A 51,199-nucleotide genomic window follows, 5' to 3' on the forward strand; every position below is an offset into this window, starting at 1 on the left:
AGGCGTTCATCGGGTAAGAGAAGTTGCAGTGGAGGAATGCTCTTGTCAAAAACTCGCGTTCCAAAGAAACCAGCGAGACGGAGCTGCTCGATGCTGGAACTGTAACAAGACAGGACATCTCCAGCGGCAGTGCAGATTGCCACCAAGAAGAACTGCTTGCGAACACTGTGGAAACAGGAATATTGCCCAACAACAGGTAAGCGATACAACTAACACTCATGCTCATCTTGTTTCCCATTCGGGAAATCTGGTATCTGGTATCGATGGCCCCAGAACCACAATTCAAGTCTCACAGAGTAAACGAGACAACAAAAGTCTGACAGTGGAGGCGACCATAAACAACAAACAACACGTGGCTACAATTGACACCGGTGCCACCGCCTCTATTGTACGAAGAGACTTGGTGAAGATGACATGGCTACATAACACCAACAGCTACCGTCTGAAGACAGCCACAGGAGAAGCAGCAAGGGTGTACGGTGAAGTTCGTCTTACGATCCGTATGGCAGAACTAGAGTTTTCGCATGTGTTTTTGGTGGCAGATATATGTGACGAGTGCATCATTGGAATCGACTTCATGAAGGACCATGAAATCATTTTGGATATAGGTAATCAAGTCCTGAAATACAGAAATGTGGAGATCCCAATGGTCTATGGCAACGAAAATTCAACAACAATTAGAACTGTCATCAAAGAAGACATGTGCCTGCCTCCTTCTTCAGAAGTTTTTGTGTGGACGAAACTAAAGGGGAATATTGGAAGCCATCGATACCTCATGGTTGAGCCAGAAGTTAAACAAAGTTCCCAAAACATCATCATCGGGAAGACTCTTGTGGCACCAAAGAACAACATGGTACCTGTACGCATACTTAACATCAAACCGTACCCAATCAAGCTTAAGAAAGGAGAAGTTGTTGGGCAATGTGAATCTGTGGCCGCAATAACTAAGATCAACGAGGTGGATACACAGATGACTATGAACTCGGAGAAACTAAAGAAACAAATTCTCAAATCAGACAACTTGAGTCAACATCAGCTTAATGTTGCGGGAAGTCTTCTTCACGAATATGCTGATATTTTCTCTTCACCCAGCGGGCAATACGGCCGGACACAACTGGTGCAGCATCGAATCGATACAGGAGATGCTAGGCCGATTCGTCAACCAGCAAGACGTCTCCCGTTGGCCAAACAAGGTGAAGTTGAAGAAATGATAACAACAATGAAGAAAGACGGGCTAATCGAAAATTCCAAAAGCCCTTGGGCATCACCGGTAGTTCTCGTCAAAAAGAAGGATGGAAGCACTCGATTTTGTGTCGACTACCGCAGGCTGAATGATGTGACGAAGAAAGACAGCTACCCACTGCCAAGAATCAGCGATACTCTAGATGCAATGGAAGGAGCACAATGGTTTTCGACTTTGGATTTGAAGAGTGGCTACTGGCAGGTAGAAATCCATCCAGAAGATCGGGAGAAGACGGCTTTCTCCACAGGAAATGGTCTGTGGCAGTTTAATGTCATGCCGTTTGGGCTATGCAATGCCCCAGCTACTTTTGAGCGCTTAATGGAGTGCGTTTTAAATGGATTAACCTGGAAATCTTGCCTAGTCTATTTGGATGATGTCATCGTTTACGGGAAAACATTTGATGACCATTGTGAAAACCTAAAGGCTGTATTCCAAAGGCTACGAGAAGCACATCTTAAGTTGAATCCAAAGAAATGTGCACTTTTCAAGACCGAGGTTAAATATTTGGGGCATATCATCTCATCCCAAGGAGTGAAGACTGATCCTGAAAAGGTTGACACTGTGAAGAACTGGCCAACCCCTCAGGACAAGCATCAACTTCGGAGTTTCCTCGGTCTGGCAACGTACTATCGACGATTTGTGAAGGATTTTGCGAGAATCGCCAAAAGCTTGCACCAACTTACGGAGAAGGGTAAACCCTTTAAATGGTCAGGTGAGTGTGAGAAAAGCTTTCAGGAACTGAAGCTGCGGTTATGTGAAGCTCCTGTGCTGGCCTATCCGACTCCAGGCAAACAATTCATCATTGACGCAGATGCAAGTAATGTTGGAGTTGGTGCTGTTTTATCGCAAGTTCATGACGGAGAAGAAAAGGTCGTTGCCTATTTCAGCAAGGTACTCTCGAAACAAGAAAGAAACTATTGCGTGACCAGAAGGGAACTTCTAGCTCTGGTATTGGCAACAAAGCACTTCCATAAGTACATCTATGGACAGAAGTTCCTTCTTCGCACAGATCATGGTGCACTAAATTGGCTTTTGAACTTCAAAAATCCAGAGGGTCAAGTAGCAAGATGGATCGAGATACTTCAGACGTATCAATGTCAGATTCAACATCGAAGAGGAAAACTGCATTCAAATGCAGACGCATTATCTCGACGCCCGTGCAAGCAAGACTGCAAACATTGCACACGACTAGAAGAAAAGGAAGTTGTCGCTGTTAGAAGAACGAGAGCTGATCCCATTTGCGGCTGGAGTAATGAAGAACTCAGAATGGCCCAACAGGAAGATTCGGACATCGAACCCATCCTTGCATGGAAGGAACATCAAGAGAAACCAGAATGGGCCGACATCTCCGACCGAAGCCCCACTCTAAAAACATATTGGGCACAATGGGACTCACTTCATGTGCAAGAAGGGCTACTCAGGCGTAAGTGGGAATCCGCAGATGGTAAATCCTATGTAATGCAGCTAGTCGTACCTCAGTCAAAGGTAAATGATGTTCTCCGAGAGATGCACGGTGGAACTTCTGGAGGCCATTTAGGCATCAACAAGACGCTGGAAAAGCTACGACAGCAATTCTACTGGTTACGTATGAGAGAAGACGTTGAAAAGTGGTGCCGAAAATGTGATACTTGTGCCGCTAGCAAAGGACCAGCTAGAAAAATCCAAAGCAAGATGCAGCAGTACAATGTGGGTGCACCTTTTGAGAGAATTGCAATAGACGTAGCAGGTCCTTTTCCCGAAACCAACAACGGAAATCGATACATCCTTGTAGTGATGGACTACTTCAGCAAATGGCCTGAGGCATTTGCCATTCCAAACCAGGAAACCAAAACAGTTGTGGATAAGATTGTCTTTCATTGGGTGAGCAGGTTCGGAGTACCCATGGAACTTCATTCCGACCAAGGAAGGAACTTCGAATCTAAGATTTTTCAAGAGGTTTGCTCACTCCTTGGCATCAAGAAGACGCGAACAACACCGCTTCATCCACAATCTGATGGGATGGTTGAGCGATTTAACAGGACACTTAAGGAACACCTGTCAAAAGTAGTCAATGATAATCAACGAGACTGGGACCGACATATTCCATTATTCTTGATGGCTTATAGAAGTGCAACACATAGTTCTACTGGACATACACCATCGGAAGTCCTATTTGGCTCAACAATACGTCTGCCAAGTGAGATAAAATTTGGAAGTGTTCCAAACGAGCCACATGAAATGGATGAGTACGTAGATAACCTGAAAGGAACACTGGCTGACATTCACCAACGGACAAGGACAAATATAAAAGCGTCTAGTGACAGGATGAAAACAAGATATGACGCACGAGCGACAGCAACAGGGTTTCAAGAAGGAGAACTTGTGTGGTTTTACAATCCCCACCGACAAAAGGGACTATCACCGAAGCTACAACAAAACTGGGAAGGCCCTTACACAGTAATAACCAGAATTAACGACGTGGTTTACCGTATACAAAGAGGGGTAAGAGGCAAACTTAAGGTAGTTCATTGTGACCGTTTACATCGTTATAATGGTGATAGAAGCAATGGAGTTGTTCGGGACGAACAATCCTAAGAGGGGGGCAATGTAACGATGAATTACTGAACTACTTTTAAGATAAAAGTCTGAACACACTACCTACTCCTGCAAAGGTAGAAATGTGAACGGACCTTTAGTAATTAAGAAAAATATCTCATTGAACACATCTAAAAATATCCCACTGAACACATCTAAAAATATCTCACTGAACACATCTCAAAATATCCCACTAGACTGGAAGTATGAAGTGCCCTTCCTGGAAAGGAAGTTTCGAGAGACAGGGACGAGAGCCTTCGAGGACGTTCTCGAGTCTCGAGATTCCGGTATAAAAGGCAGCGTAGACACCGACCGGAGACAGTTTAATCTTGAAAGTGAAAGAGTACAGTACAAAGTGAAATAAAGTGTTGCGAATTGTTAGTAGTAAATAAAGTGATTTAAAAGTGTGTTTGTTTGAGCGAATAATAAAAGTAAATTGAGTTGAAATAAAGTGTGTTCTTATTTGAACGGAAATATAAGTGGAAATTAAATAAGTTTTATTGTGAACCCGGAATAAAACATTACAATATATTCATAACTGCAAGCCAAAAGTTTCTCCAAGGTCTGGTTGCTGAAATATTTGCCATCGAAATATTTTTTTTTTTTCTTCTGAAGCTGATATTTTCGGATCAAAGCCACGAAACAAGTTTTGGTTTACTGTTACGAGTTCACAATGCACATGCCTATCTTTTTATGTAAAAAATAAAAATTAATTTTTTTCGTATTTTCGCGAAAAAAAATTATGTAAAAAAAATTAATTTTCAAAAATTTTCTCCAAATCCATCGAAAGAGACATCAAAAGAAAGGTCTTTTTAAAGTCTATTCATAACTGCAAACCAAAATTTTCTTTAAGGTCTGGTTGCTGAAATATTTGCCATCGAAATATTTTTTTTTTCTTCTGAAGCTGAAAAAATCAAGGTTAACCCCTTGCCTAAAAAAAAATACATTTTCAAAAATTTCCTCCACATCCATCAAGTGCTTTGTATATAAAATCTATAGTACTATCATAAAAAAAAACAGCGCCACCAAAAAAGTAAGCTAGCGAACGAACTAAAAAATATGTCAAATTTCAAACAGAAATGTATATCTCATCTCCTTACTCCCATTATTAATTCGATCTAAGCGCCCTCGCGACCACTCAGGTAACGAACAAACTAAAAAATTGCACTTCATGATAGTACTATAGATTTTATATACAAAGATCGAGTGAGACATCAAAAGAAAGGTCTTTTTAAAGTCTATTCATAACTGCAAACCAAAATTTTCTTTAAAGTCTGGGTTGCTGAAATATTTGCCATCAAAATATTTTTTTTTCTTCTGAAGCTGATATTTTCGGATCAAAGTCTCGAAACAAGATTTGGTTTACAGTAACGAGTTCACAATGAACAGGCCTATATTTTTAGGTAAAAAAATAAAAATTATTTTTTTTCATAACTGCATTATTATTTTTCGGATTTTCGCGAAAAAATCAAGGTTAAACCCTTGCCTAAAAAAAATTAATTTTCAAAAATTTCCTCCAAATCCATCGAGAGAGACATTAAAAAAAAGTCTTTTTTAAGTCTATTCATAACTGCAAAATTAAATTTTCTTCAAGGTCTGGATGCTGAAATATTTGCCAACGAAATTTTTTTTTCTGAAGCTGATATTTTCGGATCAAAGTCTCGAAACAATTTTTGGTTAACACTTACGAGGTCACAATGAACAGGCTTATCTTAATATTTCGGATTTTCGCGAAAAAAAATCAAAGTTATTTATGGCTCTACCTCTTTTCTGCCATGATACTCCTTTTTAGTAAAAAAAAAAAAAAAAAAAAAAAACAATCTGCAAACAAAAGTTTTCACTCTCTTCCTCACTGCACCATATAAAAATAAACAGTCCTTATAGCCTGGTACGCTGTTCGAGCTAAGTTTTAGCCGAAATAAAATTCCCATACAAGCGAGCTGCGTACCAGGCTTATGAATGAAAATCGTTGAATGTAAACGGTCTCTAAAGCCGACTTTTCACGAGTCGATTCTAGCCGCACGATATGTCGATCGACTAGGATTTTTCTATGGGGGATGTCACTTTATGTCGAATTCCTTTCAATTTTTAGAATCGCCTCAAAAAAATGGAATTTTTGGTGTTAAAAAGGAACATGAAAACAAACCGAATTCTTTTTGCGATTGTGTGTGTATGTCATTTGACAACCATTTTTACACGAACGTCAAGCTGAAATCAAAACAATTTCTGTAAAATAAAACCAAAGGTTCCTTTGATCAATAATTTTGTTTATTTGCTTCGGTAATATAAATTTAATTTAATCCAAATCAATAGGAAATTGCAGATATTCTTAAGATCTGAGTGAAGATGAAGTAAAAGGTTAATTATTTGGCCGTATGCTGTGGTTTAACAGAGAAAAAAATTTCCTGAAGATAATCACGAGAAGATAAGTCACAGTAATTTGACTTTTTCACAAGAACCATGCCGAGAAAAATTATATTTTCATCGCACATTGTTTTTTTTATTTATTTCATATTTTTCAGCAATAAAAACACGATATTCCATTATAATTCACTCTTTATGTGAAGTTGGTATTCTCAAATAAACAAACAACACGAAGGAATCTATCAGCTTGACGTTTGAGAAATGTCAAATGTTCCAAGTGTGTGTGCAAATCCGTGTAAATCTTTCAAAAAAGAGGGATTAAAAAAAATTCGAATTCTGCTTCGTTTGAGGCGAATTTTTTTTCTATGGAACATGATTTTCAGAAAAAATTCGCTTCGAGATCGCCGAAAATTCGATTTTTGCATTGAAAGGAATTCGACATTAGTCGCCTGCGACTTACGTTCACACGAGTCGAAAAGCTTCGCCTCAAAAATCGATTTGTGAAAAGTCCCCATAACAGGAAAACAAAATCTTATTGGAAATTCGTTGCATGTGTAGGTGTACATTCAAATACAACTGGATGAAAACTCCAAGTTTTTCCACTTTACTTTTTTTTTGGCATTCAAATCAATATAAATCCACTTTAATAGCCCTGTTCCATTGGAGGTGGTAGTTTACTCATGCTCTCATGCTCTTCTTCCCGAGTAGATACGATTTGTATTGAATTCGTTGAAAGTGCATTCCATTGAAAATCACTAGTAAACTACTAGTAGTACTTTGCCACGGCCACCTCCCAATGGAACAGTGATGCGTTCTTTTATTCGACGATGTTAACTATTGTTAACAATAGTTAACTTTCATCGTTCCTAAATGAGAAAAAAGTTACAAAGTGTAACATCGTGACGTCACAACATCGTTCCTAAATCCAATGTTGAAGTGTCAAATAGTTACATTTTGTTACTTTTTCCAACTCATCTTCTGGACTTGAGTTTCAATGTTAATCTGTCAAACACAAATAAATGGGGAAGAGAGGGGATGATGTGAGAAAAGAATTTTTTGTTGGTTTCCATATTTTAAATTATATGATGCATATTTTTCTTTCAATTTGCTAAAAATTCAATTTCAAAGAATTATTTCAGTGCCAAATTAATTATTTCTTGTTTATTTATTCATAAAATTGATCTCAAAAAATTTGTTTTGACAGATCAACAAAATGTAACATTGGGCACGTTCAAACACCTATCGGATAGGCTATCTGGGATACCCGTATCTGGAATATCTTTTTGAACGAAGAGCTATCCAGATAGCTTGCCCAAGCAGCTACCAAAAAATATTGAGAAGAGGAAACTGTTTATTTTAAAGCCCAGTACGCAGATCGCGCTAAACTAAATTTTATCTCGACAATATTTATCTCTACACGCGTTCGCTAAAAGCCAAGATAAATTTAAATTTAAAATAACGGCTGAATCACAGTTTCATTTACTTATACCTGCTTACATTCAATATTACATACATATTTTTTTTTACATGCAGAATACCTTTTTTACCCTCTCATTTTGTTTTGTTCCTTTTCTTTTATATATTCCAATGTTTTTTTTGCCTCTTATTCCTTGCAGCAACAACAACGACCACAAAAATGTCAAAATTTATCTGTGAAAAATTGCGCTGAGCATTATTTCGCGAGCTAAATTGAGTGGAGACTTTTTGCAAAAGTAGTAGATGACAATTCGAATTTAGCGCGTGAACTGCGTACTACCTGGCTAAAAATCCTCGCTAAAATTTATCTTTGGAGGAAATTTGTATGAAAGATAAATTTTAGCGTGATCTGCGTACTAGGCTTAAGCAAATTACATTTTTTTTATTGTTGAATAGTACTTGCACAATCGCTTTGACTTTATTTCTTGCAAATTTGTATTTATTTTTAAGCCCGAAAAGTAATCAAAATAAAAAAAAACTAAATGTTTATCAGCTGATCACTTAAATACCTGAGGTATACCAAAAATTCTCGGATACCTTCAGATTATTTTTTGACAGAAAATGGTTCGTTTCCTTGCTAATTTTTAACATTGTTTACAACAACAAAAAGCTATCCGATAGCTTTATGTTAGCTCTTTGAACGTGCCCATTTAGTCGTTCCTAAATCAAAGTTGACATTTTGTAACAAAATCTAACAAAAACAAATACAACGATATTTTTGACATAACAACAACAATAGTTAACATTATTACCACCGGTCTTAACTGGACAAAAAAAACGCAGTCGGGGCTAAGGAATTTACATGTTAAATGCAACAACACTTTAGCCCCTTGGGCTTAGCTGTTAAGCCCGGAGAATTCTCTGGGCTTAACTTTTTCAACAGATTTAAATCTGTGCTACCAACTCAACTTGTTCGTAAATTGTTTAGAATTTGTTTAAAAACATCAAAAAGGATGTTTGGAAGTACAATTATTATTTTAAACATTTATTTAATAGTTAGTTGAACTTTTTTTTTCAAAAACACACAAAAAAACCCCAAAACCGAAAAATATGACAACTTTATATTTTTTTGTGTCAGCTGATTTCGGAACATTTAATATGCAGTGCTGCCAATTTTTCTCGCTAAGCCCCGAGGCGTTTTTTTTAACCAGTTAAGCTAGGTGGTAATAAAAAACACACCTATTGTTCAATAAAAGAACGGACCACAGGGCTTTTAATAAATATCGGAAGCATACAAATCTCCACGTGTAAATACCTCCATTCATAAATTCAAAAATTACTTTTTGAACATACCCATTTGAATAAAAAAATTAATTCACCACATGTGGTAGGATTCGCAATTTATTTCAATGTATGCGATTTCCAGTCTAAAATGAATTTTTTTGGTTTCTTTGAAAAATTATAAAACCGATGAATCTTTTCTGTTTCTGACAGACGCAGACGCCGGCTGTCGCTACGAACACTGTGTACGTAAGTGTGGATAGAAGAAAAAAAAGCTAAAAAAAAAGAAATTCCTTCAAATCCAAAGAAATTAAAATAAAGTATATTTTCCAAACTACCTATTTTCTTTTCTGAATTAAAAATTTCATTCTACTTTGAATGAATAGAAATTAAAGTAAAATTCTTGCTTCCTCGTCAGACAAGTGTATTGCGGAAATTATTTATACATAATTTGCTAAACGCGCGTTCGGTCCACTCCCCTGAGTACAGAAAAAAAAAACGAATTCCTGAAGCAAATTTTGAATCAAATTTATTTGTAGAAAAAAAAAGTGAAGTTGAATTCAAATAAAAAAAAAATTAATGCATAAAACCCGTAGAGAAAAAGTTCAATATTCTTAGCTTTCTTTTTTTCTTGCTTCTCTTGTCTCTCTTGTTCTTTTTTGGTTAAAATTATTTGGCTAGTATATTTCCCTTTTGCTCAGCAAATTCGAGTTTCACAGTTTCTTTCTACCTAAATTCTCTTCATTCGTTGTCTTATTTTTTTGATTCTTCTTTTTTTTAATAATTTTTTGTGACATAATTTGTTTCAGTTTTTTTTGCCAATCTTCCCACTTCCCACATTTTTCGCGACAGTGTGCTTTTAAAATATACCTCCACCTCGTTCATTACGGCGAATTCATCGAAATCGACTGATTGACTGGAAAGCAGCGAATTATAATAAAATAAACGAACACACAAAAACCGGATATAATCGTTTGAAATATATACTTTGACTTTATTTTTTTAATAAAATTAATATTTTGCAAAAAACACATAAATAAACAGTCAAAAAAATGATTAATATGGACATTAGTGTTACACCAAATTATTCCTACATTTTCGATTTCGAAAATGATTTCATTCATCAGCGCACACGGAAATGGATGCTGGAAAATTGGACATGGGTGTTTTACTATTGTGGCATTTACATGATGGTAATATTCGGCGGGCAACACTTTATGCAAAATAGGCCAAGGTAAGCAAAGTACATAGTTAATTGATGATATGATTGATGAATAGTGTTAGTCTAAGGTGTGTAAATTTGAATTTTTGTTTTACTATCGCCACATTCTCTCCCTTTGATTCTTGAGAATATACTCTTCACCTGCTGGAAAGGGTAGTTTTATTTTTTGAATTTGCCTCTCTGACTGGATGGTGAATGAATAAATATGAATAAACACAGCGCATATGTTGATGGCAATGGCATGACTATGACACATGGGAATCACGCGAGTTGAGCAACCCTTCCTTACGTCTTACCTCAACAATCGAGTCGGGACCAAGACCAACGAACGACCAACCCAATCAGATTTTGTGTCTTGTTCTTTTTTTCTTTTAGAAATCGCATCATTTGCTCTTTTGGCGGCTGAAGACAGAAAGAAGCACATGAAAGGAAGATGTTGCATCACAATTTACTGCCCTAAAACTCCGACCCCCTTTCCCATGTAGGTACTCATTCTCATGATTTAATCCGTCTGGTATGATGATAAAAATAAAAATTACAAAGTTACGTCAACAATGGCATATATCTGTATAGTAGAATGTAAATAATGTGCTTAAAATAATCACTGATAGTAATTTTTCAAGGTTTTCTCATAGAAGTTTGATTTTTTATCTTCTATACAAAAAATTCATTTTTGTATTAAAGAATGTTTTGTCAACAATTGAATGATGATGATGATCATCATCAGTTACCTAAATCAAAATTCAAAGAAAAAGAAACTTGCGTAGGTAATTACTTAGCAATTGAAAAGATTGTGGATTATTGTGCACTTGAGTTCTACCAAGAAGATGCATGAAAAATGTAATGTGTAATGTAAATAATTAACTTATTATAGAATGATTCTTCTATGGCCAGTTGACGGACACTTTTGAAAGCTTCTTTAACGAAACAGCTGTGTTTTATTATTTCCTTGATCCAGATCACATTATTGTATTTGTTATTGTTACAATAACAAAGCGAAATCCTGCTTGTGTTGTAATGTAACGCAAATAAGGGCTCAGTTATCCATCATTAAAAATTTTATTTTGCTATTTTGAATACTTTAAACTTTTATTTTGGGCAAAATATTGATGAAATAAGTTGAAAATATATTGCCACTAATATTTCCAAAATGAAAAAAATGCGTATCGTGTTAAATTTTATTCAGAAATCCATGTTATAAATTTTACTTTGTCCAGTAATTTTAGGTTTTATCTACGGAAAAATTCCTACTGGGCTCGATTTTGGTATAGACCTTCGTTACGGCGTTGTTATGAAGATGTGAAAAATCGACATTGATATCGCGTCCGCGTTAGAAGTTATAGAGGTCAAAAGGTCACGAAAATCAGTTTTTCGCATATATCTCGTGACCTGTTGCTCGGAGTTCAATAGGGGTCTACGGAAAATCTGTTCGTCATAAAATTATCTACAAATATTGCCTTATGCATTTTTCTGTAAATCCAACCGATTTCGGACTATATTATAACGTAGTCATTCAAACTACATAAATTTGTTCAAAGTTTCGATATGACTCTTAGAAGTAGTCTAAGATTGATTTGGGGTGTTTTGACCCTCAAAGGTTTTTACCCTGAGACCAAAACGTCTCAGGGTAGGTAATATTTACTTGAGGGTCAAAATTAATTGCTAAGATTTTATTAAATAGTTAGTAAGTAGCTAAATAACTTAGTTAATTAGTTAGTTAGTAAGTTAGTTAGTAAGTTAGTTTGAATACCGATTACAAGTGAAACTTATAAAAACGTATTAATAAAAAGCAAAAGAGATTACACATGTATTTTTCAATATTCAAATACTGAATTATTCACTCTTAAATAAAACAAACCTATTATTACGTATCATGTATTATGCCTACGCTTGAAACAGCTCTATTCCGAAAACTGTTGGATTTACAGAAAAATGCATAAGGCAATATTTGTAGATAATTTTATGACGAACAGATTTTCCATAGACCCCTATTGACAGGTCACGAGATATATGCGAACAACTGATTTTCGTTACCTTTTGACCTCTATAACTTCTAACGCGGACGCGATATCAATGTCGATTTTTCACATCTTCATAACAACGCCGTAACGAAGGTCTATACCAAAATCGAGCCCAGGAGGAATTTTTCCGCAGATTGGGGTGAAAAATGCCTAAAATTACTGGGCTAACTCACGAAATTTCATTTTACTGAACAACTGACTGCCAAATGCCAAAAAAAAAATTGTTGGTTTGTTGAAAATTCTTCAACTTGCGCTTCAAGCTACATCATTTTGATCAGGGTCTATTTCTCGTCGAGCTACATTTACTATATCAACGACTTTAAACTTCAATATCTCCGTTTCATCGGACCTCACGCATAAAATTTAAGTATTTTTTAATTATTCCGACCACGAAAAATATTTTTAAATATAAAATGGAGCTTTACTATCGGTTTTTACGGTCATCGATGTAGCTGATGTAGATGATGTAGCTTGTCGAGAAACAGCCCCCAGGAGGTAATACTGCTAAGGAAAACTACAATTTAATCATGCCTATGCATAAAGAACATAGGCGCTCATTAGAGCAAAAATATATATATTGATAAAAATTTTAAAAGTGGTTTCTTTTGCGTATTTTTTTTTTCTATTTACACTTATACCTACCTAAATACAAGACTTTAAAACATTGGCTCTTTAATGCAGAAGTAGGTACAGGAGTAAAAATATTTTTTTTTCCTAGCTCAATAGATTTGTATAAAAGAATATAGATACAAATTGTTTTTTAATCCAAAATATTTCTGCATAATTTTGCAAGTTTCCTATTTCAAGAAACTATCACAATATAATCTTAAAATATTCCTTTTTCACTTTTTAGTTAAGGCTTTAAAACATTTTGGGGAAAAGTAAGCTTTTCCATTTTGTTTATATGACAGATACCGTTAATTTGGGCGCAAACAAAAATCAATTTCCTCTCTAAGGAATTACCCAAAAACTTAAACTACCGAATTTGAAATTGTAAATCGCTTTAACACATTCTTCCATATAAAAAACACAGTTGAAATGAAGGTTGCTTTTGGAAAAGAGTTTGTATTAAAGTCGGGAACTTAATTTTATTACTTTATTTTAATGTTTTAGCTTGATTCTATTTTTTAGCTTTTTACTGAAAAAAAAAAATCTAAACGAAATGGTTAATTAAATTGAGTTCTAGGCTTTTATACAAACTTTTTTCAAACAACTGTCAATAAGAAGTATAATTTACACACATACTGAAATATCTCAAAAATAATTTTTATAAATATTTTCAATATCGATAGGTATGTAGGTACATAATACACTATTTAATAAGTGTAGCTTTGCATTCTGTTAATTAATTTGTCAATGTTGACTTTAGATCTAAACATACCATTCTCCTTTATTAACTTGTTCTTATGTTTGTTACAAACAAAATATAATATTTTCAAAATTAAGCAACTAAAATCTGACCTCTTTTTTTATTCATTTTTTCAAAAACTTCGGCACATTAAAAAAGACCAGCAAAACAACAACACTATAAAAAAAATGTTAAATTAGTCTAAGGTAATTTAAGTTAGTTTTAAGTCATAGCTTGTACTAAGCTTAAATAAATAAATTAACGCTAGGTACTTGTTAATCCATGTTTTATCTGTTATATCTGCTGTTGATCCACCCTAATCCTAATAGTTTTAATTTAGATTTAGAAGATAGGTGGGTGTAATCAGTAAACAAACTCTGTGAGCTAAAACCCTAGTGTCAGAAATAATAAAATATATTTTCAATTAGCGTTTTATTTTTTTTTTTTAGAAAATTGAAACAATTCCAATGAAATGATCGCTTCTATATTATGACTCAATATTTGTATACGAGTCACCGCATTGAATTTTGTGAATCCAACAACACTTTCGGAAAAGTGTTACGATTTTAATATAAATCGAGTAATTTGTCAGTTGGATATTAATATTACCTACATCATTTATTCTGGTGTGGGTTAATGAGCAAACTTGAAACATATTCATAGAGATAGCTACCATTATCGTTATCTTTTTAATATTTGTTTTTTTAGTTATTAACTTTACTTTGCATTTGAATGTATAGGTATTTTTGCTTGTTTTGATATCACACATCTGTAGATATTTTGTGAATGGATAAGAAAATAAATAAAAAGTAATTTTGTCTGGAATTTGTTTGACTGTCTGTTAAGATCATAAGTGCAAAAATCTATATTGATAATAAATTCAATAAGTGGAATCTGAAATATACTTTTTTTTATTCCTTTATAAGATCAAAGTTCAAAACTAAAAAAAAAAAAAAAAAAAAAATTGGGGAATAAATTAAATAATTTTCTGAATTTTGTGATAACTCCGACTTCTTGCCCTTGTTAGCAAAGCTTTAAAGAAACCATGTGGACTTTATTTTTTTTTTTGTGTGAACAGATTTGAATTTTAAAATAGAGAGATAAATTGACGTGTATGCTCAAAGCAAATTTTTACTTTCCGCCTTTGAAAGGGTGGGGAGTTTATTTATTTTATTTATACCTAATTTTGCTTAGAAACAAAAGCATATGTCCCTACATTTAATTTTGGTGTCTAGACAAATAATGGTTTGTGTTCACCTGAGGTTTGTTTCTCAATGTCGATTAACTGTTTCAAAAATTGAGTTAAGCGCTGGAGTTTCATTTGTAGCAAGTTCCTCAGTTTAACATTGTCTTGGAATGGAACTTAAACTCCTTCTCAACCTAATTGGTGATTGCTTATTTTGTTAGTTGTAATAGATTACGTTTTCAGAGACTAAGGCCTGGAACACACGACAGTGAAACGCACGTTTTTTTTTTTTCGTGCTATGAGCAAATTAGTTTTATACATTTATTGCTGTAAATGTGACTTGCAGCTACTTATTCGATTAGATTAATACGGATGTGTAATGTCAATCCATTTAACAAAACCAATCCAAGTTCTGAAGTTCAGTCTATTAAGATTGTATTTTTCACTAAAAGACAGTTTAACTTTGGAACGCCTCCTGCGACTTTGGTTAACAAAAAAAATACATGTGACTTCATACAATATTTTGACTCCTAAAGGATGGATTTATATTGGAAACGCTTGCGTTGCATTGCATAGCGGTGCCGCTACGCTATAAAAGAGTCACTGATCTGTTGACGAAATAATTAGGTACATAAAACATTGATTAAAACAGCTTGACCGTTCAAATGATTCATATGTTTTTTGAGTTATACCAAACAAAACAATGGTCAAAACGATATCGTCAGGCGATCAGCTCTGCTTATTATTCAAATTTGCTATTGACTTGACAATGATCCACAAATAAATGTGTAGACCTTAAAAATTTCCCTTCTTTCACCCTACTTGTAATGTGTGTCATACTCAACCGCACCAAAATCAATAAAACCTGATCCAACTTGAAGGTATCAAAAAATGAAGAAAAAAGACAAAACAAAATATCGTATGATCCATGTTGCGTATTATTTCGAACAACTTTTTTCAATCAATTTCGATTTCAACTCGTTTAACCCACCTGTCGATCTCAGCAATCCTCTTTATTACATAATATACAGTTTGTTGTATACTGATTCAAGTAGGTACCTATATGAAATTGTAACCATTAAAATTGCATGCCAATATGTCGAATCTAATCTCAATGCTATTTTTATTTTTTTTTGCTTCAAAGAAGAGTGGATAGTAAACATTAAAAAATAATAACAACACATGAATCAAATAGCCAACACTATGGGGAATGCAGAGCACACTTATAAGCGCACTAAATGGTTCAGTCAGCGTAGATAATATGGTATTGCACAAAAGAAGAAAAGCAAAAATAAAAACAGTTACAAAATTTGCAAGTCTATCAAAACAGCGCACGCAATGTGCGCCAGACTTGGAATGGACGGACGGTAAACCCTTGAATCTCACATAAACTAAATATTTCCAATTACAAGGAAAGCTAAATGCAATTTTTATTACTTACCTACTTACAAACGACTATTCATACATTTTTGTATGCGAATTTTAGTAAAAAAGAAAAAAAGGCGAAAGAAATTAATTTAAATTTAAAATTTTCTACACCAACACGTTTTTAAGTTAACGAAGTGTTGGGTTTTTAATAAATTCCAAAGCAAAGCTTCATCACGTGTGACGTGTTTTAATGCATACACAGCTAAACACGCGTAAATAAGCGGAAGAAATCCAAATTCAAACCATTGCCCGCCAAAAGAAAGTTGTTGACTCTTCAAATTTTACGAGTGGTTGTGTGTACCTTATAGTTGGTTTGTATTTATTTACATTTTATACCATCATCATCGTACTCGAAGTTGAAATCAAAGTCAAACTTCGTGCAGACTGGTGCAGTTCTTTGCGGAACATTTAGAGGACAGCTAAACAGGTGTGACCTTTTTGTTTGTCTGCGTCAACTATTTTTTTTTTTCTTATTTGTCTGTTACTTATTGGACAGTTTGCTTTGTTTATTTTTTACATACATTTTTGACATTTATGTTTGTATACAATCTTAATGAATCAAATTAACCTTTCTTAATTGATTAATTCTTATGAAATTTTATTATATATGTATATGATTATGTTGATGAAAACAGGCAATCATAGATCTACTACGCAGATACATAATTTTGGTATCTTTTTTTGGGATAAATTTCACTTTTTCGCATGTTGTAGCCGTTAAATTAATCGTTTGTGTTTAACAACGAAAAAAAAACTTTCACATGTTGTTACAATTTGAGTAAACAAAGTTTTATATTGTTTTATTTATTATAGAAACCATAACAATTTTTAAGGGATTTTTACTTGCTCTATAGGGCAAGTATTGGTTTCGTGTAGAAAAAAAAAATCGAGGTTTTAATCAAAACCAACATTACGATGATGGAGAATATCAAAAAAGTGGTTTTCGTCATGCCGTCCGTCGGTCTGTGCGTCTGTGCGTCCATCTGTACATCGAGCTAGGGCCTAAACGGGTGGATGGATTTGCTTGAAACTTGGTACAAATGATTTTTACGTAATTCCCTAGGTCCGTTTTTTTTATTTTTTTAATATCTCCAATTTAACGCATATCTCCCATATAACGTTTTCGAGGTATTTCAAATTTCTCGAAAACGGCTCTAACGATTTCGTTTAAATTTGGTGTGCGCAGTACTCTTATTGATTCCAACAAAACTGCGTTTTTAGTTTTTCTCAAAAAATGCCAAGAGCGGAAATATGGCGTTGCCGTTTTTCAAAAATTGACATGTTTTTTAAGTCCATATATTTCATCAAAGCATAAGTCAATTTTTTCAAAATTTACAGACATCATAGGTATTAAAGTGTAAAATGTAAAAAAAAATTAAAAAAAAAAAGTTTTTCAAAAAATTTTTAAAAAATTGATTTTTTTTAGCTTTCGATTTTTTTTTTGTTTTTATTTTTTTTTTCTTCACAAAATCTTAAATTTCCGATAGATATTTAAGATAAAGATGCTTTGAACTACAAGAGGAAGTACGTGCGACCCAGTCGTGCATTTTATTTCATAAAGTCTTGTTTATTTGTGTGTTGGTCGACGAGTTAAGGAACTTTTCCCAAAAAAAAAAAATAACGGTCATTAAAATTAAGATATAAAATGATTTTTTTTTATAAAAGTTTGATAGCTTAAGTATAACAACGACTAAATCAGGAATTTAGAAAACTTAATATCAAATTAAAAATAATAAGTTCTACTTTTGAAAACCAGAAAACGCAAAACAATAGGACTTTAAAAAAAAGTTCAAGTTCATGACTTCTAAATACGAAGCGACGTCAACACCTCTTAAATTCCCCATTTAATGATTTTCCTAGATGTTGTGAATTTCAAAAAAACGTTCTAAGATTAACTAACAAAACGGATTTGAGTTGTATCATTCTGCACATATTTGCGTAAATTGCTTGTTATAACAAACAAGTGTAAAAAAGAAAACATTACCTCTAATGACAAAATCAATATTAATTTTCTCATAGAATTATCAAAGTATTTTTAGTTATATAATTTCAAGACAAATGACACTTTTATACACGGAATTTGATTGATTTTTATTTGATTTTTCAATCACTTGTAATTTCTATGTTAATTTCTGTTAATTTGAAAATTACTCATGTGCAAGCACTTTTAAAAGAAAAAAAAAAGTTCTGTAACGCTGGATATTGATTTTTCATACGTTTCAATTAAAAACAGAAAAAAAATTATAAAACACTCAAAAGTTCATTTGATCGACAAGGTAATTAATTACAAAGTAAATTTCTAAAACAAATATTACACTCATAAGAATGTAAATAACAACGCTTAGTACTTTTTTTATGAAAATTAAGTTTTGCGTTTTTGTTTGAGCTTTTTATTAGAATAACATTTTGTTTTGTAACTTTTTTTTTATTTAAGTAATTTTCGATGCGAAATTTCGAGATAGGTAGTAAGATGAACCGGTGATAATAAATGTGCCCTTAATTATGAAAGTGGACTAAGTCACTCCTAAAAATGGCATCAAATCTAGCCTAAAAATAATTATTATTTAAGGGGTAAAGTTTATTTGAAATTGATAGCTTTGAAATTAATTAAACACAATTTGAACTACAAGTTGAGTTTTCGTTTGACATTGGATAAAAACAACGAATTAACATAGTGTTTCGTAGATATCGATAGTTTCCATTATCGATTATATCGATAGTTTTGAGAAAAAACTATCGATAATATCGGTAATCTTGTGGTAAAGTAATTTAGAAGTATTGAAACTATCGATAGTTTTGTGAAGTATCGATATACTCGATATTTTTTTGTTATCGATGCTATCGATAGACTGTCGAAGTTTAACCAACACTAAATTAACAGTTAAATTAATTTTTAATGGAAAACATGCAATGTATTTGTGCAAAAGAGAACAAAAACAGCGAAAAAACGATTAACAATGTACAAAATTTCGATTTTTTTAAATTTTTTCAAAAAAAAAACACTAAATTTTTAAATAAATTGTTCAAAATTGTTTATTATGTCTTTCTACTGGTAGCAAATAACGTTTGAGCAGAATTATTAACAATGTAAATATTGTTTTTGGATGAAAAATGACTAAAAAAAGTGGAAAATTCTCAAAATAATTGAAAATCTTTCAAAAAAAAATTTGTTCGAAGTCGTACCGATAAATCGAAAAACTAATGACGCCAATCGATTTCTCGGGTCCGAAATAGGGCGAAACAGTTAATCGCGCACCTGTCTCAAAAAATTTTTTCAAAAAACTTGCACAGTGTAATCAACCAACCGGTAATTTTTTTAAAACTTATTATTATATCGTAACGACTTGTTACAGGTATTCAAATGTAAAATTAACTAACAAAATCGTACGAATAACTCGTGTTGAACAAGAAAAATATTCAAAACATTTTTTCAATTGCCCGCGTCAAACATTCCATGATTAATAATTGCGAGCAATGTGTTGCGAAAGTTTGAATTTAAAATAAATTATTAGAGACTATAAAAATATTCTTTAAATTTCTTTGTTTTTTTTTTTTTTGTAAGTGGGAGATTCAACTTTATAATACTGATAAAATGGATTTGATTTTTGTGAGCAAAACTTTTGTAAACTATGCAAAATAATTTTTTTTATTTTGTCTGCTTTTAAAAACTGTCAATACGATTTCCATAAAGTAAACCATTAGTGTGTGTATATATTTGAAGACAAAGGTTTATTTTTGAAATCCCGTTATTGGAATTTTCTTTGTCAGTTTGAATGTTTGTTTCATACATTTTTTAAGGACTTTAAATTTTCAAAAACTGCTTTTTCAAAAATAAATCTGATGACGTTCCTCGTTTTAGCAAAGAAGTAACTCTGTACTGCACATAATTTTCTGTCCTTTAGATCTCTGTAGATCTTAATAAATGCTTAAGAGCAGAATTAAAACGTAAGTGTTTTATGATAAAACCAAAGAACAAGTTTGATGAGTAAATCTACAAAAAATATATTGCTTGTGAATTTTTAAAACTGAAAAACTAATTACCTCAGTGATTTAAAGGTAATTGAGACTATACAAAATATGTACATGAATAAAATAAATACTTGAGTGGCGAAAGCCTTTCAAATATCAGAATATTAAATTATCATAAAATTAAGCTAATCGCAGATTACAAATGACATTTATAATCCAACTTAACATTATTTACATTCAATTACATTAATCAAAGTGTATACTTTTTTATGTCATAAAATTAATAAATAATTAGACAAATCCACTACACATCATATCACATGATAATAATATTACAAAACTAATTATTATTATATATTTTTTTTTTATTATTTTGTAATTAGTATTATTTTGTTAGTTACAAAGTGGCGGACCGAGCAAATCGCAGACTATAAAAAATTATGTAGATTTTATTTTGTAAGCTTTTCAAAAACATGAATTAATTTTGTATTTTTATTACGTTGGCGACATTTCAGAATTATAACATTTTGCGGTGTATAAGGGGAGCTTAAAACTAGTAGGTACTTGTTCTAAGCAAAGTAAAATTCTTTTAAGGTCTGTATTTAGCTTAGCAAAAAACTGTTTCGTTCAAAAGCTAACGGTGTAAACATCAACAGTCATAAGCCGTATTTTTCACGAAAAGGATCCAAAGTCAATATGATTTTTAAGTTCTATGTTAACGGATGTCCCATAGTTTACATGTTTTAAAGAATATATCCTAACTCATTTTTACTAGAAAAAAAAGTTGAAGTAATTCCCAATAAGTTTTTGTTGTTGAAATCTAAGTTAAATTTTTACTGAACTGACTTCGAAGTCTAATAGAAACAAGGCTACTATATAGAATACGTAGAATATTTTCAATTTATTTTTATAATTTTTTTTTTTGTGAATATATTTCTGCTTACCAATTTTTTGAGAAATATTGTAAACACTTGTCAATATTTTTGTTTGAGAGAATACAAAAAATAATAAAAATGTAAATGGACCGACCCTTTGAAGTTTAATCCCTGGAAAATTAACCATCAATGATGTTTTGTTTCGATGATATTTTCATTATTGAAAATGAAAATCTACATCTACTTTCGAAATGTTGCAACATTGCAACTAAATATACACAATACAAGCAAAACAGAAAATTAATGATATAATTAAAATGTCCCTTTATCTTTGTTGTTTTAAAGGAAAGAGTGAATTGCAGTGCAAAATGAATAAGACCAGGAAAATAGAAAACAAAATAACAAACCAGAATGAACCCACACAATAACTCGAATGGCTGGCTGTTGACACATTAAATAAACTTGTGTCAAATGCCACACACAGACCTATTATGTCATTCACACATTATTTTATAAATTAAGTACATACATAAGATGAAAACATAGATACATAAATACTACCTCCTATACCTATATTCTACGTCTACACAAAAGTATACATATTCTTTAAGGAAAGAAAAGATTAAAAAAGGTTAATTAGTATCTTGACTTACTGTTAAGGTAGTTTGGACAATTATGTCGTATTTCTTTTAAGCATGAAAATGTGGGTGTTGTTTGACAGGAATTGGGATATAAACATCAAATTAATTTCAAAACATTTCATGCAGGATATTAACAGAGCATCATTAAGCACCTATGTGTTTGACTATTTTACCGAAGGCTAAACAAAGAGGAGGGTTACTTCTTATATGTACCCTTATTTATTAGAGTGGACTAAGTCACTCCTAAAAACTACTTATCGTTCACTAGTTATATGCTGTGGGCCGTCACATTATATTGGCGCCCTCTAGAGGCAAAGATATTAAATAGACGATGAATATCGAATAGTTTGTATATTGAAATTTTGTGACGACAATATTTTTTTTGTTAATTTTCTTATTACATATTTGTCTTTTAAATTATCATACATTACCCTAGCCGATTCCACTCCAGCTTAATCTTTGAATACTATCCACAAGTTCATAAAATTAGCATTGTCGTTCGTCTTTGAAAACTCAACTAAATCTTAAATATGTTTATGGAAAGCAACCATTTGAATTTCGACCCGGTGAAACTCGCATGAGCTTTTAAAATTCCGTAAAATAAATCCAAAGATTAAGAAGTAAAAAAAAAAATTAACAGAATTAATAACTTAAATAATATTCTCAAACTTAAAGAACATAAATATTTGAATTTTAAATAAAATTATAATTTCTTAGTACTAAAATGTATACAAACATTCTAAAGAGAACCGTTATTTATGTATAGTATTTAAAAGTAAATACCCTTACTTTTTGACCTCAGACAATGTACATATTGTTAAAATTTCCATCAAAACAAAACAATTTGGTTGTAAACAGTTTAAAATGCGTATTCCACCTATTAACCTTTCAAGAACATTCTTAATTACCTATAAGCATAATTTTAAGGACTTATTTTGTTTCTCTCTTCTTTTTTTTTATGTTGTTAGAACCTTCTACGGTTTTTTTTTGCCAAAAAAGAAAACAACCCAAAAAACCTTATACAAAAATAAAACTTGTTTGCCTACTCATCAATTCCGACAAAAAGTTTCGCCAAAAAATTGAATGTACATATTAAATGAAAGCGAAAACTAGAAAATTCAACTGAAACACCTTAATTAATGCAAATCTTATACATAAACAAATAAATATATTGCGTCTATCTTTGGTTAATTGTTTGCAAGCTAAATATCTTCCGTTTAGATCTCATTTATAGGTTGATGGTATTAACATATCGATTTATAATTTGAAAGCATTTTAAGAATTTGACTTCTTTTAATATCAATCTTATCATAAAATCATCTTTTAAAAGGTAAAGGAGATTCCCATCAATGTCAAAAGTAGTTTTTTGTCTATTTAAATTTTGACATCACTTCAAAAGTATGGGGCCATTTGTTTCATTTCATTCTCAATAAAATGATTTTCGTTGTCATTTTTAATTTTGTCTTCTTGTGATATTTTTCACATTTAACTTTCTTCTTTTACGATGCCATCAGCATCACCAAAAGTAAAAACACAAAAATTATCAAAAAAGCAAAAAAAAAAAAATGCTGCCAAGTTGGTTGTGTGAGTGTGTGTGGGGGGAAAAATCAATGGTGGGTTGATGGGTATGGTACACTGGTCCAATGTCAATGTCAATGGCACCACTACAGTGAATGGTGGGTATAGGTACGGTACGGTTACCATATTTCTAACAATAAATGCAGATCAAGAAAAAAGGAAGGAGCTTAAACAAAAATCAAAAACCACAATTTATGACAGATTCACATTCACATTAATGTTAAGTGACAAGGTAAACAAATAATATTTATAATTTCCGCATCTATTTTTAAAGTATTAAAAATCTGGCAATACAAAAAAACTAGTAAATTCTTCTGTTTTGTCTAATTTGGACCAATTTTTGAGCATAATATTTGCATTCAATTCAAAATTCTGCTATATCAGTAAATTTTATGTGTTGTTTTGTTTGATTGATAGTGCTCAATCCACTGTACGGAAACAATTTTTTCCTCTCCTCATTGCTTCAAATAAGCGCCTTGCAAACTCCGATGTACAAACCTTAGGCACAACACTTAGGTAAAACCCTTAGGTACAACACTTTGGTACAACCCTTTGGTACAACACTTAGGTACAACACTTAGGTACAACACTTAGGTACAACACTTTGGTACAACACCTAGGTACAACACTTAGGTACAACACTTAGGTACAACACTTAGGTACAACACTTAGGTACAACACTTAGGTGCAATACTTAGGTACAACACTTAAGTACAACACTTAGGCACAACACTTAGGCACAACACTTAGGCATAAAAGATAGTAAGAATATCAATCTCAAGAAAATATTCTGAATAGTAAGAAATGAGCTTGAGCTCATCTTTTTGCATACGAACCTCTGTTTGACTTATAATTGCATTCTCATAAAACTCTGAATATTTGAAAAATAATAGAACTAATTTTAACTTCCAAAAAAATTTAATTTAAAAATTGACACTTGTTTGGTAATCGTTTGTTAAGAATAGCGTTTTGTTGAGATTCCTTTTACGTAGGTACTAAGATTTATGTAAATTTGATGGCTCCACATTCATATTGTAATCTAACTGGAAGTTTGGTTTCGCTTTTAAGCAAGCATTAGAACTGGAACTTTTAAAACGTGAAGCGAATGGTCACCGCAAGTATTCAGTTCAGCATCCGGTTAGCACGACACAAGCACATGCAAAACAAACAAGAATTTCATTCAAAAAAAAAAAAAGTTTTAAGATGAGGTAGAACGAGGGGTTTTTGAGAACAAAATAATAGAAAATTCAAACAACAAAAACAAAATGGTACTTTCCTCCCTTACGCCTTATGCATAGTCAGCCTTTCATTGTTGGTATATGAGTTTGTGCTTTTCTTGTTTAAGTAGGAACTCTTGTAAAATTTTCTGCTCAACAAATTCGCATACAAACATTATGTTTATGTACATAAGTATCAAACGTTTCTAATGACTAGTGCACCGAGATTCTTTGACACTGATACAAGGTCTTTTCCTGTTTGAAGTGTTGATTGATTAAATTTAAAATGTGTTTCCATCTCAGGGTATTCTTGAAATTACTCAGGAAGAAAGAAAAGTAAAAAAACTTTCCAACATAGAGATATTCAATAGAATTGAATGAATTTTCGTGCATGTCATATGAATTGTCATTGTTTCGTACGAGAATGAGTACACTTTCACTTGACAACGAAATCGAAAAAAAAAATGTTTTAAAAATATATACTTTGACATCCATGGTTGAATTTTTGGCGGTGAAGATTAAATTATTTCTTTTTGTTTATGTTGAATATTAATTGAAGATTCACTGTGTATAACATACCTACAAACAAACGATAATGGGTGCCTTGACTTTGGCCCCATACTTTTTTTAGGGTTCCTGTATTTTGTTTGTTTTAATGGCTTTAACTAATTTGGGAGCATTAAATCCACAACTTATCTTGACCCTTTACAACGTGCTGGAGGCATAGTTTTTTTATGTTTGTGTTTATTTGAATTGAAAACATTTTGCTAGGGTCGTACGGATTACTACTGTGAAAACAAGTAGGTACTTTAAAATTTTTTTTCATATAACCTTTGGTTGAAATTTCAATTTTTATGAACATTTAAGTCACACGCTTATTGATCAATTTTGTTTGTTAATGTTAAAATATACTCATACAAATTTTATAAACAAACTTTGATTACTCTATGGAATAGGTAGGAAATTGTTTTGCATTTTTGCTCATCTGATATCGTAGGCTTCTATTTATAACCAACCAGCTGGAACAATTTTGTTTTGCGGTGGGTGTATTCGAGAAATGTCTAAAAGTGTTAGACATCCAGTTCTATGTTGTTTATATATATGTACATATGAATCTGTCGTGGAATTATTTGCGGTTAATCGTCGATTAATTTCTATTTCGATTTTGCAATACTTGATTGGAATGAATCTTAAATTAATTCACTTTACAAAATAGAGTAAAAGGAATATTTTATTTTCCAGAAACAAATTGCAGGTTGAATTAAAAAAAAAAAATTGGTGATTTTGGAGACTTTTGAATTTTTCAGTGCAAAATTTTGTTTATTGAATACTTCCTAAAGAAAGGATGGACAAACGATGAGTTTTAGTAGCTATTCTTAAACACAAAATAATATTTTCGAAGTTTAAAGAATTTTAGTACTTTTTAGAGCAAATATTGTATTCTGAATATTTTCTAAACAGAGGGTAAAAAAAAAATATTTCTCTAATTTTAGCCTAATCAATATGTTGAAGAATTTATTCTGAAAAAAAGCGTTTGTTCAGCTAAAAATGCATATCAAAAATATTATAGACCCAATAATTGAAATCTCATTTCACTAGTGGTTTATCTTTACGATTTGGCTGTAATAAATTTCTTGGTTATGCCTACACTTTTATTGATTAATAACAGTCATAAATATAATAGGTAGTTACCTACTACACTATAAATCTGTACATTCGTTTACATTGTTATTGTTGCATCTTACTATAACAAACTTCTCATCTTAATTTTTAAACCAAAAAAAGAAATTAATTTGAGAAAGAAATTCGTAACGTGAAGAGAGTATTCAATTAATAATAAGCATTCAAACAATAATAAAAAAAATTGTATGTAATTTAAACTAATCGAATTGCTGCACTAACAGAATTTGACTTTTCTCTTTTTTTTATAAATTGATGGATTGAAATGAAGAATTGTCATGACATGAGTAGAGTGTCACTTGAAAAATCCATATACATTGGATGTATGTATGTAAATTATGTCTTTGTTATTGAATAATTTATGAAGATGGTATTCATTGACCCTTGGCACGCGTTGGAATAACAAATGTTTGTAGATACATATAAAAGTGCGTGTTAATATTTACTGAATGAATTTGAACTATAATTTGACAGCTAAATTAGGTACGGGTGACAGAGTTTTAATTAGAGATTGTTTATTAAACATAAGGTCATCTCATAGATATACATAATCGGTTTTATCATGAATTCCATTCGTATCGGAATTTTGCTACGATCGGAATCCGTTCGTTATAGGAAATTTCATAAAAATCCAGAATACGATCGGATTTTGTGATTGTTTTTTTTTCGGGAATCATAGAAAATATCCGATACGAATGGAACTCGTGATAAGGCCAAATGATTTATATGATTTATGGAAATTATATTAAATGGCAGATATAAAAGTATTTGGAAATTCATTTCATAGAAAGAAAAATCATATAATTGTGTAAATTTAAAGCTTTCAACTTGGTATTTTATCAGGAAAATGACAGTCAACATTTATTATACAGTACAGAAGATTTAGTACTGATTTGTTTGAAATTTGAAATTTCATTCTTAAAGTAAGTTCAAGTTTTTGAAAATGGCAAAATTTGCCATTTTTAAAAACGGTAATTGATTTACATAAATATCTCTAAATCTGTTCATTAGGTTAAAAAATTGATTTTTGAAAGACGTGAAGGGCAAAATTTTGAAAAAAATTACCATTATGAAAAAAGTACTAAAAAGCACATTATTGTGTTTTAATTTTGTTTTAATACAAAACAAACGCAAAATTGAATTATGTATGGATTTAATTTTAATTAAATCTTTTTTTTTACAACCATATCTGTTTTTTAACCATTATTTATTTATTTTTAACAAAAGTTAACATTGGCTACATTTATTAAAGAATTTTTTGGTCAATTAAACATTTTATGCTATGAAAATAAAAACACTCATTTGAATGCAAACAATGTTTTCATTTTATTTTTATTTAGAGATATCAACATTATTGACATTATACTAAAAAAGTTTAAGCATTTTAACACTAAAAATAAGCTCGTTAAATGTTTGTATTTTGTAAAATGCGATCATCAACAAACAATTTAACAATAAAATACAATTAATTTTATTAAATACAATCAACAATTTTTTTTTGACTAATCGAAGTGTTAATTTAATGATTTAAAAGAAACTTTAAACATTTATGGATTAATTTGTTTATCACGAATAGCAACAAATAATCATCATTATGCATTTTTTTGTGACGTAGACCTACAACAGCTACCGCCGCTGTCGCTTTCTGGTTTGCAAACTGTACAAAATAGCGGTTGACTCATTTTTGAATATGTACGAGTATAACTATACATTTGCTACCTCCTTTTCGATTTATTTAATTTCACATTCTCGATGAGTATTCCAACCCACTTTCTGACGAGTTAAAGAAAATGAACAACTGGTGTGTTTTTTTTTAATCTATACATGCTGTATTGATTACTCACGTTCCAATATATTTAACTACTTCAAAGTTAGGTACGATACTGTTTTGTTTTTTGTTTAGTTAATAATAAATTAACTTAATTATTTTATACCTTAGTTTGACAGTGTCAGAACGAACCGCAAGATCTACTTCTATATACCCCCACGTAGATTACTAGTCATGCTTAAACTATAATTAAAAACAAGAAAAATAGAATGGCAACCCTATTTGGAGGCATTTTTTTGATGGGTAACTTGTGTGCACGATTTTGAGTGAATTTATCTACTTGCATTTCTAGGTGTTATAAGAAGACATGATACGAGGTCAAAGGAAGTCAGAATAAAATCAAGTTTTATTGTGCACATGTTCGATATACAAAACTGTATATCCTAATTTTCAAGGTTAATAATTTATCAATAACAATTCCAATTGTTAAACAGGTTTTAATCATATTGTGCTTTTGAATTCAATCCATTTACATTAATTAAAGAAACAACTTTTTCATATATTGCTGTCAAGAAGAAAAAACTCCAATCTGACGTCAGTAAATTAAATCGCAGTTTCAAGTTCCAAGTGGAAATGCATTATTTAAACAAATATTTTATTTAGTTGTTTCAAATATCATAAATAAAGTTTACAAAAGAGTTTATTAGTTTTTAAATAATAGAATAGTTGTATTGATTTTTTGTATTTACATTTTGTTTGCTTTGCTTTTAAGTTTGACGCCGCAGCTTTTCACCGTATAAACTTAAGGGTATCATTTAAACTGATGATACGTGACAGTGTGTTTGTTATTCTAGACGGAATTAATTGATATTCATCAACTATTGCAAAAAAAAAAAGTAAACTGGGATAACATTTATGTCAATATGCAGTCGTTTAGGTGTAAACAAGTAGCCGGTGATTTTTTGTTTTAATTAATTAACTCCCACTAAATTTTTACATCACCATTTGTTTGTAATGTACTAATTTAAATAACAAATAATGAATTCGTTATAAAATATTTTTAAACAATTTTTCAATTCTAAACGTCGGAGAAAAATAACTATCATTCTCAGTTTTTGGTTTGAATGGGGGTAACACTACTTGAGCTCCAGCTGAGCTCAGTTTTTATACATAATAAAAGTGGCCCATCCAGTCACTTGAACCTCTTTCTATAGGTTCTTACATTCGCGCTAGAACAAACATAACAAAAAATGTTATTGGTTTTCTTCAATAGGATTTCAATAGGATAGATAGGATTTTTTTAAGAAATTAAACCGCTGTATGTGCTTGAAAGAAGTCAATTTGTAAGGTTTTTTTTTATGAAAAAAAGGTATTACAAAATTCTTAAGATAGTTACTAAGGCTTTTAAATGTAAGTACAAAAATATTTCAAAATAGCGCCTCTACAGTGAATCTCTGTGAAAAAAAAGCTCAACTGCACGCAGAGTAACTAAATATTTTCACTTAAAATTACTATAAATCCTTAAAACATAAGGAACAAACTGCCTAATTATTCGGCCCTAGCGAGGTATCCGTCGGAGGGGAAAATTCTCTGATTTCATACGAATTTCGCTTCGAGGTGTACTTCCGACAGGTAAAAACTCTCCGATTCGTATGAAATCGGACAAATTTCCGCTACGACGGATACCTCGTTTGGGCCCATTGTTTTTTTTTTTTATTTCGACTGTCTCGTTTAAAGTAATTCGTTGTGTTTATTAAAGAAATCATTAATTTTAAGACATTAAACAAACAAACCAAGAAGCGTCACGTACAGACAGACAAAGTCAACCAAGAAATTGTATAGAAGCCGCAGAGTTACTGTTTCAGCAAATCTGAAAACTTGGTGTAAAATAAAAATAATTTCATTTTAAACATTTGAAAATGTTGAATTTCACATACAGAAAAAAAAACTTTGGTTTTTTCTGAGGTTTTTCCATAAAAAGAAAATGTAAATGTGCCAAGCGTACAATTGCATACACTTTTTTTTTAGTAAAAACTAGTCTCATTTTTCAGCTTACGGGTCAAAAATTGTAGTTGTTGGTCCAGTCTATGTCCATGTCTATTATGTAATTTCTTTTAAATCAACAAGAAAAAAAAAGTTAATTCAACTTGAACTTGAATAATGAACATTTTCGCTTATTGGACTCTTGGTAACATTTGTTTTTTTGCCTTAATTGCCTATTTATCATTCGTTAATGCAAATATATTTTTTATTTTTGCTTCCGAGTAAATTATTGTTTTATTATAATAAAGTTCATTACAAGAACTATTAAAAGCGAGCAAAACCAAGGGCTAGAATAAAAATTTAATCTTGAAAACACAATTATATTTCTTGTTTCGTTCACATTGCACATTACCTTTTATCAATAAAATAATTTAAATAACAATTTTGAATAATTTGTTTTTTTACAAAATTTGTAATTTATAAAAATTATCAGCACGAAGTTCAAATTGCTTAGTTCAAAATGCAAGGTAATTTGTCTTCTCTTAAATCGACCTATGATTACAGTTGTTGATAGTATTTTTTTTAAATTGCGTTTCTTATCTTTTTATAAGCACATTCAGATCGTTTAAATATGCTTTATGAATTACATTTAAGAGGGAAATATTCATATGTAGAAGTAAAAATATGTGAAATAAATAAAACCAGAACATTATAGCAAGTATTACCTACAACCATGATGACTTAATCGATTCGTTTTCCTTTACACACAGGTCGCTGACAGTAGTGCCTGAAAAAAACTATTACAAATACTATGAATATGCCTTATCAGTTATCAGATAACGCACACACACACATATGCAAATGTACACGCCTACACTGTATATATGCATAGTTTCACCAGTTTGAATCAGAGTTAATGTATCTTCCCAAGGCTAAATGAATCATAAAAAAAAATATACAAACAAACGAGAAGAGCTTGAACTAATTTTATGAAGCTACTTAAATCATAAAGAAAAGCTTTTTTTTTCCTTTTTTTATTTTTTTTTTTTTTATTTTTATTGAATAGAATGACACAATGCATATGAAACGCTAGCAAGCTAGCATGTTAGTTTTTGTTCTAATAATAGTTTAAATCGGTTTAAGCTTTTTTTTTTTGTTGTTGTTGTAGTAGCTGTTTTAGTACCTTCACAAGACGTTGGGTTATTATTAATATTTCGTGACATAAAATGCAAAAGTAATCATGATTAAACTGTGCGATTAGCTTGGGGTTCAATCAGGGCTGTAGTCAGGCAGGATTTTCATGCGAATGTTAAAAAATATGTATATTACTGTACACGAACACGTGAGAGAATGTTCGAGTATTTTTTGTGTACTTTATTGAAGTTTTTATCAAAGTCGACAACAATTCGAAGCTTTAATGATGTTAAGGGAAAAAAGGTCTTAAGTTATTTGGCATTTTTGGAAAGAACTTTTAATTTTGTGTAAGTATGAGATATTCCAGTCTTGCAGTGGTGCCACATTCAGAAATAAAACTGCTAATAACGATTAAGTTACTTAAGTAATCATGGTACCACAATAATTACTGGCACTGAGATAGATCTTTCTTTTAGGGAACCAGGGACTAATTATCTTAGTGCCAGCCTTTTTTTCTTGTATCATAATTCGATTTTTTGATATCGACTTGAAAATGAGCTCATTAGCCCTCGCATCCCTTTCCAAACGCAAGAAGTGCTTATTTCAGCAAAAAGAGTTAACTGCCAATCTATTTTGAAGAATGTATTAGCGATGATTCAAAATTAAAAAAAAGTAGTTTACACGATCTCAAGTTGCTAACTTGTTAAAACCCACCTTTAAACACTAAAGTAGAGAGATCTACCATCCGCGATGTACTCCATCATAGATAGTGAACAGCTTTACCCAAAACTTTATTTGAAAAAGTTGAAGCTAGCGATGTAAATTACCTTGAACCATTTTGTCAAAATGAAGTTGCATGTTCAAAAACAAAAAAAAAGAAAGCGAGAAAGCTACTTTTATTTTATACCAATTTAGCAAAAATGTAAGAATAAGAACACTAAGTCCTCAGTGGTTACTGGTTAATTTCAAATTTTAGTTTAGTTTTCATTCAAATGCACATCAATACAAAAGTCTAATATTTATGCTTCATAATTTTGATGATCTCTATGTCAGCGATTCAAAAACCTACTACATGTTTTTTGCAAGTTTTGACCCCATTATCTTCCCATGTTAAAATATAGTTGGAATTTTCTGAGGTCGTCTTGTGTCAAAGCTGATAGAGAAATAAGCTGGTAATTCTCAAAAGTCGTGACAAGAAAAACAAAAATATGTTTTTATTATTGATTCTTCCATAATTTCCATTTCAGACTTAATTTTACTGTTCAATCGCTGATTGTGCAATTCAACATGTTTTTTAACAACTTTTTTAACCCTTCCTATTTGTAGGTCACGATCTAAATTGCTATTCTATTTACTATTTTACGAAAAACTTTGTTTTGAAATTTTTGATGATTTTGGTATTTCTTTTCTTTGTACAGCCCTGAAAACACGAATTTTACAAATTTTAGTATCCTTCTGTCGACAATTAATTGAGAAATTTTGCGAAAAAAATTGCATTAAAATTGCAATCTATGAAAATACTTGAATCCCATTTTTCTGTACAAGCCAATTATTTCTAGATAATTATTTGGTATACAGTTACAGTATTTTTTTTTAACGGCTGTGAATAATGTTTATAGTCCTTATAATGTCTTAATTGCCGTTAAAAAGTCATAAATCTAATATCTGTAATTACTCACTGAAAGTGAATCAAAATCTCATATAAAATTACATAAATTATACCTTGACAGCATTTTGTAACTATTTTTTCAGTTAAACCATGCTAAAGAGTGTGTTAACACACTAAAACACTAATGAAACAATTAAATGATTCATTATATTTATCTATTACCTAAGCTCGAGGAAGTAAACTATCTGTATCTGTATCGTTTTTTTTTTTTGTTTTTTGTTTTTGTGACCTCACTTCATAAACTGATTGTAAAATGTTTGTGGATAGAAATATCAAGCAAGAAAATCGTATGATTTTTTATATCAAGGGAACAAAGGTTTCCCTATTTAAATTTGTCGTTTTTATCATACAATTTTTGAATATGTACATATACATAAAACATCACGCCACTTTTATGAAAAAAAAATTGGACTATATAATTATTTTTTTAAATGTTAATAAAAGAAATCATTGATCTTTAAACCTCTTGTAATCTTAGTCGATAAAATTTCTTTAATAGAACATTTGAAGTAAACAACAACAATATGCGCCATTTTTTAATTTTATATGCAATCTATTGAAGACAGACATTTCAATGCAATTGTTTGATAGGTTCTATTTTTGGGACACTTGTTAAAGCATTTTCAAGTGGAAAAATACGAAAATGGCGCTGTCAATCAAGTCAAGAAAGGGCCATGTAACTCGTGTTTTGGTTCTTTAACCCGGCATCTTTAAAACGTGTTTGATTTTTAGCTTATCGATTTCGAAAAATTTTCTGGAAATCGAAAAAAAATACGTAGGTTATTGTCAGGTTTTTTTTTTTTCTGAAATTTTACCAACAAACAAAAAAAGACTCATTTTTTTAACTGATACTCAAGATAATTTTTTGTCAGTGGCTAAATTTGTTTAATTAATTTGCACATTGAACTTTTATCTTTGATAAATTTATTGAACTTTATACATAACGATGATTAAACTGAAACACGCCACTTTTGACAAAGTCTATCGATGGGGTGTTAATGTATTATCTTCTGATAAACAACAAGCATGCTCGTAAATATACTTTTTTTTTTTTTGGTTCCAGCTAAAATGACACTTCATGAAAAAAATGCCCCAACTGATAAAATATCAACAGAACATCAGGCTAACCATGCAATTGAAAACAATATCTTCCTTCTTCTCAATTTGCCTTCCAGGAGCACCAAGGAAGATTTGTGTTTGATTCGTTTTGAGAATTTCCCAGTTAGAATAGATTCTTTGACTTCAATCAAGTTTATGCGAATGCAACCTTCGCTGGAAAAGGTTCATAGCGACAGAACTATTTTCAGTGGAAAATATTGAAAGAACTCTCACAAATTGTAAAAAGTGTTCCTTATCGAAGATTTGATTTAGGTTCAAAGGATCAGTTCCGCTATCGCAACTTTTTTACTCCGCTAAGTATGATACAATTGCCAGAAAGTTGGAACAAAACTGAAAAATTAGGTAAAGTAGCACCATGACAATTTGCCCTTAGTTAAAATTAGTTCCGCTTTTGAATTGCTAGTTATTCACAAATTACCTTAATTTCTTACAATAAAAATAAGGTCATTTGTGATTTGGGCTCTTTGTCTTTTTTTTGTTGTTGTTATGAATAGCTTAAACTTAATTCTGGATTTTAATTAAAGTAAAAACTTTTCTCTCTGATATATTTACATTCATACGAGTATTTATTATGTATGTAAATTTCAGGTTTCATCTTTTACTATAGAATATTTTAATATAAAATAAAACGCTATGATGGGTGTGCAAAAATCAATCCAAACTGATAAAGAGGCAAAGCATTTGCAATTCTATAAAAAGCCACACACCACAATTGCTGATAATTCCTTCATTAACATGGCACAACAATTGCGAATAATATGTCTGACTGTTTGGTATTTATGTTTCATATGATATTTTGCTTCTACAAGTTATTGAATTCACTATCAGACCAACTTTAATATGAGCCATGCTTATTTTATTATTGCGTCTGGTTTTATGATAAGATGATAACGATGGCGGCGGTGTTGACAATGTCTGAGGAAACGTATGCGAATATGCTTATCAATTTGACCTTTTTTTGATGTCTAGGTATTTATAGTCTAGCAAATTTTCGGTGGAAGATTTAAGATTATTTATTCAAAATTTCTAATTTCAGCAACATTTGCTATGAATTTTTAAAATGGTTTTAAAGAATAACTTACTTTGTAACAAGAAGCTAACATTTGAGTGATAAAATTCAATTTTGAAAGCAAGAGTCTAAAAGAAAGATTTTAATAAAAAGTGCAGTCTTCCCTCGAGTATTAATTTATCAATTTCGTTTGGGGATTCCTCGAGCTCAGGAAGAGACTTAATGAAGTTTAAAAAGTGTTGTGCCGACAATTTTCACAATTATAATACTTATGCACTAATTTCATGTTTAAAATCTGAAACAAAACTTTTTATAGTTTCGATTTAAGCTTACCTAATCATTTATTTTATTTAGTCGTTTGACATTTTTTGTTTTGAAATCAATTTACCAGAATATGTACATACATTCCTTTTATATATTTGGACACTCCTATTTTGGCATCTAAACAATTTTATCTTAAATCACACCATAGGCATTTATGGTGTGATGCACAAGTGGGAATGAATTGTGATTCTATATAAAATGTTTGACCTTTTTTGCTAATGGTTTTTAAGTGCCTTTACATATTGATTTTTCATCTGCATCCTTAGAAGAAGAACATTTGCAAGTGAAATTCAACCACCTTATTCTTATTACATCATAAGTTTCTCAATTGCATCACATTTGCTTTTCCAAACCAACCTATTGTATTATAAAAAATTGATTGCTTCTCATATTTCCTTAATTATTGATATAGGTCGTATATAAATTTTCTCTACCATAAACAAATTGTCTATATTGTCTTTTCCTGAATCTGATAATAAATCACTGATACAATGACTCTGGGTGGAAAAGGAATAGTAGAAAGGTACATTTATATGCAAACCACAACAAAATAAACCCATGGCTAAAAGATCCAATGACCGACTAATAGCCAATCATTTCTAGGTTCCATTATTGTTTCTAAAAATAGTACCCAAAGGTCACTCATTTATAACACCTTATACACTCTTACTACACAAACATTATAGAAAATCCTTGACTCGAAACAGTTTGATAAAGGAAATGATGGGTTAACATGGGACATTGATTGTTGTCACGTGTTTGCTTTCCCACATTACGATAGTATTTGTTTTTTTTTTTTTTTTTTTCTTTACAATCCATTACACCTTGAATATTTTACAATGTTCTTTCCAGAATATTTAATTTATCTTTATAATGTATATATTTACAAATCTATAGGATTTTTGAATAACAATTTGTTTTTATTTTGTTTACAGATTCCAGCTACGTGGTCTTCTGATCATATGGAACACCCTACTGGCTATGTTCAGTATTATGGGAGCATTTAGGACTGCCCCGGAACTAGTACACGTTCTGCGTCATTATGGTCTATTCCATTCATGTTGCGTTCCTAGGTAAGTTAAATTTGTAATTTTATCATTATTTTAACCGATTATTTCGTTTTAAGTTGATAGGAATCTTGTACCGCAGATGAAAAGGTCCAAAATCGTTCTTTAAAGACTAACCCAAACACCTTTCATAATGAAAAATTGCTTAAACCTCAATATTTGAAAAAGAAATATGCAAGCAAAGATTGATGTATTCTCGCTCATTGTGAGTCTAGTTGAGTGACTACCATGTTATACATTCGCAACAGTTACAACTGGTCGTCTTTCTAGAATCCATTCTTGGTATTCCTAGTTTTCACTCACATAGAGTCCAGACCAAAACCTTTCATTCAAATTCCCTTACGGTTTTGAAATCGGGCTTCTTGTGGAGTTTTTCCATTTGGTGATTTTGAAGGATTTCGATTTCGCTTTTCAATAGCCTTTGTCCAAAAAAAAAATGCCTTTGGTTAGCCAGAATAAAGTTTGTAGCCAACATTTTCAGCTGAAGGTTTATTATCAAATAGTCATCAACTCATGGCATAAAGGGCCTTTTCTTTTTACATTGGTAGTTGCCTCGTAGTATCCCGTGGGGCAAATGTAAGACCAACGGACTACCCACCTATATGTTTTTTACAGGTGCACTGCCTTGCTCCTGCATGGGCTTTTTTCAGTTCAATGAGGTTAACTTGAAGGAATAACTGTACCATTTGAAAATCCGTGACTATTAGAATCATAAAGGGACAAAAAATTTAAAAGTTTTTCATAAATTTAAGCTTCAATTCGAGAACTTTGAAAGGAAGGCTTCCAAACATTGGAAACCTTCCTCTTTCAGTAGATATTCTGTTCGGTCGAACTGTTCGACATTGATTATTTGTTGTACACACTGTCGTACATTCTCGATTTGATGTCGGACTCCATTGGGTTCTATCAATTTGGAAGAAATTATACAACTTTCCTTCAACTATACACTTTAAAACTAAAAATATTAAACTAACTCTTTTTTATCATTTCAGTTTCATCACCAATGATCGTGTCAGCGGGTTCTGGACATGGTTATTTGTGCTATCCAAACTGCCCGAACTAGGAGACACTCTGTTCATTGTACTTCGCAAACAACCTCTTATCTTCCTCCACTGGTACCATCACATTACCGTCCTCATCTACTCTTGGTTCTCATACACAGAATACACCGCCTCCGCACGTTGGTTCATTGTGATGAATTATTGCGTCCATGCCGTAATGTACTCATACTACGCCCTAAAAGCAGCCCGCTTCAATCCACCCCGTTTCATTCCAATGATCATCACATCGCTGCAACTCACACAAATGGTGGTCGGATGTGCGATCAATATGTGGGCTCACAGTTTCCTACAAACTCACGGCCGACAGTCCTGCAACATCTCACCAACAAACATCAAACTTTCCATTGCAATGTACTTCAGTTATTTTGTATTATTTGCAAGGTTCTTCTATAAGACTTACTTCTCGCCCGAGGGCAAGAAGAGCCGCTTCGTCAAAGTTCACCACACTAGCTCCACCTCAACTACATCATCGTCATCTGCACAAAATGGTAAAATGAAGGCACAGTAAAAACCCGGTAGGTCTTATTTCGAGGCCTCAAAAAACCAATACAACACACATACACAAAATACCAGTTACGTACACAACTATATACACCAATTTAAAAATGCAGAATGCAGAAATAGACTTTAAAAGCTATACAAAAGAAATAATTTTTTATATAAAGTTATTGTAAAAAAAAAAGATGATAAAACGTGCGGCCACGCCCAGTTGCCCCACGTTTCCATGTGCTGAATTATCAAAATGAAAACAAAAAATTCCTACAATTATTTTATATGGGTTTTTATTTGTTAATGTTATTAATTTTTTTTTTATGTTACAATAATTATATATTATTTAATAATCTAATCAAACATTCTGATATTTTCTATTCTAAATAGAATTTAGTTTGTAAAAAAAAGAAAACAAAAAATAAATTTTGTCGGTGGGAATAAAATCTACTCGAAACAAACAAAAAAAAAGTAACTTAAAAACCTAATTATTTATTTTCTAATTTTATTGTAAAATAAAATAAAAATCATATTTTACGAGTAGGTATGTATACTATTTAAAAACAAAAAAAAAGAACAAAAAAATAAGTACTAAAGATCTATGACCAGAAGAAAAAGAAATCCTTTAATTGCTTCACATACAACAACCAGCAACACCGAACAATATTATAAAAACAAAAAAAAAAAAAAAACAACATAAAACAAGTAACAAAAGTAAAAATTAAAAAACCAATTAAATAAAAATATTTATTAATAGAAAAAAATATAAACTGTTGAATTTAAATAAAGACACGCATTTTATTAATAAAATAAAACAAAAATAGTCAAGTCAATAATATGTTCTATTGCAATATTAAAAATGTTCAAGTTCCAATTGATTTTTTGAACTGCATCGATACAATTGTGTTGTTCTTTTAGTGCAGTTTCTTTAAAAAAAAAAAACTCTTTAATACAAAAAATAAAACCTTTTCTGAGCTGAATTTGAAAATGAAAATAAGAAAAAAAAAACTTTTAACGAAATGAAAAGGAACTCCCAATATTCGAAATTCAGAAATTATCGAGCTCAATAATTCCTGATATGAAGGCATTGATGATTTGTTATTAAAATGTATGTTAAAAAAATAAATATTTGCTTCTTTTATATTGCATGTCTCTAAAAAAGATTTCAAATGTTCAATTTAATTCAATTCAATTTCTCTTCAACATTTTTATTTAAAATGTTAAAGTCATGATTTAAACTTTAATTACATATATAATTATTACAACCAACCACAAGTCATTCTATATAATATAGTACTATTACTTATATATATAACATTATGTTTTGACATTTTTTAAATGCATTTAACCACGTTGTAATGGGGATTTTTTTTTTATTATTTGTTAAGAAAATAATTACGTTAAGTAAAATAACTTTAAATTCTGAAAATAAATTGAAAGAAATAAAATTTAAACAAAATGGAAGTAAAACGATCAAGATAAAAAAAATAAAGTAAATTTTTGCATGATAACAAAACAAATGAAAAAAAAAAAAAAAAAAAAAACAAATGAAAATAAAAATTAAATTATTTGATTATTTTGTAATTTATGTGGTGAATTTTACACACACAAACATACATTTTGAAAGCTGAAGCGTTTGTGAACACGATGAAAAATAAATAAAAAATGGAAATGGAAAAAAAAGAATGTTTTTTGTTTTTTATTGAACTAATATTATAATATTGGAATACAGATATTTGGCCATACAGTGTCTGATATGTGATACACTTTCTGCAAAATCTAGCCCTTAGGGGCCTGTTTTAGCGATCATACTATTTCAAGCATGAATGCCACACTAACCGATAAAAAATCACTGAACGAATATGTTACGAAAAGAAGACTTAAAAACTGTCTGAAAATATAAATTATGGTCCAATTCCTCGATATGGCGCTACAATTTTAAGAAGTAAATATTTTGGCCTATATCGATTGCAAAATAATCATTTTTATCAACAAAACTAAACCGACTTCCATGGATAAAAACCAAATGGATCCATGGGTTTTATGGCTTTTCTAATAGTTCCTATGGCCAGAACATACGAAATTGAAATGGGGCCACATTGCAGGCACCATCTTTTCAATACAAAAAGAATTATCAAAATTGGTTCACTCGGTCCAAAGTTATGAGGTAACAAACATAAAAAAAAAATGAAGACGAATTGAATACCTCCTCCTTTTTGGAAGTCGGTAAAAAATTAAGAAAAAGGTGGGAAATGTGTTAAAATTAAATTCTTGCGTAGGCATATCTGCAAACAATGTTCTTAGTCCAGGATTTAGAGTCTGTTAACAAGAACTCCTTTCGTAAGAATCGATTTCGTACAAAGCAAAATTTCATAAAAAATGTTATTACTTGAAAATTCTTTGATAATTTTTCCGGAATAAGAAGTAAATCTACGATTCAAAAATGGATTCTTGAGAAGGCCTTAACTAACCTAGGGATAAGACAAGATTATTATGCTTACGTACCTACATATTTTTGGCATAAAGAAATGACTGGCAATAACTCCTTTTTTCCAAATAGTAATACATTACATTTGATTTCCTATAGAGAGTGTTCCAGAGAGCGCCATCAACCAAAAATATGCGGTAATTTTTAGTCGTCGTAGGGTTATTTTCTCTTTGTATTTAAATTATACAAATTTTGAGTGTTTTTGCCGCTGTTTTCATTAATAGGTTACCATTTTTTAATCTGACGTCGGGTACCCGATGAACGTCACTTCCTTAAAAAAGCATTTTTCTCCCTAGTAATTAATTTCCAGTAAATTAATGTGAATTTCAACTTTATTTTTATTCGTAACTGTGTGTGAGCAAACAAAATCTTCATATAAATTTTTGTGAAAGGGAAACTTGCTAAAAATTCAGATCTAGAAAATTGTTTCCATAATTTTCAGGTATTTTTCCACTAGAGACAAAAATAATTGATCTTCTGTGGCAGATGGAAATGCACATTACAATAATTTCCCAGCGAAATTTTTATTTGCGAGCAGGAATTTGTCCGATTTCCTACTATTCGGAGAGTTTTTACCAGTCCGAAGGGCACCTCGAAGTATGATTCGTATGAAATCGGAGAATTTTCCGTTTAACGGATACCTCGTAAGGGTAAAATATAAAGTTATTCTTAAGGGAACTAAAACAAAGCATCAAAAATATTTGTGGTTTTTGAGAGAAAACAAGGTGTAAATTCACAAACGCATCACTGCAGAGATGATTTGCGATCATTCCTGTAGCACGTTCATAAACGCAAATAAATAGCATCACTTAAAAGTCAATCGTTCATTATTGCAAATTTGGATAAACTGATGCGCAAATATCAAACAAAAAAGCATCAAGAATTTTCTTGATAACTTGGTGATGCCGACGCGATTTGGAGTAAAAATGAAGGAAAAGGACAATGAAAAGTATTTAATCAAATTCTAAATTTTTTATAAATGAATAAATTTGAAGAAATTTAGGGAATATTTTACCAGCACACAAATTAAACAACTAATTGAAAGCAAATTAATATATGAAGGTGAATTTATTGGAGGCAGAAAATCGAAGTCAGTATTGTGGAGGAATGTTCTGGAGGAGATAAAATGTGAGGCTCCAGATTCTAATTATCTACAACAGAGTTTTTATTAGTACATTTCCATCATTAAGCAAATAGTCCAGTGCATTTATGATGTTCATATATGGGCGACCCAGCAGTTTGTACAACCCCCAAATTTTTTTTGCTGATTCGATAGAGCATTGGCTGAATATCATTACCCTGATTTTTCGCACTCGTGAAATTCACCTTTCAGCCGCCATCTTGGATTTTAGTTTTTGTTGAATATCTCGATTTCTATTTATCCTACATAAAAGTTGTATGTACAAAAAACGTAGGCAATCAAGAACACTTTTTCGATATTCTGAATATTAAAAAAGTTACAAGCCATATAATAAAAAAAAACTGAAAAAAATGACAATTTTAAAGTTTTGAGGACTTTTTATCAAAATTATGAAAAAACCTTCCGATAAAAGATTATTCACCTTGAAATTCTCTACAACTCTGTTATACAACTTTTTTTTGTATCGCTGTAATTAATAAGGTTATTTATACTTTTTTGTTAAAAAATACCGCTTTTTTATGAAATGAAGAGACTTAAATATAAACAAATTGCATGTCCTGAATTTTCTCTTGTAACATAAAGCTATAAAATACTCACTAATCCTTTTAAATTCAAGATTTTGTAAAAAAAAATTTTAGAAAAAAGTAAAGATAAAAAACACAAACAAAAAAGGGCATTTTTTAACAAAAAAAAAGTATTAATAACTTTTGTATCTATAGCGATACAAAAAAAAGTTGTATAGCAGAGTTGTAGAGAATTTCAAGGTGAATAATCTTTTATCGGAAGGTTTTTTCATAATTTTGATAAAAAGTCCTCAAAACTAACTTTTTTAATATTCAGAATATCGAAAAAGTGTTCTTGACATAAAAGACGCGAAATTTGATTGCCTACGTTTTCTGTATATACAACTTTTATGTAGGTTAAATAGAAATCGAGATATTTAACAAAAACTTAAATCCAAGATGGCGGCCGAAAGGTGAATTTCGCGAGTGCGAAAAATCAGGGTAATGATATTCAGCCAATGCTCTATCGAATGAGCAAACAAAATTTGGGGGTGGTGCAAACTGCTGGGTCAAATTATAAATGCACTGGACTAAAAAATTGTTTTTAAACGTAAAACTTTTTGTCGATCAGCATCGCATCGTCATCAGCTGAGCAACGATCAGCATCGCAAAAAAGCAGTGATGTGTAATCACTACCAAAAAATTTGACGTTTGTGAATTTACCCAAGATAACTAAAGACAAAATTGTTTAACGACAATATTTATTTCCATTATATTAATCCATGAATGCTGTCCAAGCAACAGAGATGAATCTATTTCGATTTATCAATATTAACATCTATAGTATAGTGGCACGAAGCTCTAAAAAGGCTCGCCATCCCTGATTATATTCGTAATCTCTGATTAATTTATAATAATTGTATTATGAAACGAAGACATACAAATAATTTAGAATCAATTTGTGCACACAATTACCATAAATATAGTTATTATTAAGACAAAACAAATATGAATAATGCAACTCGAACACGCTCAATCATTATTTTCGTTTGAAATAAGTTTAATCAAAATTAATAGTATAATGTCCATCTATAATAACTATGATTATATCGAACTTATATAGCGTATATTAAAGCTATTTGTAAATCCTAAAAGCCCTTTTCAAGGTTTTTTATTTCAAACAAAATGACCTTGAATTTCGACATGTTATTAAAGAGAGAATGCATTTAAATTTAAAAATTTATAGGAATAATTTCTTATCAAAATACAAACCGTTTCTAAACACAATTCGTTTCAAAGACAGCAAATTCTATAGCTTGTAAGGCTGTAAGTAACGGAGTTTATAAAAATCCATTTAAAAGTGCTGAATCCTCGGTTGCTCATATTAAATAAAAATGATTTTTTCTTTTCTTTTTTAAACATAATGGTTTACTTTATGTTGTTGTTGGTTTTTCTATCTCATTACAAAGCATATATCTATAACAGATAACCTCTGCTGAAAAAAATAACATTCCAGATTTATGTACGAGCATTCAATTGGGCTTCGTCTTTTTCTTAAAAATAAGATATCATTTTTCACAATCAAATACATTAAAATTGAAATAAATGTCAAGAGGCATAATAATTATAGGAAAGAAAGATCTACGAGTACACATCTAGCGAGCACGCCGTTTACATTAATATAAATTTTATCATAAGACTAAATTTTTGTATCGATATTCTCAATTCGATATTTTATTAATTCCATCGACTTTTCTTTCCGCGTTTGCTATTGGCATCTTGAGTTGAGGAAGCAGGTGATCTATTGGAGGAGGAAGATGAAAACGAAGGTGGGGGTGGTGCTGGGGCAGCAAACACTCCGGCTTCGGGAACTGTCTGTTCCCATGTGCGATCTGACGATGGTTTAAATTGTGACATGTACTGCGTGCGGAAGGCATCACGCATTGCACTATATCTATCTGATGCAGGTCCCCCAGCTGGCTTTGCAGATGGAGCCGCTGCTGGTACGAAACCGGCTGGTGGCCTAGATTCGGTGTGTTCACTGCGACCACTACTGGCACTCCCAAATCCAGTTCTCTCACGGTAACCCAATCCGGTACCACCAACATTAATTTTCTTTCCTTTGCTGTTCTTGAATCTTGAGTTTCTAAACCAAGAACTCTTCATGGCCAGTTCCATTAGGTCATGCGGCACATCTTGATCGGCTCCTTCAAGATTTCTCACCAAATGACCAGCAAATTCCTTGTCCTTGTCACTAACAAGTGTAAATGCATTACCTTTCTCTCCAGCACGACCGGTTCTACCAATTCTGTGCGTGTGAGTGTCAATATCACGGGCTATATCATAATTGATAACTGTGCGAATATGCGGAATATCCAAACCACGAGCTGCAACATCAGTGGCCACAAGTATATCGCAATCTTTTTTCTTAAATGCCGTAATGACTTTATTACGATCTGCTTGATCCATATCTCCATGCAAGAGCAAACAGTTATATTCTTTGACCATTAGATTATTAGCCACTGTTTCGGCGTCAAGTTTTTTTGTAACAAATATAAGGACACTGCCTTGAGAAAGGAATCCAACCAATCTAAGCAAAAGCCAATTCCATTTTTGTTGTGGATTATTGAAGACAAATACTTGTTGGGTAATATCTTGGTTGGCTTCGCCAAGGTCACCTTGAATAATGCGCACCGGATCGGTAAGGACATCTCTGGCTAGCCGTTCTATACGCTTTTTAAATGTCGCCGAAAACAGAAGGGTTTGTCTGTCTGGTCTGACGTGGTTGCAAATCGAACGAACCTGAAATTAAAAGTAATTTATGTTAATACAAATTTAAAAATATTTTACGTCAATTTAATAATTTGTTGAAACATTAAAATAACACATATCGTTAGCATTGGAATACGTAGATTCATAAACTTTCATTCAAGTTCAAATCAATTCACAGAATGGGGAAAGGTGACTTCCAAAAATTGGACGCTATCCTGTCTGATTACTATTTTAGTTAACACAAACCGATAACATTTATAAGAGAGAAATGTGATTTTTTGTAATTTCAATGCAATACGAAACTACGAATATTTCAGGAAAAATTATCAAAATGTACTTCCTCTTCACACCAGGGGCGAATGACTGAACTACATTACGAAGAACGATTTTGAAGCATATTTGCTTCAGTTATGGAAACTGTTAATAAGATGGTATTGCAATTGTTAGCACGCACATTATCGCAACTCTATTGTGAGTTGCGGGCGACAAGTTGTTCGCGTTTCGAAAATTCCTCGCATTTTCTTTTTTTCAGTTAATGTTCGAGGTGAGCAGCTCATTTAAATTTTGGTTAAAAACAAAAAAAAACAGTTAAGCGGAAAATGTTAATTTCCTTCCGATGAAACTTGCAATTGCTTTCGAGCGAAAAATTGTCCACGTGAAACTTACAACAGGGCTGATTAATAATACAAAACAATGGTCAGTTATTTTTTTTGAAAATCACAGTGACATTGAGGTTATTGAACGTTGGATTATTTGGTCAGGCAAGGATTATTTCTTTGTTCGTGGCTCAGAATAATAAAGAATTAACATTTTTTTTCGGGGGGCCAGAGTATTCTCTACTTTTTCTTAAAGCATTAAATTGCAAGAGCTGCATTCTCACCAATTCTATTATACCAAGATAATATAATGCTACACCTGCAAAAGTTGCAAATTGATGACGAAAAAGCAAATTTAGATGTTACTGAACTTTGAAAGTCGCAAAACTCATCCGATTTTGAAAAATTAAACGGCAATCACTTTGTGTTATAAAAATCCAGAGGCGACATTAGGAGCTTTCCAATGTAACGTATATGAAATTTTTGCATGTTTTTTGGTGTTTGAAATAGATTTTAAGTGCCGTAACAGTTTTTAGATCGATTTGAACAGTTAGAAATAATTTTATATTATCCCTTCTATGTAATGAAGCGTCCACAAGTCGCAATTTAACAAATATAGTTACCAAAATTAGATACATATATGTTGCGTAACGTATGCGACATTAAGTTCACCACTTTTAAGCGTTAATTTTTACTTAAAACTTGATGAAAGCGTTAATTTTTACTTAAAACTTGATGAAAAGTTTGGCTAGGTGAATATCGATTTAGGAGTTAAGTTCGCAAACACTTGTTAGCTCTTGATAAACAGTTTTCTGCCTCTAAAGAAGTTTTTCATTGCAATAAATCCCATCTATTACTCTTTTTCCTAATTATAAAAAGTTACCATTTTTCATGGAATGCCTCATTTATTTGTCCAAAAAAAAACACAAAAAAAAAACATAAACAAAATTAATTTAAAAAATTCGTTTCACTTTAAAAATGGATCGATTTTCATAAAATAGATGGCAATCGCTTAGTTTTATCAAAACCTAGGGGAGATATTTTTTAGTTTTTGTCTTAAAAAAAAAAGTTATGGCAACAAAAAAAAACAAAAAAAAAATTAATGAATCAAAATTTGGAAAATCAAAAAATTTATCTAAATTTTTATTTTTTTGTATTTGTCTTAACAAAAAAAGTTGTGGCCAAAAAACGAAAAAAAAAATAAATAAAAAAACTTTGAACTTTCGTCACCACTGTAATAATGGACCGATTTTCATAAAATAAATGGCAATCGCTTAGTTTTATTAAAACCTAAAGGCGATATTTTTAGTTTTTTTTTTTATTTTTCTTAGCAAAAAAACAAAAAAATTAATTACAAAAATTTGGACTTTCATCACTACTGTAAAAAATGACCAATTTTCATAAAACATGACTCACCAAGCTAGGTTGCTCGCACACACTAATACCATTAAGAAAAATTAAACAACATAAATAATTTGGCGTATCGAATATGGGATATAGTTTACCTTATTATTTAAAAATTGTTAAATTATTTATTTATTTATTTGTTGTAAAAGCTCTCTTAATACAGATAACATATAGTAAAAATTAATGTAAATATATATATATATATATCATTTGTAAAAAATAGTTGAAAAGCTAAATAAATTTACATACATACACTCCTTTTCATCAGAATAGGTACACAACTTTTCAAATGTTCATTAATCGTTTGTCCCCAATAGTGGTACGTGACCTAACAAGGTTTTATTGTTTTAAGATAGTTAAAGATGTTGGGAAAAGCAAAAGCTAAAATTATTTCAAAATAGACCATAACTTTCGCATTGTTTTTCTTGTAAAGTATTTTTTGAGGAAAAATCAACTTATTTTTTTCTTCATCAGAATAGGTACACCCTTGTTATATTTAATGTTTTTGTGGATTTCGAGCAAATTTACCATTAAAACAAATAACTGGACTTTCCTAAGTGTAATTTAATAATCATACTACCATTTTGAAAAATATGCATGGATTAAAATCGTTAAATTTTGGCGAAAACACCTAAAGAAAAAAAAACAAACAATGAAGGATCCACCAGTACTGGTATGATAAAAAAAAATTACGAATTGTGAATATGCTCTATCCAGACTTCAGATACAAACATTCTGGGGTTAAAAAAAAATGAATGGTGGTAAAAAAAATGCAAAAAAACACTCTAAGACGAGTAAATTTTTACATGTGCTACCAGTTTTGGTGGATTAACGACAAGAATAAAAGTGAAAAACAGTTGTTATTTGTAATTTTAGGACAGTAAATAGAATGGTCATTAGTCCCGAACTTCTAAAATGGCCGAATTTTGAAAAGACACCATTACTACACCAAGAACAGAATTTTATGCATTTAAGGTTTTTGAAATCCTTTACCACATGAAAAGTTGAGTGGTATTTCTTGTTATTTTTGGATCAAAAGAACATTTAATTTTGATGTCCTTGGTGAGTTAATCTATCAGTTTAACATTCTGCGAAAGGAGAAACCATTTTGAGACCAACTTCATTGTTAAAAAAGAAGTGTTAAGGCATGGAAGAAAGTAATCTTCTACGATAATACAAATAATAAATTTCAAACGTAAAGAATGGCCACAATTATTTGTAAATGCATATTCAAGAAACTTTTCCTTAATTCTCTAGTATTTTTGAACCAGTATTCTGAATTTTTTAACAGGACCACGCCTCCTACCACAAAAAATGCTCTGTAAAATATTGGGAGGAAGTGCAAATTTAGAAAGTACTTGAGTGTCTCTGTCTATCATAGAAAACAACCCTGAACTTTGTTGAAAATTCGATTCTAAGAAAAAAATATTTCCTAACCCAGATAGATTGCATAAAGAGATTTAACAATGCAATTCCTGGACAGTTTTGTTATTTTTTTATAAATAAAAACGCCAGTATACTTCTTCCTTTTTTCTCGGCGCTGTTATGATCTCGATGTCGAGGGGATCATAACTATCCCACGTAACTGCTTCACACTAGTGATCCGCCTGTGGGGTTCGCCGGGTTGACCTCAGAAATCGGCGGCAAGCCTCCCGGTTTTGTATTGTTCCATTTCTAAGGCCAACTGAATGCTGGTGGTTTTGCATTTCCTTGTACCAGGAGTTTTTAGGCCTACCTTTCTTTCTATTTCGTGTTGGAACGTTGTATGATATTGCTTTTTTGACGGGGTTCTCAGGATCTCTCCTTTGAACATGGCAATACCAACTGAGTCGGTCGTGTTCAATTTTTTGGGAGATGGTGTTTTTAACATGAAGGCTTCCTCGGATCTTCGTACTTCTAATTCTATCAAGCTTTGTTACTCCTGCTGTCATACGAAGCATCTTCATCTCAGCTGCCGTTAACTTACTCTCATACTTTTTGTACATTGTCCAACATTGTGAACCGTATGTGAGTGCTGGACGCACAACTGCGGTGTAGAGTCTTCCTTTCAGCTTAGGGGGCATTTTTCGATCACAGAAGATGGCAGAATTTTCCCGCCACTTCATCCACCCTACGCTTACGCGATGATTGATATCGTCATCACAAGTACCTTCGTTATTTATCATAGACCCCAAATATTTAAACTTTTCACACTTGGGAAGCACTACACCATTCAAATAAATGTCAGGAATAGGCCTGTGTGGATCAGAAACGCCAGTATACAAAAAATAAAATAAGTAAAATACATTTTTAAGAAGAACTTGGTTTAAATTCATTTCATAGACCACTTTCACATCATTCTCTATGTGTACCTATTCTGATGAAACAAAAAAAAATACTCAGTTTTTCGATGTGAAATGCTTTGCCATAGAGAAACAAGAAAAATAACCACACGTTTTGAATTATTTTTTTTTTTTGCTGATTCTGCTAACATCTTAAACATTGACTTGACATCAAAAAATTATTATTTTTCCTACACTGTGAGGAAAAAACGAATACTGAACATTTGAAAAGTTGGGTGGGTAGAAGCTTAATGTAAAAATGGAAAATTGCAAAGCGGAGGACCTTCCCACCATATTTGGTGTGTATATTCTAGAGGTGTACCAAATTTTTCGGAGTACCAAATCAAAAAAACGAATTTCGATTTTTTTTTTGACCAACCCTAATGTACATACATACAAAGGAAATAAATCTTGATCAACCTTACCTGTGGTTCGAAACCCATATTAAACATGCGATCAGCTTCGTCCAACACCAAATACGTGACACGTCTAAGATTAGTTGCTTTCATCTTAACCATATCAATCATGCGTCCCGGTGTTGCCACCACAATTTCTGCTCCCTGTTCCAGAGCTTTACTTTGTTCCCATTTCGATCCACCACCATAACAACAAACTACATTGATATTATAGACTTTGCCAAACTTCTTTGCTTCATTGTATATTTGAAGTGAAAGTTCTCTAGTCGGTGCCAAGATAAGACCAATCGGTCCATCACCCTCCTTCAATTCTCTCTGATCCATAATATGAACCAACATTGGCCAGACAAAAGCAGCAGTTTTACCACTTCCCGTTTTAGCGATACCAATTATGTCTCGACCTCCAACAGCAGCAGGAATAGCCTGTGCTTGAATAGGAGTTGGTTGAGTGTATTCGGCTTTGCGAATCGCTTTTATCAGCGGCTCATCAAAGCCAAAATGACCAAAACTTGTTACCGGTTTTGGTGGCTCTGGACCAGTTACTTTAACTCCTAAAGTTCTTCGCAGATCTGCCACTTGCGAGTCTGACAAAGCAGCAATATCTTCATGCGGAGCATAAAAATTCTTTTCGAATTTCTCATATTCAATTTCTGAGTGGTAAATCGGGGGTAAAGGATCAATATTGCGATTCTTTGGTGGAGCAATTGGATTGCCATCTTCATCATAATCAATTTCTATATCCGAACCTTCATCTCGAACACCAGCCATTGGATTCTCTTCCATGTACCTGTAATAACTCTCTTCGTCATCTTCATCATCGATATCGGTACGCACTCCTTTGGCTTCCATTGATGACGCAAGAGCTACTTCGGCCTTTTGTGAACGAACTTTTTCCTTTTGGACTTGTTGTTCAATGCCAGCCATAAATTGATCAAGAGGATCATCTTCTTCTTCACTCTCAGAAGCAACTGGTTTTCGGTTTGTTGCACCTGGACTGCCTGGTGCTGGAATATAAGCTAATTCAGGGGTTTGCTCTTCGTCGTCATCAAAGTATTCGTCTTCGGTGTGAGCTTTTCGTTTACCCAACGATTGTTGGGTACTAGCGAATTGACTTATTGATGCCATTGTGGTGTAGCCATGTTTTGATAAACCTGAACCTGTTCCAGATTTTTGATCTGAACTACTGCCACTGCTACTATTGCTATTACCACCGCGTCTACCACCAACTGATGCAGAAGTTGATGGAGGTGGTGGAACTGCATTCATAGCAACTCCACTGCGTCCAGAGGATTTGTAGGGATATCCACCACCTCCTATGCCACGGTAACTCATTTTGTATTCTTTAATTTTTTAACAAATTTTCTTTTATGAAAGTATTTTTAAAGAAGAGAAAATAGATTTTTTTTTGCTTTTTTTAATTGAAAAAGAAAATACTATAGAGAAATAAAAATTTCGGCAAATTGACAAGAAAAAAAGCGAATAAAAAATCTGTCAAAATCAAAATGTCAAGCTACGAATGAAGATGAAAAGCGAAATGTCAAAGATGTGTGGAATTCCGGATGTTAATTGGGTGTGTTCAGTGGCTGTGAAACAGACATATATAAGGCAGAGAGCACATTAGACAATTTATGTATAGTTTTAATTTTTGTATGATCTTTTTGGCAGATGGCAGAGTTAGAGAACTTTATTAGTCCAGACGCGTTTCAGGCGCGTTTCGGACGCATTTCAAACGCGTTTTGGACGCGTTTCGGACGCGTTTTGGACGCGTTTCAGACGTGTTTTGGACGCGTTTTGGACGCGTTTTGGACGCGTTTTGGAAGCATTTTGGACTCGTTTCGGATGTGTTTCGGACGCGTTTCAGACGCGTTTCGTAAAGCTCTCATTCAAGG

At 31.8% G+C, this 51,199-nt stretch overlaps 2 protein-coding genes across 4 annotated transcripts; one reads left to right on the forward strand and one right to left on the reverse strand.

Moving 5' to 3' along the window:
* Positions 1–9,056: 9,056 nt before the first annotated feature.
* Positions 9,057–39,246, forward strand: LOC129912710 (elongation of very long chain fatty acids protein 6). Of its 3 annotated transcripts, none has more exons than XM_055991081.1 (4): positions 9,057–9,123; positions 9,688–10,112; positions 35,985–36,122; positions 37,109–39,246. In XM_055991081.1, the coding sequence occupies exons 2-4, from the start codon at positions 9,931–9,933 to the stop codon at positions 37,683–37,685; spliced, it is 897 nt and encodes a 298-aa protein (XP_055847056.1). In that variant the 5' UTR covers positions 9,057–9,123; positions 9,688–9,930; the 3' UTR covers positions 37,686–39,246. The 3 variants fall into 3 exon arrangements, with proteins under 3 accessions (XP_055847056.1, XP_055847057.1, XP_055847055.1); XM_055991082.1 differs by having other exon boundaries at positions 9,110–9,127; XM_055991080.1 differs by lacking the exon at positions 9,057–9,123 and having other exon boundaries at positions 9,226–10,112.
* Positions 39,247–43,189: 3,943 nt separating this feature from the next.
* Positions 43,190–50,788, reverse strand: LOC129912698 (ATP-dependent RNA helicase DDX42). Its single transcript, XM_055991066.1, has 2 exons — positions 49,320–50,788; positions 43,190–44,600 (listed from the first exon to the last, which is right to left on the reverse strand). The coding sequence occupies exons 1-2, from the start codon at positions 50,640–50,642 to the stop codon at positions 43,536–43,538; spliced, it is 2,388 nt and encodes a 795-aa protein (XP_055847041.1). The 5' UTR covers positions 50,643–50,788; the 3' UTR covers positions 43,190–43,535.
* Positions 50,789–51,199: the final 411 nt, after the last annotated feature.

This window comes from Episyrphus balteatus, chromosome 2 (genome assembly GCF_945859705.1).
Source record: "Episyrphus balteatus chromosome 2, idEpiBalt1.1, whole genome shotgun sequence".
Lineage (NCBI taxonomy): Eukaryota > Metazoa > Arthropoda > Insecta > Diptera > Syrphidae > Episyrphus > Episyrphus balteatus.

Coding starts and splice junctions, on each gene's coding strand:
- LOC129912698 (XM_055991066.1), bottom strand. CDS start 50,642: ATGAGTTACCGTGGCATAGGAGGTGGTGGATATCCCTACAAATCCTCT. Junction 44,601..49,319: donor ATATGGGTTTCGAACCACAG/GTAAGGTTGATC, acceptor TTTTAATTTCAG/GTTCGTTCGATTTGCAACCA.
- LOC129912710 (XM_055991081.1), top strand. CDS start 9,931: ATGATTAATATGGACATTAGTGTTACACCAAATTATTCCTACATTTTC. Junction 10,113..35,984: donor TTTATGCAAAATAGGCCAAG/GTAAGCAAAGTA, acceptor TTTTGTTTACAG/ATTCCAGCTACGTGGTCTTC. Junction 36,123..37,108: donor CATTCATGTTGCGTTCCTAG/GTAAGTTAAATT, acceptor TTATCATTTCAG/TTTCATCACCAATGATCGTG.